The sequence below is a fragment of the Pinus tabuliformis genome, chromosome X (genome assembly GCF_031772625.1).
Source record: "Pinus tabuliformis cultivar Carrire ecotype Pingquan chromosome X, CPIR1, whole genome shotgun sequence".
Classification (NCBI taxonomy): domain Eukaryota; kingdom Viridiplantae; phylum Streptophyta; class Pinopsida; order Pinales; family Pinaceae; genus Pinus; species Pinus tabuliformis.
Genome location: NC_142308.1, coordinates 100,829,626 through 100,901,714, shown reverse-complemented (window position 1 = coordinate 100,901,714; position 72,089 = coordinate 100,829,626). Strand labels below are relative to the sequence as shown.

The following is a 72,089-nucleotide window of genomic DNA, read 5'->3' as shown; positions in this document are numbered from 1 at the left end:
ATGGTGTGACTCCATACCTTCATCCAACATAAATCCATTAACATTCCATTGAATCTTGAGCGCCATGAATGCGCCCTGCCCTCCCATCTATCCGCCTTTAATTTCATTAAGAGTTCTGAGCGGGGGCCTTCACATTTATTGCTGCGACGGCGTCCCTGGTGTTCTCCCGCTGGCTGGCTCGTGTCATCACATGCTGGCCATGTGGCCTGGCACTCTCTCCTGTGCTAACACCCGCATCCGGGTTGTTCAACAAATTATTAGGGATAGTAGATTAGTCAGATAATGGAGAATGAAATTAGAAATATGTGGGCTATATAATAATGTATTCATTGCTCCTATGGAGATATGAGATTCCAATGAGAGTTCAGCTCATAGATTGATAATTAGACTTCTCTTATTTTTGTTCATTAGTTTTGTTTATGTTTTCAAATGTATGCTCTTGATAAATTTAACAATAACCTTAACCATAACCTCCTCTTGATAAATTTAAAATGGAAAATGCGAAATTGTAAACCCATGAGCACACCCATGAATAAAAATGAATTTTTTTTTGTAGAATATGGAGCTGAAAAGGTAGATTCTCAATCCTATAGGAGTCTGGTAGGAATCCTTTTCTATTTTACTACCACTAGGCTTGATATTATGCATGCAGTAGGCTTGATTTCTAGATTCATGCAAATTCCAAGTAAGATTCATTTTGGAGCAACAAAAAGAATTTTGAGGTATGCCTGTGGAATAAGAAATTATGGAATTTGGTATACTTCATCAAATAATTTTGGGTCGGTTGGTTATACAGATAGTGATTGGGTTGGAGGTTTTGATGATAGAAAAAGAACTTCAGGTTATGCTTTCAGCCTTGGATCAGGTGCAATATTATGGTGTTCAAAGAAGTAACCAACTATTTCATTGTCTTCTATAGAGGCAGAGAATATTGCAGCAACAACAGCAACATGTGAAGCAATTGATATCAAATATCATTTCATAATCGCACCAAATACATTGATATCAAATATCATTTCATAAGAGACTATGTGGTAAAAGGAGAAATTCAAATAAAGATTTGTACAACAAATGAACAACTTGCAGATATATTTACCAAAGCACTACCAAAAGGGAAGTTCGAATACTTAAGGGATATGCTTGGAATCGCCTCATTAAGCATTAAGGGGGTGTGTTGAGGATGATGCTTAAAATAAAGCGATGTAATTGCTGACAAATTATCAGAATTAGGGCATAAAATTTATAGATGTAGTCAGTTATCATTCAACAAATTATTATGGATAGTAGATTAGTTAGATAATGGATAATCAAATTAGAAATATGTTTTCTATATAGTAATGTATTCATTGCTCCTATTAAGATATGAGATTCAAATGAGAGTTCAACGAGAATCAGAGTTGCCTTATTTTGTTCATTAGTTTTTTTTATGTTTTTCGTATGTATGGTCTTAATCTTAGGGTTGTTGTTGCTATTGAGGAGTCTAAGGATCTAACTCATTTTTCTATCAATGAGCTAATGGGGTCTCTTCAATCTCATGATCAAAGAATCTATAGATATTTGGAAAAATCTATTGAGCAAGCTTTTCAAGCAAGAGGAAGTATTTTCAAAGACAAAAGTGGTTCCTCTCATGAGGAAAGCCAGAACACTTCTGGAAGAGGAAGAGGAAGAGGACAACCATATAGAGGAGGTAGAGGTCAAGGAATATTTTTTTCTGCATACAACAAAGGAAGAGGTAATGATGATATTAATGGAGGTAAAATATTTAATAAATCCTAAGTTCAGTGTTTTTATTGTAAAAGATTTGCCCATTATGAAAGAAATTGTTGAAAAATAAAAAACAACAAGCTAATTTTTCTGAAGAAAAACAAGAGGTTGGCACTTTATTCTTGGCTTCTGATTCAACTAATAATGTTTCCAAAGAGGTGTGGCTTATGGATAGTGGTTGTAGCAATCACATGATAGGAAACAAAGATGGATTTATAGAGATAGATGAATCTACAAAATCTGATGTACTATTTGGAGATGACAAGCCAATTGAAGCTAAATGTAAGGGAACCATTGTTGTGAAGACAAAACAAGGAAAACCAAAGAACATTAATGATGTTTTATATGTTTCTGGTCTAGCACATAATTTGCTTAGTGTGGGATAGCTCCTTGAAAATGGATATTTAATTGTTTTCAAGGACAAACAATGCATAATCTATGATAAAAATGATCACAGTAAATTATTGGTAAGACTAATATGCTGCAAAACATAATTTTTTCTTTCAATCTCCCTTGTGAAAAAAGTACAACATTAAATGTTGCTTATGATGATAGTCCCTGGCTATGGCACATAAGGTATGGACATTTGAATATGAAAGGCTTGAAATTGTTATATAACAAGCAAATGGTGAAAGGGCTACCACTTATTAGTTCTACTGATAAAGTCTGTGAAGGGTGTATTCTTGGTAAGCAACATAGAGATTCATTTCCAGTATGAAAATCATGGAGAGCAAGTAAACCATTGGAACTAGTGGATGCAGATATATGTGCTCCTATGCGAACCTTGTATCTCAACAAAAATAAGTATTTCATTATTTCTGTGGATGATTTTAGTAGAACATGCGTATATTTCATTAATGAAAAATCTAATGCATTTGTCATATTTCAACAATTTAAAGCTCTCGTGGAAAAGAAAAGTGGTTATTGCCTAAAAACATTACGCACAAATAGAGAGGGAGAATTCACTTATAATAAGTTTGATTCTTATTGCAAAATTAATGGAATTCAAAGGCAATTGAAGGCTACTTATACTCCCCAACAGAATCACATTGCTGAACATAAGAATAGTACTGTTATTGAGATGGCTAGGAGCATGATGAAAGGTAAAAACCTTCTAAACATTTTTTGGACTAAAGCTGTAGCTACATCTGTTTATTTTCTTAATAGATGCCCAACAAGAAGTGTGAAAAATATTACCCCTTATGAGGCATGGTGTGGAAGAAAACCAAATATTTCTGCTTTAAGACTCTTTGGTTGCATTGCCTATGCCCATGTTCCTACTGAAAAGAGAAGAAAGCTTAATGATAAAAGTGTGAAACGCATTTTTATTGGATATTGTGAGGAAACAAAATGTTATAGATTGTGCAATTGAGAAACTAAAAAATTAATGATTAGTCGTTATGTGTTATTTGATGAGAAATAAGAATGGCAGTGGAATCATGATGTGCAGCAACAAACTCCAAGTATTTTTGTACAAGAAGATGAATCTTTTGTTTCTGCAAATCCATCCAGTAATCAAAATACTTCAGAGGCGACATCCACTTCATCATCTTTTGCTACTTGAAGTCCTGTTTCAAGTCCAAGTCCTCCTTCAAAAAGGACAAAATATTTAAATGAAATATATGGTTATAGTAATTTTGCTTTGATTTCTCATATTGAAGCAGATCCAAGATGTTTTGAAGATGTAGTAAAAGAGTTAATTTGGTGCAAAGAAATGGCTGAAGAGATGGCAGCAATTAAAAATAATGCAACATGGGAGCTTATGGATCCTCCTACTGAAAAAGAAGTCATTAGGGTGAAATGCTTTTATAGAACCAAGTATATAGTTGATGGATCAATACAAAGGCACAAAGAAAGGTTATTAGAAAAGGGATATGCTCAACAACCAAGTATTCACTACAATGAAACATATGCTCCTATTGCAAGACTTGATACAGTCAAAATTGTTTTGGCATTGGCAGCACAATATAAATGGTTAGATTATCAATTTGATGTTAAATCAACCTTTCTAAATGGTGAGTTGAAAGAAGATGTATATGTTCACCAACCCAAAGGATATGAAGAAGTAGGAAATGGACACAAAGTCTACAAACTGAGAAAGGCTCTTTATGGGCTTAAACAAGCTCCAGGAGCATGGTACAGTAGAACTGACACTTACTTTTTGAAAAAGGGGTTAATAGAAGTGAAAATGAACACACATTATATATCAAGTCAAATGGTAATAATATAATAATTGTGTGCTTATATGTAGATGACTTGATATACACATCTTGATGTAGGAGCATTCAACCCAATAATGTCATTGTATTTTAGTAGACATAAGGGTATTTTGTTTTCAAAGGAGTTAGTCTCCTAAGTGTGAATTAATGTAATTATTTAGGCCTTTGAGTGATTTTACTGAGAAGAGGATTTAATTGAATATAGTGAGGCATATTTGTAAATGTTCTTGAATGTAGGAGAACATGAGGGATTTAGGATAATTGAGAGATGAGAGGATTTGAGAATTAATTGTAAAACTTAGATTAGGAGTTAGTTCATGATTTTATGGATTAGATAGGATCCTTAGGGATGAGGGATAGATTTTAGGATTTTTTTGAAGAAATCTATGGATCTAAGCCAGGAATTCATTTTAGAATCCCCTTTGTATAAATGTAAACCTAAATGGCAAAGACACAGGTTAGAAAGTTAGATGTTTTTTATGTAGGCTAGATATATAGTTAAAGTGCGGTTCTAAGCCTATGGGAAGAGTGTGAAAAGAGGCCACAAATCAGAAGAATTAGGCTAGAGAGAGACAAAGAGTCTCATTATGTATCAGTTGTTCATATTTATAAATACATAGGTTTAATTCCAACCTGTATTAGTGTGTGTTTCGATGTATTGACTGATAAATTGAGTGTATCAGAGAATTGCATAATATATATATATATATATATATATATATATATATATATATATATATATATATATATATATATATATATATATATATATATATATATATTCATGCAGGTGAAGTTGAGTGAACAAAAAGAGGAGAGCAAGACAGAGGATCGTAAAAGGCTGTAGAACCCAATTTGAGAACCCAAGTGATGCTATGGAATGATCTTGAGTAATAATTCATAGGGTTAAGTCAAGTGGAAGTGAATTGAGCGGTGGAAAAGCAAAAAGTCGAAACCTTTGAAGAAACCTGAAAACCACAGAAAAACGGAAGAATGGCATAAAATCTAACTACAAGGAAAAAGCAGAGAAGTGAAGTATCGGCGCACAGTAACCGTTGGATTTGGAAGATCAATGGTCAGGCTTAAATCGCATCTATGAAATCCTTATGGATAGATCAGAATCGGGTCTTGGACAAGAGCGATGAATGATTTCCGATTGATCATGGACCATTGGATCGGAACTAAATCAACGGTCGTGATCTAATTGCAAATCAGAGATTGCAAGGTCAAGGGATAGCGACAATAGAAATAGCGATGTGTAATGGGGCCGATATGCTGATAGCGATAGAGCATCGATCGGCGATCGGAAGTATCAGCAACTGCACTTTAGGGCTTTGGAGATCAGAGTGGTGCAGTGAAAGCGAATGATAAGGGCAGAACCGATATCGTTATAGGCGCAATTGTATATGTTTTGAAATCTAATATTGAGTTAATCGCATATCGGATATGATAGAGGCCTGTGTAATATGATCGCGGAGGAGCGATTAGCGATTGTGATAAAGGATCATTCATCGATAACTGTGCAGAGGTCATATAAAAGGCAGAAAATGTATGTTTTGTGTATGATTCCTTTGTAAATGGGTTATAATGAATTAAGCATGGATATAAGGGTTCACATGTAAGTCCAACATTATTAAAGCGTGATGAGGGTTCATTTGGTTAAATTATGTATAACCAAAGCGTAAAGAGGGGAAGGTTATATATATATGTGGATAAGGGTTAATGGAAGGCTAAATAAAGTCATATGTGAAGGTTTTAGGGTTAATAAAGTCCTTATACATGCATTTTGAGGGAAGGGTTAGAATATTTTCAGTTTTAATCAAACATTCCACATAGAGATTTATTAATGGGCCTTAAACCTTAGTAAATGAAGATTTAACTCCTTAGAGAGTTAAAATTCATGTGACAGATAGGATTATGCATTTTATATGCATATTGTGGGTGTAAGTGGGGGAAACCTTACGTCATTTTGGTATCAGAGCAGAATTGTAATTGAAACAATTGGTGTTAAACAGAATAAAGAAATTCTATGTAAATCAATTTAGAACAGAGCTATGTGTAAAGATGTTTATGCAGGCGAGAGGAGACTAGATTTTAATCTGACACACAGTAAGCATACAGAGGTAAGGTATAGCAGAATATTGGAACTTGCAGATGCAACGAACAGAGGACAACCCTTTTAAATAATAGGAAATGGTAGAGCAAGATCATGTAGAGATCTTGAAGGTGAGGTGTTATCTTTTGTTCTGATTTGAATACTAGAGAATATGTGGTTTTTACATGGTTGCACAGGTGACATCATAAGGAGATGAGAAGATTGCAGCAAGGCTAGAGCAAGGAGGGCTCAATTGGCTCCAAAGGAAAGAACCAGAGAGATGCTAAATGACCGAGCTTAGAGGGGCGAAGCTTAGTACTGTAGATGTATTGTTGCACAAAGGTAATTCCACAAAGGATGTGGGTATAATTGCCAAGGTAATGAAGGAAGCTAGTAATACTTTCTAAGTGAAAGAAGAAGTGGTTAGAACCAAGTATTTCATGGTGATTGAAATACAAGAGGACAGTTGTGTTCTTAGAAGGTGTAGATGAGTTGAAGCCTAGAAGGAGCAGAGAGAAGTGCTCAAAGGAGGTTCCAGAGACAGAGAACCAAGTGCTTGAGAAAAGACCGAGTAAAGAGGAAAGCTTGGTGATGTAAGTTGCAACAAGGAGGACTTTTTGTTGCAGAGGATTTAATGGAACTCATAGGGAGTGAGTGAGGAGCTCACGAAGATAGAGAAGAAGATGGCTATTGATAGTCATAGCAAAGGTTCTGAGGAAGACCACAACAGAAGAAAGATGAAGAAAGAAAATGCCAAGACAAATGGCAAGAGGATGAGTCAAGAGGAAATTGACAAAGAGATTGCAGAGTTGAAAGAACAACTCGATGTATTGATGAGGATACTAGAGGAAAGTCAGAGACAAGGTTGGGTATTAAAGAAGAAGCCAGTGAAGTGGCATAAGTTGCAGAGAGGGCTAAAACAAAGGAAAGTAAGGTGGCTGATAGGAAAACTTGGAGAAGCTGAGTTGGAAATGGAAGTGTCCATTTTTAAACCAGAGCATGGTGAAGTTCTGGGTGAAGATGAAGACTGGAAAATTGAAACTTTAAGTGAGACCAAAAATACTGATGATTTTAAATCTGATAATTTGTGTATGTTTACATGTGAAACATGTAAAGATGGACAATTTGTTGATATTGACATAAAAAGGGAAGAAGACAAGTACAATCTAAATTATGTTTTAAAAGAGGAAGTAGAGAAGGATATCAAGCAATCAAGTAAAGGACTTGATGAGATTGAGGAGAAGACCATCGAAATATTTCTAAGTCATGTAAAGGACTTGGAATAGCTGGAGGAATTGGTGATTGAATCATCAAATGAAGTCATGAGGCCTTGTGGTTTTACAACTAGAAAGGTATGCGTGAATGCAGGTATTCCAAAAGACAAACCATTTTATGGAATTGTCTTGAACGAAGCTGAAAATTTACAGGTAAAGTATGATGATGACTACCTTTGAAAGGAAGATCAAGTTGAGTTATTACAGAAGAAAGAGTTCATAAATTCCATGCTTAATGGAGGAAATATCTTCAGTAGAGATGAGACAGTTATGTCCTATGATAAGAAATTTTCTATTGAAGAGAATAACGAAGAATTTACTTTCTTAAATGATCAAAGGGATAGTGATGGAAAAACATTTAAAACTATCAAAGGGATAGAGGATGATAATTTTATTCTAATCAAGAATGAAGAAATAATGTCAATAAGTTATGCTTGTGACAAAGAAGAAGATAGTGAGGATTGTACAGAACTTTTGGGAGAAATTCCAAGCGAGATGGGAAATTTGTTGCATGAGTTAAGACTTTTGGAGAAAAGGCTAGAAGACAAAAAAGTAAGTGTTCAGGTTGTAAAATCAGAATTGAATGAGAATGAAGAAGTTCACTACAGTGGACAAGGACAGAAGGACATCATTAGAACATATGGTGTGGAGGAGAGACTAGTTGACAGTCTCATGAATTCTTTTGAGAATTCAAATTAGCATATTGATGTGCTAACAGAGGAAAAATAAATAGACCAACAAACTAAATTATTTCTAAAGGAGGAAAAGGTGCAGAAGCCTTATGTTTTTTATTTTAATAATTGTTTTGTGAGTGCGGGTTTAGTTGCAGGAGCTGGAGGAAATTTGGCACAAATGAGTAGCCAAATAAAAATGGAAGAAGAAGATTCTATGGAGGAATTTAATCCATGGAACAGAGATGTTCAATTGCTAGAGAGAATGCTGGAAAGTCATGAATCAATGCAGAAAGAGATAATCATGAAAGAGGGTAAGGATGAAAGGGAGGCATTAAGCATAGGAGTCAAAGAAAAAGTTGAAGCAAGAGCAATGTCTACAAGTAGCAAGAGAAAAAGTAGAAGAAAAAGTAAACCAGCAACTGCAAAGTGAAAGTAAGCAACAGTAGTTTGAAGAGTTAGTGGACATCAGAAACAACCTGAAGTAAAGAGAAAGAGGAAGAAGTAAGAGGCAGAATATGGACCACTCCAAAGATGAACTTGAGACAAAGATTGAAGAATTGTTAAACTCACATGGATAGCAAGACAATGTGAATGATAAATCAATGAGTTCAATTTTTATTAACATAAGATACACATTTATAGTACAATAGGTGACTCTTGGGATTCAGATCCCAAGGTCTCTTGGACTGCTTTTGTCCATTCGAATTCCACACTAACCCTTTAGGATTAGGTGTCCAACATTCCCCCCCTTAATCCGAAGGGTTATGTATGAGTCCAAGAAGAGAGCTGTAATACAAAATGTGCAAAAATGCATGGCAGCACTAGGCTGAATGTGCTCTATGGAATGTTGGTAAAAAAGGGCGGTGGTTTAAGGATGACCACCAACACTGGAACGCTTAGTGCAGTTCCCAGAACTCTTCCAAAACTGGCAAGAAACTGAAGTTTTCTGCTAGAGGAAGTGTTCTCAATCTGTGATGGTTTAAGGATCACCAACAACTCTGGAATGCTTAATGCAATTCCTGGAACTCTTCCAAAGCTGGCAAGAAGCTGGAGTCTTCTGCAAGAGGAAGTGTTCTTAATCTGTGATGGTTTAAGGATGACCAACAACTATGCGATTCCTGGAACTCTTCCAAAACTGGCAAGAAGCTGAAGTCTTCTGCTAGAGGAAGTCCCAGATTGCCAACTGAAGGCATGTTCAGGCATCTTGTCTCTGGCTACAACTCTGAAACTGGTGTGGCAGGTTATGGCTCAGGCTCGCTTGATGTGGCTTTGAAGCTTGTAGATGACCATCATTTCCCCCCCTGTCAGATACAAGGTGAGAAGATGGAGAAAACTCAACTACAAGACTGTTCAATATTCTGGAACAAGTTCTGACATGTGTTTGGAATATCTTCTTGGTTGTTGATGCCCATTGCCAAGAAGCGATCCATCCAAGATGAATCTTTGTTCTTGCAGGATGTTTATTTCTGAAGCATCTGTGTGAAGAATGGCTGGTTTTATGACAGTGCTTACATGGATGAAGATCAAAACAATGATCTTTCAGATGGCCAACTCGATCACAGTGTTGGCATTTCTCAATCTGTTGTTGTTGTTGTTGTTGTTGTTGTTGCTGTGGAAGAGGGGCAGAATCTAGAACAGCTGAAGCTGAACTGTCATGAAGAGCAGGTGAACTGTCATGAATAAATCCAACACTCTGAAACTGAATGGGCTTGGCATAGTCTGGAATATGAAAGGAGAAGTCCTTGTCATATCCAAGACCAGTTCTGTGCTTGTTGTGGACAAACTGTTCCCAAGGTCTGATGATGGGCTTGGGAAGTGCAGACTTATTTTCTGTATCTGCATGTACAACTGCTGCTTTATTGGGCACTGGATCTGAATGAACTTGAACAATATTAACTTGTTGTTTATGGGAGTCTGCTTCATTGTTTTGAACAGAAAAAGGGTCAGAATGATGACTCCTTTGTTTTAATTCTTCCTACTGTAGCTTTGTCTCAAGCTGCAAAAACTCAATATTCTCTTGTACATTATACAAACAGGTTCTAATATCAACCAGAGAAGCTTTGCTTATTGTCACTGTATCATGATCTGAGGAATGTATGAGAGTTTTTAAGAACTCTAATATTTCAGTAATTCGAGGCATATTCTTCATTGTCAAAATTACACCCCTTTAAAAGACTGATTACAACTATGACTCAATGAGTAAAAGTAAAACCATTCACAGTACAAAGACACAGAAAAATCCTTTGTAAATGTGCAGCAAATGAATCAAAGAACAGAAGCTATAATGAGTTTTAAATGCAGTTCCACAACTGGGGCAGCAGCAACTGCAAACTTGCTTGGATCCTTCAAATACTCCTTCCCTTTTGAATCAGAAAACCTCTGCCGCTATTCTATATTTCACAGTTTCTTTCTATTGAGTACTTCATCATGTATTGAAATATATGAGAGCAACGCAGCTTACAAATTTGATCGAATTCTCCAACAATTCTACACACGGAAACAGGGCACTCAGTAACGTTACCAACTGTGCCAGGACATCTGCTGGTTTTACTGTTAATTTTAGCAATCAGTATGAGACGAGCAAGGTGGGAGCCCACGCCAAGGCTCTGTAAGCGCTGTTGAGCTACCAAACAGTGTGAGACCGCAATGCAAGACAGGCATTCAACACATTCAACTTTTCATACAACATAAATGTGAAAATAAAGAACTGTCACTGACATAAACTAATCGAATCTCCCAAATACTGCGTGGCACTTTAGGATTCTGGACTATATCACAGTATCACCATTTAGCACAGTATCACCATTATTACTTGGAAAAGGCGACTGTAAATTTATACTCTAATGCCGAGGAAAAAATAAAGGCAGTCACTCAATCACAGGTTTATTTACACAACACCACACTTTTTATTTTCACCGGTCATCTCAAAAACGAGCCCAAGTTGCTTGGCAGTAAGATTGACTTTGTAAACAAATTAACTTTAAATCTTCAACAACAAAGAATTCACGGTGCCCTCAGATCGCTTAAACAACACTAGAAGCTCACCGCACCAGTGCTCACGTCCACGTGTTTTTCTCCTTTTCTCTTCTGCTCCTGCAACAAATCGAACTTTTCTCTTCTCTCCTCTCGTGCAAGCAGCGGTTCTCTGTCAATGGAGAAATCTAGCTCGTTCGTTGAAGCAGTGTGGACACTGCAGGACGTTTTCTTGGCTGCCAAGAAATTACTTTCAAAGGCTCGGCTATGACCCTTGCAGCGTCAGATAAATCTCGGCTATCTACACACAATTCGGTGATGACTGGGTGCTTCTCACAACACTTGAAGAGGCTCTCACCTCAATGGCATCAACGATAGGGCTCTGTTAGACATGGCATTCAACTGATACCAAGATAGAATTTATGAATTTTAACAGATTCAATCTGGACGTGGTCTCTTCCTTCTGAGATTCTGAAAGAATTCATCGACGTCTGCGCATGTAAGAACCCTGGTACCATCGAAAGATCCCAGGAAAGACTGCAGTTCATCCGTCATTTCATTCAAACCATGCAGAAACTCGATCTTGCGAACATGATCTAGATTCTGAAAGAGTTCCAATTCAGCAGCTTCCTGTTGCTGCAACTTCTCTGCTCTTCTCTGTTCGGCAGCATTTTTATATTCCTCTAGAGTGTCACCCTCATCAAGCAAGAAAGAATCCAAGACCGGGCTCACAAAATATTGCAAAGTGTGTTTTCCGGACAAAATATCTTCTCACAAATATAACAATAGCCGAAATTCTCCTCCTGCAGAGGTCACCTCGGGCGTTTTGTAGCGAGCAGCGACAAGGACATCTCTGAGTATGTCCACAGAAATTGTATGGTGTAGAGACCTTAAGGGATGGCGTTGTGCTGGCGGCAAGAGATGCCCCTATCGACAAGAGCTGAGATATTCCCTTAGGCAGTTTTACGCTCCCCAGCGAGCAGTTTTTGCAGAGGGCTTTCACATCTAACAAGCTGACCTTCAAATGACATATGTTAAACACACAGCGAACCGAGATTTCATTTTGTAATGGAAATGCGTGTTTCTATAAACCGAGCAATGGCAGGGTTGTAGAGACTGTTATAACCAGCTTAATCAACATAGAGAATCGTATGGAAACCAGAGCACCGAGAATATCCACTGCCAGATACACATAATACCACAAACCTCATGAAATGCACCACATGGTGTTTATAAAAGAGGGCTCAATGCAACACATACCATCTCATTCAACACACGATTTTCAAGAAATATTCAACGCAATCTTTAAAAACTGTTCAACGTATACCACAGCCTTCAAAAATGACTGATGCACAACATGGAACAACACATACCGTTCACATCGGTCATTAACGCACAACAACATGCATAGTTCACCACGGCAGGGGTTTCAACCAGCGTATTCAACACAGGGTCATGTTTGACCAACACACCATAATTTTCAGAGCGGATCAAATCAATGCACGACGGGCTCTGGACTCCTCTCAACACCATCCATCACAAAGAATATACAACCATTTGGACCCAACCCACAATATTAAAATAAAGAAGGAACTAATGCAGAGGAAGTTACCAACTCACACCAGCGTTTGCAGCATCCTGATTAAAAACAATGTAACGTAAAAACGTATGGGTAGGTCTCGTGAAGAAACTTCGGCTTCTAACGGGTGTCTTTATCTCCGGCAGTAAATGGCCTGACAAAAAACGTTTAATGTCATTATCACGACAAACGCCGTTGAATGTCAGAAATCACCCTACTCGACACTCTCATGCAATCCAGGCAGGCTGTATTTGACCCGTTTTCAGTGCTTCTGACCAACTCAGCGCTTTTCAAAAAACGTTTATAAACAGTCACGAAAGCCAAAGAAATTTAAATTGTCAGGACAAGAGCGCAGGCATAATTTGAAGGACAAAGGGCGTAAGTAACGCACAAGGGAGAGCGCAGGTATAATTTCAAGGGTCAGACAGAGAGTCTTAAAATAGCCGGAGTCAGGGAAAGGTGCAGGACTGACATGCACATAACAGGCCACAGAAAAACAAGCGGCTCCGATACCATGTTAAACTCACATGGATAGCAAGACAATGTGAATGATAAATCAATGAGTTCATTTTTTATTAACATAAGATACACATTTATAGTACAATAGGTGACTCTTGGGATTCAGATCCCAAGGTCTCTTGGACTGCTTTTGTCCATTCGAATTCCACACTAACCCTTTAGGATTAGGTGTCCAACAAGAATTATGGCAGTTGATGATGAAATAGTCCATATGGAGGGGAATGATAGCAGCAAGAAGCATGATCAACTAGAGTATGGACCCAATTGAAAAGGAGAGGAAGCTAAAACGGAAGACAGCAGAAGTACAACAACAACAAAAGTGCAAGGCATTTGGGAGGCTACAAACTAAAGTTTGGGACCTTGGAGGTTTTTTATCAACTTACGAAGACATATGATCAGGAGATCAGCCAAATTTTCTACTTTGGGAGTCTGATGCAGGAGCATTCATCACAATAATATCATTGTATTTTAGTCGACATAGGGGCATTGTGTTTTCAAGGGAGTTGTTCTCCTAAGTGTGAATTAATGTAATTATTTAGGTTTTTGAGTGAATTTAATGACAATAGGATTTAATTGAATATAGTGAGGCATATTTATAAATGTTCTTGAATGTAGGAGAACATGAGGGATTTAGGATAATCGAGAGATAAGAGGATTTGAGAATTAATTTTAAAACTCAGATTAGGAGTTAGTTCATGATTTTATGGATTAGAGAGGATCACTAGGGATGAGGAAGAGATTTTAGGATTTTTTTGAGGAATCTATGGATCTAAACTAGGAATTGATTTTAGAATCCCCTTTGTATAAATGTAAGCCTAAAAGGCAAAGAGAGAGGTTAGAAATTTAGATGTCCTTTACGTTGTCTAGATAGATAGCTAAAGTGTAGTTGTAAGCCTACGATAAGAGTGTGAAAAGAGGCCACAAATCAGAAGAATCGGGCCAGACAGTGACAAAGAGTCTCACTATGTATCAGTTGTTCATATTTATAAATACATAAGTTTAATTCCAACCTGTATTAGTGTGTGTTTCATTGTATTGATTGATAAATTGAGTGTATCAGAGAATTGCATAATATATATATTCATGCAGGCGAAGTTTAGTGAACACAAATAGGAGAGCGAGAGAGAGGATTGTAAAACGCCAAAGAACCTAATTGGATAACCCAAGTGATTCTATGGAATGATCGGGAGTAAGAATTCACAGAGTTAAGTCAATTGGAAGTGAATTGAGCAGTGGAAGAGTGAAAAGACGAAACCTTCAAAGAAACTCAAAAACCACAAAGAAATGGAAGAATGGTGTAAAATCTAAGTAGAAAGAAAAAGCGGAGAATTGAAGTATCAGTGCATAGTAACCATTGGATCTGGAAGATCAATGATTAGGATAAAATTGCATCAGTGGAATCCTTATGGATAGATCGGTATCGGGTCTTGGACAAGAGCAATGAATGATTGTTGTTTGATCGTGGACTGTTGGATTGGAACTAGATCAACGGTCACGATCTAATCTCAAATCAAAGATCGCAAGGTCAAGGGACAATGACAATAGAAATAGCGATGTGCGGTGGAGTCAGTACACCGATAGCATTAAAGCGCCGATCGACGATCAGGCTTTCGGGCTTCGGAGATCGGAGTGGCGCAGTGGAAGTGAATGATAAGGGCAGAACCGATATCATTATAGGCGCAATTGTATATGTTTTGAAATCCGATATTGCGTTAATCTCATATGAGATGCGATAGAGGCCTATGTAATATGATCGCGAAGGAGTGTAGCGATTGCGATAAAGGGGCATCCATCAATAACTGTGCAGAGGTCGTATAAAAGGTAGAGAATGTATGTTTTGTGTATGATTCCTTTGTAAATGGGTTATAATGAATTAATCGCGGATATAAGGGCTCACATGTAAGTCCAACATTATTAAAGTGCAATGAGCGTTCATGTGGTTAAATTATGTATAACCAAAGAATAAAGAGGGGAAGGTTACATATATGTGGATAAGGGTTAATGTAAGGGTAAATAAAGTCATATGTCAAGGTTTGACGGTTGATAAAGTCCTGATACATGCATATTGAAGGAAGGGTTAGACTATGTTGGGTTTTAATCAAACATTCCGCATAGAGATTTATTAATGGCCCTTAAACCTTAGTAAATGAAGATTTAACTCATCAGAGAGTTAAAATTCCTGGGACATACAAGATTATGAATTTTATATGCATACTGTGGGTTTAAGCGAGGGAAATCATGCATCACATCTTCAAGTGATGTGTTAGTGGAAGAGTTTAGGGAGGCTACGATGACTAAATTTGAAATGACTAATTTGGGTTTGCTCCATTATTTTCTTGGCATATAAGTGATGCAAATGAATGATGGAATTTTTATTTCACAAGAAAATATGTTTCAAATCTTCTTAAAAAATGGAAAATGGGACATTGTAAACCCATGAGCACACCCATGAATACAAATGAAAAAATTTCTATAGAAGATGGAGTTGAAAAGGTAGATGCTCAATTCTATAGGAGTCTGGTAGGAAGTATCTTACTACCAATAGGTCTGATATTATGCATGCAATAGGCTTGATTTCCAGATTCATGCAAAGTCCAAGTAAGATTCCATTTGGATCAGCAAATTTTTTTTTTAGGTATCTCTATGGAACATGAAATTATGGAATTTGGTATACTTCATCAAATAATTTTGGGTTTGCTGGTTATACAGATAGTGATTGGGCTACCTATTTTGATGATAGAAAAAGCACTTCAGGTTATGTATTCAGCCTTGGATCAGGTGTACTATTATGGTGTTCAAAGAAGCAAACAACTATTTCATTATCTTCTACAGAGGAAGAATATTATGCAGCAACAACAACAACATGTGAAGCAATTTGGTTGAAGAAAGTATTGTTAGATCTAAAACAAGAAACAAAATATGCCACAACTATTTACTTTGATAACTAGTCTACCATTGCCATAACTAAAAATCCAATGTTTCTTAATCGCACCAAACATATTGATACCAAATATAATTTCATTAGGGACTATGTGGCAAAAGGAGAAATTGAAATAAAGTTTTGTACAACAAATGAAAAGCTTGCAGATATATTTACCAAAGCACTACCTAAAGGGAAGTTCGAATACTTAAGGGATATGCTTGGAATCACCTCATTAAGCATTAATGGGGAGTGTTGAGGATAATGCTTAAAATAAAGCTATGTAAGCAAATTTTGTGTTCTAAGTTATCACAATAGGGCAGGAAATTTATAGATGTAGTCAGAGATCATTCAACAAATTATTAGGGACAATGCATTAGTGAGATAATGGATAATGAAATTAGAAATATATGGGCTATATAATAATGTATTCATATCTCCCATGTAGATATGAGATTCCAATGAGAATTCATCTCATGGGTTGAGAATGAGACTTCTCTTATTTTTGTTCATTAATTTTGTTTATTTTTCACATGTATGCTCTTGATAAATTTAACATAACCCTCCTAAAGTGTTGCAATTAAACAAAGGAGTTGTCTTTAGTGCGACTTTTCGGAGTTTCCAGTGCCGGAATCCGACTAAAAAAATTGAGGTGAAATCTTGATTTGTGTTATTTAAACCATAGTTACCAAATTCGGGCGTATTGGCAAAAAAAATTCACAAATTCGCTGATTCGGTTCGATACGATTAAAAATTCGGCCAAATCGAATTCGGTACGGTGCATGAAGTATTTTTCCATAGCTTGAGCAATGGCAGGAGGAGGGAAATCAGCTGATTGTAAGAAACCTGTTCCTAGAGCTCTTCAGTTCTCCGTTGCGCATATTGCCAAAATATCTCGCCGCCGAAGTGCTCGTTGGCTGGAAAGGCCCCAAGAGATAACAAGAAGATGAAGATTGTTCCACGCCACATTCTGCCGGCAGTTAGAAATGATGAAGAGCTGAGCAATGCCAATGGTGGTGTGTAAGGCACATAACCCGAGACTTGAGTTTGAAATCCAATCACGCTGGAAAACTAATATGGTATTTTTAGGGAGTCTGTGATAGGGAAAAATTAATTAAAAAAAAGAAATACCATATTGAAAACTTGCAGTTTGCAAATTTGAAAAAAAAATAAAAAAATAGTAATTTCTATATTAAAAAAATTATAAAATAATAAATCGTAATATCAAAAAATATAGAGTAATAACTTTTCCATTAACAAAAGCTATAAAATAGCAAATTGGTTGCAAAACAGTAATTTCTATATAAAAATAATAAAAAATTGTAACTTCTATATTGGATAAAATTATAAAATGGTAAATTTTAGTTTCAAATAGATAGCAAAAATTATAAAATAGAAAATTGGTTGTAAATCAGTGATTATATAAAAATAATAAAAAACTGTAACTTCTATATTAGAAAAAATTATAAAATAATAAATTTCAGTTTTAAATAGATAACATTTATTAAAAAAATTAATAAGTTTAAGTATTTGTAACATGTATATTATCGAATTTATAGATTTTATAGAGATCGTATCAAATTGGAATTCGTATTCGAATTCGAATTTGGTAACTATGATTTAAACTAGTTTTTTGACTATATATATGGATTTAGCAACTTGAGAAACCCCTAGGACACTTCTATTGTGCAGGGATTACCCATCAAGCTTGTGATTTCAATGAACTCTTGCCAAATTTTATAGAAATTAGACGAAAAAAATCCACTGGGAAAACATCCAAAAAAATCAGACAACTGGCTATAAACAAACGCCAAAATAGATAACTTCGGAAAGTCTGTTTCGTTGACTCCGACAACCAGCACTCAAAAATTATGTGTAAGGTAGCTGGAAGACTCATTAGTGAATAAACCATTTTGAGTTTGCCCAACGTAAAATGTTAATGCAATGGTGCTTTTGATTTATGTCCAATGTACAGGAACAGTATGGTGCCTTTGATTTATGTGCAATGTAGACGAACCATTGTAAAAGGGTAAATATAAAACTTACAATAAAATTTTTATAACCCGTTTGAAATAATGAAGGATCCAATTTAAGAACTTGATGTCAAAATAAACTTACAACATAAATTTGGTAAATAATTTGACATAAGGATAGATCAAATTTAAGAATCTAGTGAGGATCAAAATAGTTTAGATATTCTTTTAATTAAGATGTTACAAATTTGGTTATTAATATTATAAAAAAAAATTGCTGGCCTCTCAAGCCAACTAACACCCTTGGCATCTTCCTTGGAGAGCTGGGGTTCTAATCAAAGTCCGGGCCTGTGGCCACAAGTCAAAGTTACAGACACGAGGTGGATTTCGTACTCAATGTTTTTGTTTATTAATTAAATTTTGCACTCGTGCGCTGTTTGCATCCGTTTCGATCGGATCAACTCTCTGGGTTTCTTCCTGTAGAGCTAGGGTTGTATTAATAAGTCAAGTTATATAATTAGTTGTTAATTTTTAATATTGTATTATATTAAGTTTGATAAATAGATAAAAAAATAATGTTTTGTTTATATTAATCTGGTCTGGACAATGACGTTTTGGATTTTGTGCACTTATATTCTCTCCATTTCGACTTGGTGCACTTATTTGACGCACGTTTTAATTATTGTCCTTGCTTGAAACGTACTTCATTTCTCAATATGTCAATTCAGTCTAGACAATTCATTATCGATGTGACCAGTGAACAGTTGATGAAAATAATAATAACACGGAAGCTATGCATGAATGGAATCCATAATCGATGAAAATAATAATAATAGGGAAGCCAGGCCATGAATGGAATCCATAATCGATGAAAATAATAATAATAGGGAAGCCAGGCCATGAATGGAATCCATAATCTGCGTGACCAGTGGAGGATTGATGCAAAAATTAGTAATGACGTAAACCTGGTGATGGATTCCATTTATGCTTATTAAAATGTCTTCATTGACCGAAAATTCCGAAAGCCCCTCCAACGGTGCAGGGACTGCTTCGATGAAAATTTTTAATTTAATTTTCTGTTTTGAATAAAATTGTACATTAGATAAATCTATCCTAATTTATTTGTCAAACTCACAATGGGATAACAATTACTGGTTAATATCTATTAGCAATCACTGGTTACTATCTGTTAATGCAGGTTGATTTCACTTTATTCAAGAAAACCTATTCTATTTATAATTACTAGCTAGTGATCCATAAAGGACACAAAAATGTCTCTGATGGTTAGGCCATTAACCTATTTCCTTACATCCTACAAAAACTACCTGTTAACCATGTAGAGTAGTTTTAAGACATACTCCAGGGCCATATATGATTTCAACTTTTATATATATATATATGAATTTAGATTTCATTTTACACTAAAATTATTTAGAGTGAATAATTTTTCACAAATTCCTTTCAAGATCCTATTATGTATAGTGTGTGCAATCTCTCTAGCTCTGATACTATGATAGAAAATAGCGTGAACGAGAAAGATTGCACAAACAACACAAATCACACACCATCATTTTATTGATCTCATAGACATTATATACATGACATAACACACACTTACTTCAAAGTGACACATCTAGATTGACTCCAACTCATAGCATAAAAATCAACAGCTTCTAAATTGACTTATTGTAACTCATAATAACAACTATACATAAAAACATTACTTCCAATAAACATGAGAAACTAAATAAATACCCCCTTACCGACGGTCAGATGTAAATAATTGATACAAATTCTTACTGCTCTGGACCACCATTGGAAGTCCTTGGTCAGCAGTAAATCGCATAAAGACTTATTCTCCAAACTCCCATGGTCAAGGGCGTGACAATTCTTTTTAATTAACAAGAAATATGGGTGGAGGAAGTAACCTCCGTAACCAAATTCGCCGAAACCCACGGTACCGTGTGACGCGAGACTAGCGATATTTGGGTCAAAACATAAATGCCCTTAAACAAACCAGACCTAAACCAACTATATGATTTGTATAGGAAGCTGAGGTGAGCTGAGATGGAACGGACTCCTGGCAGTTATAGGGGATGCTTTCACCGCGAGGCTTGGACCATGCAGGAGGATTGTGTTTTAATCAACTATATCAACGCCCATGGTGCAGTTCAATGGGCATCTCTTCCCAAGCGAACAGGTGATCAAATCCTTAATCAATTGATTTTCTACTACATAATTTTGGATTCATAAATGAATTGATGTAGCAGTATGAAAGATTATTAGGTTAACGGTGACTTATAAAGCTGTGTATTTTTCACGTTGAATGCTTATGCATGTCGTTGCATAATATTCATGTCCAATGGAGCCGTTGTTAAATTCAATGCATTCCAGTGCTTAGAGAGGCGACGTGTTCTGCACATTGACAAAAGGTGAAATTGCCCTAAGTAACTTAAGGGTGGAGAGTGTTCTATCAATATATATTTTAGTTTAAAGATGAATCTATGGTAATCACGGATAAATGACTAGCTGGTATACAATCTCTCCTCAATGCATATGTACGGCAGAGTATGTAATTTGAATTTATAGAAAAGATGTAAATTGCAGGTTTGGAGCGCTCTGGGAAAAGCTGTAGATTACGGTGGGTGAATTATCTTCGTCCCGATATCAAGCGTGGAAAATTTTCGCCGGAAGAAGAGGAGCTTATACTCCGGATGCATCGTCTTCTTGGCAATCGGTAGGTCCAAAATCCTTGTATGCTTTCACCGACACTCTGATATATGGGAGCCATCATTGAATTTTCAATTTTGATGAAAGAACGAATGCTTGAAGATAGCCATACCTTCATTTTTAATTACGTTTTGAATTTTCAGTTTCGATTTTACTACATGGTTGTAAATCACCATAAAATTACCATAGGTCAGCGAGAGGGAAGTGATATTTTTTTTACTTCACAAAGACTTTAAGATTTATGAGCTCGGATGAAAAATTGTAGGGTAAAAGCTTATATATGCAAATTTTCCATTTACTTTCTTTAAGAGATGCCTAAAGTATGCTTTATATTCTTTTGGTTCTACCAGGTTGTAACTTAGATGTTTTAATTTCCAATATACTCTTTCTATGCTATTTTATTTTAAATACGTTTTGGTTGGTAATATATTATTTTTCATGTTATTATAATTATTTATGTATTCCCGGATGCGGGTGCCACGTCTGGAGAAGGCAGTACGCCACATGGTGTACATGGGCGGGCTCGAGTTTAAGCCGCTCCTTAAATGCTCCACGCCGCCCTGGCCAGCGAGCGTGAGAGCTATAGAGCGAAGGGACGGCCATTTATGGTCTGCGATGAGCCTTAATCGCAGAGGCAGAGGGAAGTTATGGGGCACCAGCTTCAAAGAAAACCACCGCTGCATAAATCTGAAGAACATGGGGAATGTTGGTCAGTTCGATCTGAGGAGGTGGAGGTCTGGGTTTCAGGGCTCAGAGAAGGATCACGGAGCCACCTGCGGATTCTCTCGAGCAGTGAAAAAGCCGCGACAGGAATTGTTGGTAAGTGGGAAGTTATGGCGCCAAGGCAAAGGCCCTTTAGTCGACGCGGTACAGGAAGAAGAGGTGCCTCACGCCCCTGTCAATCCTTCGTCGAGTTGCTGCCGATGCCTTTGTCACAGGGTGGAGGAAGCCAACCCCATCCAAGCTCAGCAATTCATGGAAGCCAGGCCACAGAACCCAGAAGCTGCTCCACTTCCGGCGTTTGGCTCAGCGATTTCCTCTGTCAGCAATGTACAAGGTAATTCAAGCATTCAAGCTCATGTTTCAGTTTTATTTGTGGAAGAGGCGAAAGAAAACGAGGGGGAACAACCTGAGGCTCCAATTCAACCAATGGAGATACCCCATGCCCCAATTCAGCTTGCAGAGAGCTCCAAAGCTGCTGAGGACAAAGCTGGGGTACAATCTGAGCTCCTGCTCTGCCAGCTTCTCAACCAGCACCAGCAAAGGGCAAAGCCAAATATGACTGGGGACCCCCACCAGAAGGGGAATACTGGATCTATCCAGAAGACTCGGAGGAAGACTCCGATGACTAGTCACAAGCTCAACCCAGCTCCAGCTCTCTGCTTGAACTCAGGTTTTTTCGTTTGCTGTTTACCTTGCCACCAATACTTAATGTATGGTGTTAATCTTTTTGCTTGGTCAGATAATTACGATGTTCAGTGTGTGTCCCGTCCCCTGCGTGGGACTCTGATGATTTTTCTACAAGTTTCTTTTCTGCCCCTGCGTGGGAATGGAAGTTTTGTATGGTTTCGTCTTCACAGCTCCTCTGCTATGGCATGGGCTTTCAGTTTTAATAGAATGCACAATGATACTGGTCTCTTTTTGGCCCCTGCGTGGGCGCTTAATCACTGGAAGAAGGCCCCTGCGCGGGTAATTGACTCAATGAAGCTCGATGAGCAAGAGCGCCAACCCAGGCCTCTCGCAATGTGTAAACCTGAATGTAATCGTTCTCAGTTTTTAATGTAAATAATAGAAGTAGCGTAGCCTTTAACGATAAAAAAAAAAAAAAAAAAATTATTTATGTATTTTAATTAATATATTTAATAAGTATATAGTTAAATTATATATTATATAAAATTTACTATTAATAAAATTTATAAAATTAATTAAAAAAAATTAATATATTTTATTTTAAAGGTATTTAAAATTATGATATATATAGTTTTTATGATATTTTAAAAATGTTTTAAAACAACCATTTATTTGTATTATTTGTATCTTGATTATAATATATTTATATTATTTATATCTTCAATGAATGATAATGTAACTTGTTCAATCCCTAATGATTAATACAATACTTTTGCCTATTTATAAATAAGACCTGAATAATTTTTTTATATTATTATATCCTCATTAGAATAAATCGTCATGTAAGTTTTTCATATCCTTATGTTTACTTCAATATTTTTATCGCATTTGTAAATTTAGTAAACTGAAACAATATAAAATAATTTTGTTATATAGTTTTATTTATTTAAAAGATTAATCTCAAATTAAGTACTTTACTGAAAAAATAATAATTGAGCTGACTAATCGTAAATATAATATTATTTTTATAAAATATCAATTTTTTTTTAAAATAAAAAATTTATAATAAAAAATTTTCAATTTTAACTTAATTAATGATTATCTTAAATTGTAATTATATAATGAAACTTTTAAGTTGTTATATTTGTATGATATATAATTTATTTATTTCATTAATTTATTTTTTTTAAAACAAAAATAAAAATTTTGTATTTCAATTTCATTCTAGTCATTAATCTTATAATTAATATATATATATATATATATATATATATATGAAATTGTTAATTATTTAATAATAATAGTTATATTTTATTTTTAATATTATTATTTTAATATTTTTTTTTGTTTAGATTAGATTATTATTATTTTATTAATGATGACATTTAACCTCTATGAGACCAAATTTTAGTCTATAGGACCTAAAAAAATCAATTATTTAGTTTGACTTAAGATTTTATTCTTATGCTAAAAAAGCTTGGAGGGAAGCCTCCCGAGCTCACTGTAATTTTGACAAAGTAAAAGGCTAGGAAGGTCATATTGCAACAAATATTTTGAAACTGAAATCTAATGTGGTCGTATGAGGGGCACTCTGAGAGGAAGTGATTTTCATCCTCCATGTTCATATTCTCACAGAGTTGGAAGAACCTTTCCATCCATGGTGTTTTAGGAGCTGCCCAACAACCTGTTTCACTATGGAGCTCATGAGAGTTCATTCTAATGTTCACTATATTAATTTTCTTCTTTGAGCTAGTTAAAACAGAAAGATACTTTTGATCTTCTAGGGTGGGGTTAATGACCTCCTTATAATATCTTAATTTTCTTTTAGCTACTAAATCTTTCTCACACCACATTTTTTCATTGAACTTAGAAGTAACAATATTTTTAATGTTATTAATGTTTTACAATGCAACATTCTCGTCCAACTCTGAATGGTCTAACCAGGCCATGGTGTCTTTATACCAACCTTGTTTGAGCCTTAGATGGTTTTGGCTCGAATTTAAAGTTAGCTTTGAAAGTCTATAGTCTCTTATGTTATTGAGTTTGTGCTTGTACAACAGAAGCCTAGTCATAACTAGGCTCTCAATAGGAAAAAGACCCACTTCTATAATATTATCACATTAATGTATTTTTTTCTCATTCAAGAAATAAGTAAAAAAAATTACAAAATTGAATTAACTTTAATCTAGCTTTTCAATATTGGCCATTTATAACAATCTATTATTTTCATAAAAAATAAAATAATTAAAAAGTTCCATGCATGTGTTATACACTGTACTTCATATCAAAATGCCGAGCATACTTAAACAACTACAAATAGTAAGCGTGGGGTTTCTAGTAGTATAATGTATATGGAGGAAATGCAATAGCAGTACTTCATTTTTAATTGGTTGGATTCCATCTTTTATAAACAACCAAATATTTTTTTTCTAGGAATTTTTTTCTATTTATTCAAATAATTGTAATGATTTTTTTATAAGTATATTGGTTCAATTGTTCAAATAACTACCACACATTTTTTTTAAACAATATAAATATAAAAACGTTTTGTCCAATAACTCTTTTAAAACCATATAAATATAACAATGTTTTATAGAATCACTCATAATAAGGAATCAAACTTATATTAAATTAGTTTTGATTTTTTAGTGTTTTATGTTACTTCTTTATATTAAATAAATAAAATGAAGACTTGTAAATACTTTTTTTTTTTTTTTTTGTAGATTTAAGGAAATAGAGAAAGAAATAAATGTAAACAATTAAAATAGTCTATGTGATGTTTCTAGGAAAACTCTAATTATTTTATTTATGGCAATAAAAACAAAGACTGGATTTTTATTATTATAAACATTTGGATTATGTATTAGAATTTCATTAATTATGAACGGAAACAAATGTTGAATAATAAAAAATATTGTAATCCTTTTCATATCAAGAAGTTAGCGAAAGGTAGTTACATACCCTAACCACCTCCCTGTTATGAATTCCCTTGAAGTCATCAAGAGGGTAAGGGCGTACGTGATAGAACAGAGAGGGAAAAGGGAGTGGACCGTGTTGAAAGGCCAGACGGATGGAGAGCTAAGTTTGGTGAAGACCAAATAGTTGTAGATGCTGTGACGGATCAAGTTTCAAGAAAGCATCTGTGCTGAAGAGAAGAAGCTCTTGGGGAGACTTGGACCTAAAGGTAAGTCTCATGGTTGAGAGGATAAATCAAGAAAGCATAGTTGCGATTGCAACAAGATGATAGTCTTAAATACTGGTTACAAGCAAGTAGTTTAAATACCCATTTTATTTATGGTCAATAAATAGTAAAGATTGGTAATAGAAGTAGGAATTATTAATATAGCAATTCAGGTATCTATGTATCTCACAAGTAATAGAAAGACTTGAAATCTTTCCAAGAAGCTATAAACGATTATAGATGAAATTCCAAGACAATTCCCTGTAGATTCTAAAGAAAAATCAATATATCCTTAGCAAAGTAGGAAAAGAAAATAGTATGCTACAACATATATATTTACAGTAAGCAATATAAGATTGTAAGCATGAAGGAAATACTTTAAACCACCAGAACTTAAATCACTATCTCAATGAAACTATATGAATTAAAAAGAACACATCTTCTTAACCTATGTTTAAGGGTTTGAGACCCTTGGAAAGGTACCCAGACCCATCATAACTAACGCATTAATATGCATAAATAGCATTCTTTCAAACATAGATAATGGCTATCAGTTCGACAAGGTTAGGGACAAAGACATTCCCAAAATGATTGTGCTTGCATTAAACTTAATAAATATGACTAATAAATTGCCAGAATTCTCGTAAGAGTATACAGAACAAAGATAGAAATCTCCCAAAATGTAACATTTTAATCCTCAGAACAAAAGAGTCAAGCTTTATCACTCTTAACAAGTTCTGTTAATGCCAAGTAAACACCAAGCCTCCATGGGCCAGCCAAAATCCATTTCAAAGAGAGTCCAACACCATAACAACATGAATAAAGCTAGCAAACAAAATACTTATGATTTGAGAGCAAGTGTCTAAGAAATAAACTTATGGAACAAAATAACCAGAACCGAAAGGATTTTAGAACCCAACTCGAAAACCCAAGAAGGTTTGCTAAAGAAAAAATAATCGTTATGAGAAATAGGAACATAAAACCTCGACTGTCATATATATACAAGTATAAATGTTAAAACGCCACGAGGGCTCTCTCTCCATCCAAAATAACAAATTAATAGTGAGAGATTGCATTTAGCCCTGAGCCCATGAGACTAGAACCTCAGCGGAGGTAGCTCACCTAGAGCCTAAACTAATCACCAAAAAAGAAAAACCCTCGAATAGTTTCCATTACTTTCCGATGTTCAAGAATCATAGTAGTAAAGAGGATAATTCATTTACATACCCAAAACCGCTATGCAAAATAGGACATAGCACCGTGACACTGCATCGGAGGCGGTGCCTCGTTCTATAGCTCGGAGCACCAAAGAACCTCTGAAGGCACCTGCAACCAAAACCAAAAAAACACAATAATTTAGAAAACTGTAAATAAGGTTGCAAACCCAATAGTAATACTTTACAATCAAATAACTTGTGGTACCTTTGAGTAATGCGTGGTGGACCTGGTTTTCCATTGAAAATGAACCAGGGGGATCACCTTCTAGTTCCAAAGGAATTGCTCAGAAAGCCTGTAAGGTTTCACACGATAAGCCTCGCTGCTTGAGGCCATCACCATGCATTAGCACACCAAAAATTTAACAAATGAAATCGTAAGCTCACCCCTAGCCTAACCCAAGCTGCAAGAAGGAGTTTCCACCATTGGATGCATACAAGACAGCTGGATTGTTGATGAAGCGAGGATGCCAAGGAGGAATAGCGAACTGGAAAGTGGATAGCAGATATACCAAGGACTGCTCCCGCCAAGTCTCGGGAGTACCAATGAAATAATAATTAGAAATAATGTGAACTTTGTCAAATATAAATGTCAATACATGAAGTACAAAGATAATCAAGAGTCAAATAATGTGACAAATATGATCTCTCGAACCCTAAATTATTAAAGATCATAAAGTTGGAATGATGTCTCGTCATTTATATAAAGTGCATTTATATATATATATATATATATATCTAAAGTTTGGAATGATTATTATTATTTTATATATAAAGTGCATTAAAAATATGAAACTACATTGACTCCATTTATCTATAAGATTTACTATAGATTAGTGTAGTAAATTGAATTTTTTTCTTTAGTGGATCCGTGACAAGTGGTATGAGAGCAAACTAAGGTTACAAAACTGAGGCCTCTGGAGACTAATAATTGAAAATTGGTTTGTATTATACAAGAAAGGAAGTAGGAGTGCTGGTATGTGGAGAACAAGCAACACACTGCAGATACCATGACAAGACTAGGATTTGCATCTTTCCCAGAAACTAACCATAATGTATGGGTGCAACTGGGTGAGGAACCACGCAATGCCAATGCCAACATTCTAGAAATTCAGCAAGATATGAAAAGTGAGAAGGCCTGATTAAGGGCAGACAATGAAAGCCTTATGCAGGAACATGAGAAAATTGTGAAGAGTTTGTCAGACAAACAAAACTAGCAAAAGCCAATTCCCAGACCAGAAGATGGGCATATGACTATAGAACAAGAGTATTGGACGGAATATCTAGAAACCAAACGAGGAGAAGAAAATCAAGAAGAAAAATCTGATAATGCTTTAGAACACAAAACACTGAAAAAACAAACTATAGAACTACAAGGAGAATTTTGGAAAATAAAACGCCCCTCTTCGATGGTGAGCAAGAAGAAGCAACTGAAGCCTGACTTATTAATATGAATAAGTACTTTCAGTTATATGAATATGATCATAACTTAAAGGCTCACTTGGCTATTTTTCAACTGCAAGGTAAAGACTGCGCAGGGAGTAAATCGACTAGTCATAATGTGGGAAAAATTCCAAAGATATTATAAGGAAAGATATTTGACTAAAAGGTTCTGTGATGAAAAAGAAAAAGAGTTTCACGATATGAGACTTGGACAATTGACAATGGATGAGTTCATTACAAAATTTACATCCTTACTTTGGTATGTTCCCTATATATGGGAAGAAAACGCAAAGGTACAAAAATTTATCAGTAGTCTGCCACTATTCATGAAGGAGTGTCTTGATTTCAATAACCCAAAAACCATGGATGAGGTTATAAGAAAAGCTTGGATTTGTTACCAACAAAGTAGACAAAAGGGAGATACGGGGAAAAGATGGATTTACAAAAAGGGAATTAAGTTCCCTGCTGGAAGCAAGGGAAACAAATTTGTCATCAATAAAGGACCCCACAAGGGACAAGTAAACAGAAACCTGAATAGGAATCCAACTAGATTTAAATTCCGTAATGAATCTAAAACCAATGAGCAGTCAGGCAGAACTAAGGTTGAATTAGCAGCAAGACCCCTAGTACAGTGCGGGGATGTGGAGGACTGCACTATGTCAAAAATTGTCCCAATCGCAGAGGCAATGAAAAAATCTCACAGATCCAAGAGGCATCCACTGTAGGGGATGTGGCTAGGAGAATTCCAAAAAAAATTTGACCAAACTATCTCTGTTTTAATTGACCCAGGGGCTACATTATGTTATGTTAGTCCTAAGATAGTTGAGCACTGTTTTTTACAAGCTATCAAATTTAGAAATCCAGGGTTAGTACAACTAGCCACAGGGGAAAGAAGGTGAGTGTTGGACAAGGTCAGCAGCTGCCTATTAGTAATAGCAGGTCAGTCCCTGATAGTAAACCTAAATATATTAGCCCTAGGATCTTATGATCTCCTAATAGGCATGGACTAGCTAGAGAAACATTGTTCCCTTATAAATTCTAAAACAAAAGCTATCCACTATATAGATGGGGAGGGAAAGAGGCAGGAAATACAAGGCTTTCTAAGACCAATAAAGATAAGACCCATATCCACCTCGTAATTAGCAAAGTGTGTCAGGAAGGGATGTCAAATACATTTAATTTAGGTGGGTTATGCCAACTCAAATGGGAAATCTAGTTCTTTAGAAAATATATCGATAATACAAAATTTTCCGGATGTATTTCCAGAAGACATTCCAGGACTCCCTTCTAAAAGAGATATATATTTCACCATTGAACTAATACAGAGAGCAGCTCTGGTGTCCCGAGCTCCTTATCACATGAGTATACCAGAGCTTACAGAATTAAAATTATGGTTACAAGAACTGCTAGACAAAAATTATATCCGGCCCAGTGTGTCACCTTGGGGAGCCCCAATATTATTTGTTAAAATGAAAGATGGAACTCTACCCATGTGAATGGATTAACACCAGCTAAATAAGATGACTATTAAAAATAAATACCCTCTACCATGGGTAGATGAGCTATTTGATCAGGTGAAGGGTGCGACAATATTTTCAAAGATCAATCTACATTCAAGGTATCATCAAATCATAGTTAAGGAAGAAGACATAGCAAAGACAACGTTTAGAACTCGCTATCGTCATTACGAGTTCGTAGCGTTACCCTTCAGGGTGACCAATTCTCCCTCCACTTTCATGTGTCTCATGAATAGTATATTCCATCAATACATCGATAAATTTGTGTTAATTTCATTGATGATATACTGATTTATTCCTGTAGCATACAAGAGCATAAAGAGCATCTCATAATAGTTTTGCAGACTCTTAGAGAACATCAGCTATATGCTAAATATACCAAGTGTGATTTCTTTAAGGAGAAGATCGAGTATTTAGGCCACATCATTACCAAGGATGGATGTTTTGTGTACCTAGAAAAGATAAAGACTATAATGGAATGGCCGTGCCAAAGTATGTGATAGATATAGGATCATTCCTGGCTCTAGTCAGGTATTACAAGAGATTTGTCGAGGGATTTTCCCGAGTAGCATACCATAGTACCTCTTTGCAGAAGAAAGGAAAATCCTTCATGTGGATAGTAGAATGCCAGAAAAGCTTCGATTAGCTTAAGCATTTATTGACCACGGCACCTATCTTGAGCATTGCAGACCAGAATAAATATTACGTAGTCCGAACAAATGCTAGCAATGAAGGGGTGGGTGGAATTTTAATGCAAGAAGGTAGGGTGATTGCATATGAATCTAGGAAACTCAAGGAGTACGAGTAGAAGTATTCCTCTTATGACCTAGAGTTAACCGCTATCCTTCACGCACTAAAAATGTGGCGACATTATTTAATGGGTAATAAATTTCTCCTAATGACTGATCATTGTAGTTTAACTAACTATTTTAAAGAACCCACTTTGAATGCCAGGTAAGCCAGATGGATCAACACTTTACGTGGTTTTGATTTCGAGATCAAGTATTTGAAGGGAAAAGAGAATCGAGTCGCGGATGGTTTAAGTCAAAAAGTACACTGTATTTATGAAATTTCTTACAGCAAAGTACAAACCACCTTCCACGAGTTGATAAACGAGGCAACCGGATGGGATCCAAAATATCAGCCCTTATGGGAGCAACTAAAGATATGAATAGCCATAAACATTAGTTGGGATACGAAGTAAACTCTAAAGGTATGTTGATTTATAAAAGAAGAATATATGTGCCTAACCATAAAGATATTAAGAACTTAAATTTGGATGAATATCATAAGAGTCCATATGCAAGCCACCCTGGGTATCAAAAGCTGATTACCATGCTTAGAAAAGAATATTTCTGGCCAGGCATGAAGAAGGATGTAGCTAAATATCTATCTTGTTGTCTAGAATGTCACCAAGTAAAAACAGAGCATGGACACCCAGTCAAGTTTCTACAACCCCTACCCATTCCAGAATGGAAGTGGGAGACCATATCCATCAACTTCACCACAGGACTACTTAGGTCCAAAAAGAAAAATGATTCGATAATGGTAGTAGTGGAAAAGTTGAGTAAATGTGCTCATTTCATACCTGTGCAATCAACCTACAAGGCTCTTCAAATTGCCAATATATTCATGTAGAATATTTTTTGATTACATGGATTTCCAAAGTGTATAATTTCTGATCACGATGTGAAGTTTACATCGGCTTTTCGAGAAGCCTTATTTGAAGGATTAGGCACATAGTTGAATTTTAGCACTGCATACCACCCTGAAACAGATTGACAAACCAAACGGGTGGATCACGTGGTGGAGGACATGCTGTGAACTTATGTGATGAAACAACCGTCCAAATGGGAGCATTACCTACACTTGGTAGAATTTGCTTATAATAATGGTTATCATACATCATTGTGAATGAGCCCATTTGAAGTGTTGTACGGACACAAGTGTCGAACCCCTTCAAGCTGGGGAGGATCGAAGATAAGCTGATGTTGGGCTCGAAGATGCTAAAAGAGATGGAGGAAATGGTCAAAAGATTTCAATCCAATCTAAAGGTTGCTCAAGATCGACGAAAGAACTTTGCTGATTGAAAAATGAATTTCCAGGAATTTCAAATAGGGGATCACATTTATGTAAGAGTAAGACCAAAGAAAAGTACTTTACAATGGAGCTGGTGTTCCAAGTTGGCACCTTGATTTTGTGGTCATTTCTAGGTGTTAGCAAGAGTTAAACCAGTGAATTATAAACTTGCCTTGCCTAGCCATTTTCGTGTGCACAATTTTTTTCATGTTTTAGTATTGAAAAAATATCTTTATGATCCTAAGCATATAATTGACTCGGAGGACATAAGGGTAAATAATTTTAAAAATATGCCAAATTATATTATTAAAAGTTAAAAGGAACTAACTAGATTTTTTTTTTTAAGGTCATACCAGAAGGCGAGTTCCTGGATGAACCATTGGTTATAGCCGATCACACAGAAGTAATGCTGTGGAAATGAGCTATCACCCAGTTAAAGTGCAATGGCAGGACTTTAGGCCGAAAGAGGCCACCTGGGAAGATGAGCAAGTTATGCGGAAAGCCTTTTTGAGTCTATTTGCAGAACAAAAACATCGGGACAATGTTTGATTTTAGGGGTGGGAGATGTGATTTCCCTAGGAAGACTGTAAATATTTTATTTACTGTAATAAAACATACTGGATTTTTATTATGATAAACATTTGAATTATGTATTAGAATTTTGTTAACTATGAATGGAAACAAATGTTGAATGATAACAAATCTTGTAATTCTTTTCATATCAAGAAGTTAGGGAAAGGTAGTTACCTAACCCTAATCACTTCCCTGTTATGAATTCCCAAGAAGTGATCAAGAGGGTAAGGGAGTACTTGAGAGAACATAAAGGGAAAAGTGAGTGGAATGTGCTAAAATGTCAGACGGATGGAGAGCTAAGTTTAGTGAAGGCGAGATAACTATAGATTTTGTGACAGATTAAGTTGCAAGAAATCATCTATGTTGAAGATCAAAAGCTTGGGTGGAGACTTGGACTTGAAGGCAAGTCTCATGGTTGGGAGGATAAATCAAGAGAGCATAGTTGTGACTGCAACAAGCTAATAGTCTTAAAGACTGGTCGTAAATAAGTAGTTTAAATACCCATTTTATTTATGGTCAAGAATTAGTAAAGATTGGTAAAAGAAGTATAAATTATTAATCTAGCGATTCAGGTAACTATGTATTTGACAAGTAATAGAAAGACTTGAAATATTTCCAAGAAGATGTAAACGATTATAGATGAAATTCCAAGACAGTTCCCTATAGACTGTAATCATAGAATAAATATATCATTAGCAAAGTAGGAAAAGAAAATAGTAAGATACAACATATATATTTATAGTAAGCAGTATAAGACTGTAAGCATGAAGCAAATACTTTAAACCACCAGAACCTCAGTAGGGGTAGCTCAACTAGAGCCTAAACTAATCACCAAAAAATAAAACCCCTGAATAGTTTCCATTACTCTTCGATGTTTAGGAATCACAATAGTAAAGAGGATAATTCATTCACATACCTGGAACCACTGCACAAAATAGGACATATCACTGTGACAGTGCATTAGAGGTGGTGCACCCGAGAAACTCCGAAGGCACCTACAACCAAAACCAAAAAAACACAATCATTTAGAAAACTGTAAATAAGGTTGCAAACCCAACAGTAATACTTTTCAGTCAAATAACTTATGGTACCTGTCAAGAATGCACGGTGGACTAGGTTCTTCGTTGAAAACAAACCAAGGGGATCGCCTTCTAGTTGCAAAGGAATTTCTCGGAAATCCTGTAAGTGTTCACAGGATAAGACTGACAGCTTGGTGCCATCACCAAGCATCACACAAGAAATTCAAGAAATGATATCGTAAACTCACCCCTAGCTTAACCCAAGCTGCAAAAAGGAGTTTCCACCAGCGGATACATATAAGACAATCGAATCATTAATGAAGCAAGGATGCTGAGGAGGAACAACCAACTAGCAAGCAGATAGCAGATATACCGGGGACTACTCCTGCCAAAGCTTGGGTGTACCAATGAAATAATAGTTATAATTAATGTGAACTATGTCAAATATAAATATCAATATACGAAGTACACAGATAATCCAATGTGGAAAGTTGGAATAATGTCTCGTAATATTTATATAGAAATACATATATATATATATATATATATGTATATAATGTTTGGAATGATTCTTATTACTTTTATATTTAAAATACATTAAAAATATGAAACTACATTGACTCCATTTATCAATAGGATTTGTTGTAGATCAGTGTAGTAAAAATGACTTTTTTTATAAGTGGATCAGTGGAAATAAAATTATAAATAGAATAAGATTTGAAAGTACCATTAGTAAATCCAAATAGCTAGATAAATGTAACATTGATTTGAATTTAAATTATTTCTTTATTATAAAAAATACAAATATTCATCGCAACCAAAACATCTTATCTTCATTTCCCACTAAAATGTGATTTTTAAAATATAATTTAAATAAATAAATAATACACCTATGAATGATCTCCATTAGAGTAAGATTTTAGCGTAGGAAAACTATAACATTTTATTCTTAAACTATCATCACAAGGGAAAAACAATTAATATTCTTCCTATTCAATGATAGTGGAAACGACTAATAAGAAAAATGATAAAAGCATAGTAGCAAGGAGAATATACTAGGAAAAAGTTTCTTATCTTTCAACTAAAAACTTCTAAATAATTTTTATAATTTTGTGCCCTTCTTATACTTATAGGTTAAAGAGTTTTTTAAATCTTATTACTATTTTAAATTTTATTTCTATTTTTTTAATTTATTTTTTTATTATAAATAAATCTAACAATGTGGAATTACATAATAGATTGCAACATGGTGTTTTGTTATGGCATTATTTGTTAAGAGGTAAAATTTCGTGAGAAAAAATCTAGTCATGCTAAAAGTTGTTGTGGCCTAAGTTGAGTGTATCCTTGGATGATTTTGACTACATAGATGCTTCTAAGTCACCATTACTTAAATTTCATCTTAACGCTCACATTGATGATGATGATGATGGTTAACGTCCACTAAGGCCAAACTTTGGTCTATCAGACCTAAAGAAATAAATTATTTAGTTTGATTTAGGATTTTATTACTATGCTCAAAAATCTTGGAGAGAAGCTTCCCGAGCTCACTATAATTTTGACATCGTAAAAGGCTAGGAAGGTCAATACCACAACAAATATTATGAAACTGAGATCTAATGTGGTTGTATGTGGGACACTCTAAGAGGAAGTGATTTTCATCCTCGATGTTCATATTCTCACAGAGATGGCAGATCCTTTCCATCCATGGTGTTTTAGGAACCGCCCAACGACCCATTTCACTATGGAGCTCATGAGAGTTCATTCTAATCTTGGCTATATTAATTTTCTTCTTTGAGCTAGTTTAAACAAAGAGATGCTTTTGATCTTCTAGGGTGGGGTTGATGACCTCCTTATAATATCTCAATTTTCTTTTAGCTGTTAAACATTTTTCAAACCATATTTCTTCTTTTAACTTAGAAGTAACAATATTTTTAATGTTATTAATGCTTTGCAATGCAACATTCTCGTCGATCTCCCAATGGTTTAACCAGGCCCTAGTGTATTTATACCAACCTTGTTTGAACCTTAGGTGGTTTTGGATGGAATTTAAAGCTATCTTACGAAGCCTATGGTATCCTATATTATTAAGCTTGTGCTTGTACAACAAAAGTCTAATTATAGCTAGATTCTCCATAGGAAAAAGACTTAATAAACAAAAATTCTAATAATATTAAAATAATTTCTTATTTTTTTTCTTAATTATAAAATTACTTTTTTTTTTCTTTTTTTTTTTCCTTCCTTAAATCAACACAATCAAATATATAAGTTTAAATATTAAAATGTTAATTAATATAATTTGAATTGTTATAATAGTTATAAAAATAATTGTGTTTATATGGATTAAATTTATTTTACTTTTCTTTCTTTTTTCATTAAAACAAGACAACCAAATATATAAGTTTAAATATTGAAATATTATTTAATATAATTTCAATTATTATAATAGTTATCAAAATAATTTTGTATTTTTATGGATGAAGTTTAGTGTGTATAAGCCAGGGAAATGTTAATTTCCTCTAATTGTTTATAATATTTTTGAGTTTTATTGTTTCAATAATTCATAAAGTACCAAAACATAATTAATATAATTTTAAATATTAATATAATTAAATAAGTGAAATTATATTGTTATTAGTTAGGTTTAGTTTTATTTCTCATCGTTAGTTTAGTTGCTCGAGTTCTTATCACTAAAAGAATTTCACTAATGGGAGGTCACAAGGTCAATTCTCCTAGATGCCTTCAAGGTTAGGTTCACATTATAAGTCGGCATGAAGTGATCCCTTCAAGTGAAACCGCCTTGATGTTTCGTGGAAAAAAAAATGATTTAGTTTTGGTAGTTGAAAAAAGTATTATTTTCCTATAATTTACAATGAGTAATTTTTTAAATTAATTTAAGAATTATTACATCAATAATTGATAAGGAAGCAAAACATATATATTCATTATATGGATAAAAAAATTAACTTTAAGTAATATAAATTTAAATATTAAAATAGTATTTAATATCTTAAAATATTATTAAACTCAATTTAAATAATATAAGTGAATACCTCCCTGGATGGGGTGACGAATAGGATGGAGAGGGGTTGAGGGGACATGATGCCACCACCCCAAGTGGAAAACATTTTGGGGACGTGACACTCACCCATGATGAAGATTAATGTTGAAGGTACATGATCTCAATGGGTTTTTTGTGCATATCAATGAAAAACACGGTGGATTTGAGTTAGTAGACTATCGATGGATTGTTGAGCTAGTGTGATTATGCATGGTCAAAGGCTAAAATCATGGAAATTCCTATGTTAAATCGATGGAAGGAGAAGGGGAAAGGCCGGTTGTTGGCTTTGGACAGTCTATATTGATTCACCAAAGGAAAAATTAGGCAAAGGATCATCCTCGTTCATTACTACTCTTTGGATTTAGTATCTTTCCTTCTCCCTTGTGCAAGCTTGTTAGGAACTATACAACAAAAGCAAATTTTGCGAGTGGCTTAGAGTATGAGGAGAGAGGTGTTGTAAGATAGGTGTCCTCCACATTGTCTCTATGGATTTCGTAATGGGCCTGCAAGATTATACCCCTTCCTTTGGTCAAATTTTCATTTTATTGTCTCGTGCTTGAATTTCAATCATTCTAGAAGGGGATGGGCCTATCTAGGTGAGTATCATTCTAGAAGGGGATGGGCCTATCTAGGTGAGTTTTGTTAGTAGGAAGTCCTAGGATTTTTGCTCTTGTATGATTATCATCAACCACAAAAGTAACATGAGTTTGTTAGCTTGCTATGGAGCAGTGTAACGAGGCATGGTAAACTTCATCTCACCTATATTGTAATTATGGATTTGACTTCAAGTTGGGAAGGTTGTATCTTCTCCTCCATTTTTATTTTTGTTTTTATTTATGTTGGGGGTATTGGCTTTAACAGTGGGTGAATTTTGTGTGTAAATCTTGGTCTTGGATTGCTTCAAAGCCTAAGTGGGTGGGTTATTCGACTTGTGATGTCTTGACCCTAGTTAGGATAGATTATGTTTTCAATTATAGATGGTATATTTTTTGCGGTTTCAACACGCCGTAGTATTTCAATAGGAGGAGGAGAGTAAATACTTTTGTGTCTATTTACTTGAGTAATGTGGGGGTGACTCGAAAAATTGCTATCAATAACAGTTCCTCCAAGTTATCCTCTAGCTCTGTGTGTGTTATTTTACTCCACATTGCTACCCTCTAGTAATTTTTCAGGACTAATTTATGGTCTATTGTCTCTCTCAAGCTTTCTCGAATAGTTAGGGTGGTGGTGTTGTTGGCCAATACTGTGCTTAAGTGGGGTTCATTGTGATAGAGGAAATACCCTATGGGTTTGTTATATACTACACGTGTTGAAGGACTAGTGGTCTAAAGCATTAGGTGTTTTCTGGTTTCACACAGGCCCTCACGGGGGGGGAGTTTTTGGTGTGGAAAGAAGTCTATGGCCCTTGTAGTGCCAATGATTGTCAATCACTAGATCAATTGGTGTTGGATAATTAACCATTACATAATATTATTCCATATCAGTGGGCACAAGTTAGGAGAGGGGCTGTATATTCTTTGGATTGGGCCCTGAAAAGGCAATCCCATATGCACCAAGGAGTGGTGTGATTCTCTGGGCACCATCGGGAGCTGACACCTCACCCTATTCAAGAGGAAATGTCCCAATCTAAGGATGCAGCCCCCAATCATAGATCCCCCTCTCAAACATTGAGATCTTAGTTGAATGGGTTTATAGGATCCCTAACATTGGATATACCATGGAACAATTCAACTACTACATCAAAATATAGACATATATTAGTCGATTAAATTCATTTTGGGGCATATGTTGGTCAATATATAGGAGCATTGGGAGGACATCTTACATTTTCTAGCTTAACTTCCTAACCATTTGGGTAGAGTGGATGACATGATTGACAAGATTGAGTAGTGGTTGGGTATTTCTTAACCGATGGAAACAACTATAGAGTGCTGAAAGGAACCTGTCTGCATCACTACCTTGTATTGTGACCCCTCTCGATAGTTTTTTAATGACCTCGTTCTATGTAGTTTTGGACAATAGTTTCTTCTGATTTTACATGATAGATTTTCTTGCCTCTTTTTCCTTTTAGTTATCTTTGTCCTCTCTTTAGAAAGTTTTTCTTTGGTACAATTAGGTCTCTAGTAAGACATTGATCATTCAATGTTTTTTTATACAACTGCTAGTTTCTAAAAATAATAAAAAAGAATAAAAGAGAAAAGATGAACATCTAAAATTAAAATTTATAAATTTTAGTATGGATTATTTTAATCTCATATTTTTAATAGTAATATAAAAATATTGATATTTTTTATTTAATACCAAACATTTTTTATTATTTTAAATGATTAATAAATTGTGCATATTAAATAGATTGTAAAAAATTATAATTTATTTAATATATTTCATTTGAATATTAAATATTAACTTTTATCATGTTAATTTATTTTATTATTTTAGATTTCAGTATATAAACCTTTAGGAAGAAATATATATTTTAAAATATTAATCTTACTTTAATTATATATATATATATATATATATATATATTTATTTTTTACTAAAATTTTCAAAACTAAAACCTATTTAAAATCCAATTTAAAATATTAAAATATTTTATTTTTTCTTTTCTGTTCTCTGTCAATGGGCATCCGTGGCCCTGATTTGATACATGAAAAACCTCTATGATCCAAATTGTCGAGTTTTCCTACCATATTCGTTTTGATTGGATTTTCCAGTGGCCTTAGCATTTACAATCTCTCAACCTATTCTAAATAGTGGATGGCAATAATCTTTTTATCTAATAAAGGACATCTATCCGAGAACAGCATGCCCTCCTGTGAAGAAATGGATTTCTCGTTGTGTGTCTGATTGGCAATAGTTTGTGCAGATTGGATTTTTCACGACGCTACTGCTTAGCGAGTTCTTAGGCCGAGGTTTTCGATTTTCTTGCATTCGAATGGATTTCCTGCCTTTCGGGTTCTGCTTGCAAAATTTGTGTGGAAGAATTCAAAGACTATTCTTGTTATTAGTTTTTCGTGAACTTAACTATGATCGACAAATATGGTAACGATATTTTATTTATTTTCATCTCGGTTCTTGAACCAGAATTTCACTGGTCAAGTTTCATGGTTTAGGGTTTCGGTTCTCAAGGATGCGGCCTCTCCTTGAAAACGGTATACGGGTTGAAACAAACTCAATGTGAAAAACGTGCCTCTGATGGGTTATTAAATATTGATGAAAGGCCAGCTTTTTTGTGGTCTGGGCTTCGACGAGATCACTCATGTGATGGGTTAGTAAATAACCTAACATTGTGGCCTCCATACACAATTTCATGGCCTCCGTAATTTCATTCATCAGTTATTCCAGATCTGATTTAGTTTGTACATAGACCTGTTATATTTTTACTCTGTATTTAGGATTTAAGGAACAAAAACTTAAACAAATATAAGTTTCATTTTATTTCAAACGGTGAAAGAAGATGAAGCATTACCTATTGAGTCCAAACCAATAGTGTTTAAAGCGAATCCGTCCGCCAAATCGGCTTCAGCAGGGTTCTACACAGTCTACGGTAAATGTTCCACCGAGATCAACTTTCTACATCTAAACAACAAATATGATCCCCAATAAAGTTCCACGTGAACTTAGAGACTTCATATGGCAAACCATCCCATCTTTAAGACTTTCCATTTTTTGAATGGAATTAAAAGAAGCACATAAATCTGTTGGAGTCACGATTGCCTTTACACCAAAACCCACAGGTGTTAGTAAACAGACACATCACTAGAGTTAACAGATGCATACACGGGAGCGTTGGATCAACGCCGCCATTAATGGGGAGTGCAACAATCCCCCCCTCAACACGAGAGAAGTGTGTTTCGAACTCGAGACCGTTGGCTTTGATACCACTTGTTGGATTCACGATTGCCATTACACCAAAACCCGCAGGTGTTAGTAATCAGACACATTGCTAGAGTTAACGGATCCATGAAACACCCGGGAGCGTTGGATCAACACCGCCATTAATGGGGAGCACAACAAAATCATCTATCACAATATCTTGAGCCAACATATCATTGTTCCCCGTAGTTACTTTGCAAAGGATAATTATGCAACAAGCATATTGGGAAACACCCACACTATTTTTAAATCAAAAAAGAAAATATAAACAAAGGGATACCACTGGTACAAATGTACAATATATAAAGCTTATATACGAAGCCCCACTTCCACACCTATCTCCATGGCACTCAAACCTTGTTAGGTCCCCCCTAAATATGCATTAAGTTGAACACAGAAGAGGCCCATCCAATTCCACAACTATTCTTGCTCAAGGTTAAGGACAGAGTTATACAAAACAAAAAACAGTATCACATGATCCTAAATCAAGGGCATAACACAAACACACATGCTTACCGAACCCAAACCACAAGAAATCACATGATTCTGCACAGACAAAGAAAGAGAAAGCACTATGCCTCTACTCCCTTCAAAATGCTCAGAAACCCTAAGATGGGCCATTCGAGGGGTTGCTCATTTTCCCTCCGACCAAATCTCCCTGTGTTAAACACACAACTCTATGTCAACTAGTTTACAAGGGATATCATCCACAAAGGTGGGGAAGCATCCCTTGGATTTCTGCATGATATTTTCCTTGGAAAGAATAATAATAATGATTATATATATGGTGTCTTTAATAGTTGCATGTCACATTACCAAAGTGGCACATTCCCATGTCGGGATTCCATTCATTTGGAGTGAAGGTCCCCAATGTTATAGCATTATCCTTCACTCTTCCATTAACATCATTGAATTGTTTTTGTGTCATGCCTTGTGGGAACTCTTTGCTTTGTGGTTGTTATCTATGCGATGCTCATAACAATTGCAGGTCTTACTACTACAATGTAGTATCCCTATGTTGGGAGTCCATTCCAGATTAATAATTTTCTCCTCCCTCCTATGATTACTTTCCACTACTACAAATGTACAATATATGAAGTCATAGTGTAGGTCTCCAATTGAGTTGGGATATAAAGTCACAACACACACCTCTAAGGAAGTAAGGATGGATAGCTAATTTTATTGAATTGTAGCATAAAACATAATGGAAAGAAAAATTCTTGGAAAGCCAAAATAAGAGGGTAAAGTATCATCCCTAAGTCTATGAAACAAAATCCCAAAAATAAGGAAATATATCATGAAAACATATACACCATAAATGGTAATAGTAGTGAAAAAAATATCCATGTCTACCAACCTATGCCTTCACGAACAAATAAGTTTGGTCGAATAATATCTTTAGAGTTAACAAGGAAAATGTCACGAATATATATGGTTCATGGGAACATAAACACTGCATAGTTCTTCATCTTCACTCTCAACCTGCATATGACAATGGGAGAAAAGTAAGAACTACCTTCCATACAACTTGAGATAATATTTATTTAAAGTATAGTATGTCAAGAGACACTCCATGTTTACCAATAAACATGGATTTTTATTTATGACAATAATGATAAATATGCAAATAGATATCAATTCGCAGATATGCAAGAAACATTTCGATGTGCGACTCAATTTCAGCATTCATGTGGAATGCTTCAGTATTAACTTAACTTGAAGTATATCTAAACCATAAGAAACAACCTAAAGGACAAGTGATGATGTAATAGAACCAAAGGCATATTCCCCTATACGTGCATGCAACCTCTTTAAAGGCCCTTGTGTTCTAGTCTACAAAGGATAAGCCATGTATAAGCTTTAAAAACACTTTCTAGCAAAACAATAAAGAAAATACCATCTTATCCAAATTCATAACTTCAATTATTCAATTTTTTTACATGTATCCGCAAATTTATTGTATTAGACCAATTCATATCTCATTGAATGGAAAGCCAGGAATCCATTATATTTCAATCTATGGAAAAGCTTCAGAAATTAAATCAAATATATTTTCTACAATATCAAATAGGTATAAGAAATTAATATTACCAATATTGAAATATATTTTCTACAATATCAAATAGGTATAAGAAATTAATATTACCAATATTGAAACCATGAATGCATACTCTCCTAAAGTATGACTATAAATTGTAGGAAAAGACTATTTCCATAGTGTTAGTGATCTGACATTTTCTAGACGTGATACTAGATTATACACCAAAACATGTTTCTAAAATGTAAATGTGTTAAACGCTAAAAGAAATGCAAAGGAACACATCATTCTTATGATGCTCAAATTCAAACAAATACATGCACATGTACCTACTGAAAGGGAATTATACAATTTAACATGCCAATAACATGTTTTTAAAAATCCCAATATATGATGTATAATATCAGGAATACCTTCAGAAATTGTAGCACTTATTTGGTTTGAGATTGAGTAGATATGTTTTACAAGGGGCATTTTATTTATTAACCATTCTCTAATCGAGAGGATAGAAGCTCCCACACATGAATATACAAATAAACCCATCAAGAATATGAAGGTACAAATAAGCACTCTTGAACAATCGGCCTTCATTTTGGAAAAAAATTGGGCTTGTTTCTACGCTAGATGTTTTCATGGTAGGCTTCCCAAATATCTGTATTTTGAATACATTTGCATATTTGTTCATTAATACCCAAGAAATTTTTTCATTATATCTCATTTTCAAAACAACATGGATAAATAAATTGAAAAACAAACCAAATAATATAGGTGCAACATTGCAGGACTATGAAGAGATAAATTTGATACCTTGAGATTATTTTATGATGGAAGGGACCAACGTCAAAGGTCTTGAATGTAGAAAGATATTCCAGAGTTTCTCTAATGAATGACAATCTCATGCTACTAATGGGTAGCTTTGGTTTCTCTCCCAATTTTTCTTTGAAAAGTTTTGCCATTTTTTGAAATTAACCAAATTGCAGAGGATGCCACTGCCATCGCTACTCCCCACCAAATCATTATTGTGGTTACATTGATATGAATTTAAGTTGAGAACTACTAGTCTAATTCTATCAATAATATTGGGCTTCCATCATTACTTAAGGCCCACAGTAGGTCAGAATCGATGGAGATGGGTGCTTATGGAGAGAAACCTTGAATTTACAAACATTAATTTGAATTTTAGTGGGCATGCCTTTTGTTTGATATCAACTACGAAGTGCACCTGTTAATCCTTGTGCTAATGTCAACAGTGTGAATCATCCACGTTGCTAATGAAAATATATGCACACCATTTTCAACACTTCAAACAAGGAGTTGACATTGATATAAATATTTTGACGACTTAGATGTTGAGCTCCCTAATCTTATTCTTAACCATTCTCCAACCCATAGGAAAAAATCGCCCACCCAGAAGATACAAATAAACCCATCAAGAATATTAACCACAAAGAACTTCTTTGGCTAAATACCAAACACCCCAAAGGCCCTTTTCGTCAAAGATGATTTAGAAGGATTTCAATGATTCAACATGATTTTGAGAACCAAACAAAGTGGTTAGGTTGTTAACAAAAAATTTAATGTCCAATCAGTTTTTTCTCTTAGAAAACGCAAAGGAAATGCTCAATGATATTGCAATGTTAACACAAATATTAGAGAAGTGAAATGATCCTTGCTATATCACTAACCTCCACAAGTGATCCTTCCTTGATGTTGTTAACCTTTGAAGAAAATGCCTCCCTGTTATTTTTAGAACAAGGTTAAGTTTCGAGAGCTTCTATTTCAGCCCTGGTGACTGTCTCTGTAACAAAAATAGGTACAAGTAGTTCAATTGTATGAATAACTTGATTCTCTTTACGAGACTCTACATCCTTTTCAGTCAAGATGTCATATTGTGAATCATCTGGAAGAAAGGTATGATCACATGTAAATCCACAAATTGGATCTAAGCCATTTTCAATGATTGTGCCTTTTCCAATTTTCCACTAAATATTTCCCATAATCCATGGGAAAACCTTCATAAATATCCTCGAAATATAGGATATGCCATGTGGGATGTGTATTCCAACCTTTATCCATAGTATTATTGATTTATTTTGGAGGTATTTAGATTTGATGGTGTTATGTGAAAGACCATATCCATTTAGAGCCTGCCAAAAAAATGTCATTAGTAATTCCCAACTCATATGCTCGAGATCAAGGATTCACAATCCTGCTTCCTCTTTTCTCCAAGTCAAAACCACCATGTTGGCCAAATGATAATTTTTCTTATCAGAGTTACCATCCCAAATAATTTTGGAGATTATGGAAAAAATCCTTTTAATGATATTATTAGGAGATCATCCTTTTATTGATACTCTTAAGAGCTCATCCCTATAATTAAAGGGTATATATCAACCATTTTCCCAAAGATAGAGTCAATTACATTAGATTTAGAAACATACTGCTAGGAAATAGGGACCAATTTTTTTGAATTTAGGGGTCAAATATTATATCATATCTCTTGAATAATGACAGTTATTACAAAATTGAAGGATATTTTTGTAGATGAGAATGTTCTTGAGAGAAACATCTATTATTTTTTAAAATTTATTCTCTGAGTCCTTGGAATATGCTTCTCCAGATCCTTAGAATATGCTTCTCTAGATCCTTAGAATATGTGCCCAAGGATCATGGTTAAATCAAGAAATGATGAAATCTCCATAATAGGTTGTAAATATTAATTCGAATCTTCCAATATAAGAAACTGAAGAATTTTTGTTTTTATCTGGCTTGTTTTTGAAAAAAACCTCTTTTGATTTTTCAATATTCATATCCATTTGGTCGCAAACTGATTTTGAAGTTAACTGCTAAAACAGTAAAAAACACAACAAATCCCTTGTAGCCAAAATGCAACAAGTTCATCGATTCGATACATTCAACCATATCTCATACTTTTGGATGTGTCAAATAGGTGGAATACAACTCATGAATCATAAAATACCTATCAAAAAAGGTTTTTCCAAATTTCAAACCTCCCTTGTTGTAAATGACCAGCTACAACAAAAGCGCAGCAACAAAGCACAACATATTTCATTTGCATGGGTTTGACCAAGTGTTGAAATATTTGGTGGAGAAAGTAGTTGTTAGATGATGTCTAAAACCTCATGAACTCTCTTTGAAACTCCAGTTATGAAAATAAGTGAAAAATCATTGATTTTCTTCATATCTTATATTCTTTGATAGTAGCACAGTAGAAAAGTGCAACAGTGAAGGAATAGATGTGAAATTGACTAGCTAAGTGCCCTCTTGAAAATGTTGAGATGAATTTTGAGCTATTAAACAAAAAATGAAAAATAAAAACAAACTTCTAGAACCTGGAGGTCATAAAGGTGCAAGAAAGCATAACAACTATGAAAGTGCAACAACAACTCTAGCGATAATGATATGATGTAGTATTTGATGTGACTTTGTAAATGGATTGAAAATAAACCATTGACTTGTCCCGATGATGAGAAAAAAAATACCCAATACTATCTTCACTCATCATTTGGATAACTCATTACCTTAGACTTACTAAACCTCAACCTTTTAAGACTTTAACAACTTCATTTTATTTACCACTCAAACTTTAGGTTATCTTATTGACAGTAAGACTTGACCTTGATGAGATCATAACAACACTTTAAAAATTTACCGAAATAAGAAAAAAGACTAATCCTGGATTTAACTACTATAACATATGACACTAACACCGCCTATATGTGCACCAAAGTAGAGAGAATTACCAAAAAATACCTTACGTAGTAATGTCTGAAAAAACCTCGATAAAATATGTAGACAAGGTAAATTAATGTCACTTATTAATTATAGACCCCACTCGATGTAGGTCTTCACCAGCTCATCCCACTAGGACACCCCTTCAAATACAATAGACTAGAAAATCATTGTTGACCAATTTCCTTAAGAAAATCTCATCAAGCACACAATTGGCAAAGATATTCAATGATGCCGCAAACCATTAATGGACTGTCCCTAATATAATCAATGGAAAACTTGGAAAATAAATATTCCTCGATACCAATGAATGGTCCCAAGTCACTCCTTCGTGATCGAATTCAAAATTAAAATATGTTACCAACTCCACCAACCAAAATGAATGTTAGTGTCAATTTTGATTTTTTCCATAATTAAAATTGAGGAAATTTTACATTCCACATCAGCAGACAACTTGGAGGAGTTAATTGAGGTGACATGGCACTTGTCACTGAGTTAGGAAGATTTCATTAGAGTTAATCAATTGAAGTTTAGTGTACTTGACTTGATTCCTAAAAAATAGGAGTCTAGCTCAGTTAATTCGAGTTAGGGGCATGAAGTTCAGTTGTGTGCAATGGGCTCCTAAATTTTAGGAGCCTAAGTTGGGTTAATTTCAGTTGTAGATGTTTAATTCAGTTAAATTTAGCTATGGTTAGTTAAAATAGTTCTAACTATTGGAGGAACTAGTGGAAGGTCAACTAGTGGGGTGTGACTTCAGTGCTCATCCATATAACTAATCAATTAGCCTAAATTAACACATGGATGTAGAGAATTTGAATTCCCCAGTTGTGGTGAAGATTCCAAAGCAGTGTACAATTAATTGTATACTAGATCGAATGTATAGCTCATTGTGTTGATCAGGGGATCAACCTTGAGGAATTGCGCAAGAATTTTGGAGGAAACCCCCTAATACCAGGGGGTTATTTTCTTTGGAATCGTGCACGGAAATAGGGGTTGAAGCAGAGGAAAAATTTTACTAAGTTTGGGTCAGAGCTTCTCAGTGAGTAGAGAGATAGGTTATGAACTTGCACGTTGTGATTAGTTGAGAAAAGAAATTGTAATACATCTCTATTCATCATATTAATGGAAGCAGGCATTGTGGTTTTTAGAAGAGTACTTTCCCCAGGAAAAATAATATGTGCATTGCATGTCTCATATTTTTATTTTAAATTGTGAATTAATGTCGAGAGAGTAGTAGAGTAGGTCTGTTTCTTTTTATTTTGATTAAAACATCATGAGCAGTTGCAAATCTACATCGTAATTTCTACATTGTATCAGAGAAGTATTGACATTAAAACCAGTCCCTGAATTCCTCATGTACAATGATCCTTAAAGAACTAATGGGTTGTTGCAAGGTAGAGATATGGATCCCTAGTTTAGGGCAGATCCAGAAGACCCTATGTGCAAACTACTTAATGGAGCTAGTAGGCCACTAGCGGGAATATAAGTGAGCCAATGTTTAGTGATAAAAAAATGAGTTGTGATCATTGACATTCGTATATTGAGGAGCAGCAAGATTTTCCATAGGGAGATCAAAACTTAGAGGGAGTCTAGTTTCATGCCGAGTAGCCTTGTGGAATCTAGCACTTCAAGATTTGGGGAGATTAGACTCACTATTGTAGTGGTTGCAGCCGCAAAGTGGAAGAAATAATACAACAATAGGAACAACAGTGTGAGCAGATCATATTTCTCCATGCATGCAGCTATACCTCCTGGAATGAGGTGGAGCGATGTAAATCCTTGGTATAAGAGTCCCAGAAATATGGGAAGGGTCCATTAAGGCATTCTCCCCATGGATCATTACCTTGCTATGAGGGCCCACAGTATTTAGAGAAGGAGGACTACTATTGATCAGATATTAAGGAGTGCAGAGGAGTGTTGATAACAAAGAAACAAACTTAGTATTAGAGTCAACAACAACACAATTTTCCCAATAGATAGTTGCAGACAATAGTGAGAGGTGTTGCATGTAGTACATTCCATGGGTGCAAGATACGGGTGGATGGCAATCCTTTTCTTGCTAAGAGGAAGTGTTCAAAATAAAGAAATAAAGTCTCAATTTTGAATTATTCCTTATTTAAAATTGAGGAAATTTTAAATTCCACATCGACAGACAACTTGGAGGAGTTAGCTGAGGTGACATAGCACTTGTCACTCAGTTAAGAACAATCAATTCGAGTTAATGAGTTGAAGTTTAGTGTAGTTGAGTAGATTCATAAGAAATAGGAGTTTAGGTCAATAAATTCGAGTTGCGAGAAGCAAGTTCAGTTGTGTTCAGTGGGTTCCTAAATTTTAGGATCCTAGGTTGAGCTAATTTTGGTTATAGCAATTTAGTTTAGTTAAATTGAGTTATGTTTAGTTAAACTAGTTCTAAATGTTGGAGGAACTACTGGAAGGTCAAGTAGTGGGGTGTGACTATAGTGGTCATCCACATAACTAATCAGTCATGCTAAATTAACTCATGCATGCAGATAATTCAAGTTACCCAATTGAGATTGGAGTTGAAGGGCAATGTATTATCAGTTCTAAACTATTCGAAGTTGTAGAGGTTGTGCATGCAGTTAAAGAATTGAGTTAAAGGAACTGTGCAATTCGATGGAGGAAAATTCCTATTAAATAGCGGCCTAATTCCTCAAGGACCAACTCAAGGAAATAGGAGTTTGGGAAGTCTTTAAATTGGCTAAGTGTTGGCCATAGTCATTCAGTCAGGTAGAGGATAGAGGATACATGTGGAGGTTGTTCTCAAGCTTGAGCAAGCATACTTTATTAATCTAAATTCTTTGATTAATGCAATACATATTGTCAGGGGTTTTGAGCAGTTTCTTTCCCCTAGATAAATCTTTTTGCATCTGTGATGTTACCTTTTGCATGTGAATGATTCTTGTTTTAGATGGTGAATTAATTTCCACAGATCAGTAGTGTAGCTTCAAGTCTTGTGATTTAGTAATTTTCATGAGCAATTTTTAATCTACACATTAATTTTGACAATAAATGCACTTACGTAGTAGTAAATATCCTAAAAACACCACGGATCTACCAATCCCAAAGTAGAGAGAAGCAGGAAGATCCACAAGAGAAAAGGTTCAGATTAAATTCCACGTGAAACAACTAGCTAGTGCATCTCATATGGAACATAGAGAAGACCAACAAATAGCAGCTAAGATCCTCAGAAACCCCCCAATAAACCAATCCCAAATCAGAAAAGGAGTAGGAAGATCCACAATACCAAAGGTTAAGAATAAATACCACATAAACAACCATCTAGTGCGTCTCAGATAGACCAAAAAGTATACCAACAACTTGAGTGGAAAAAAAAATATTATTAGTGTACCTTGAAACAAAAAAACCAGTAGAGACCCCTTATATCGTGTAGAAACAGGATAAAAACTAAATCTAGATTAGATAATTATGCTTAGAAATATTTCACCCAATAACACCAACAAAGGCTACATTTAATCCCTCTACCTCAAAACCTGCGACCAAAATTATCGTGCTTGTGAATTTTATGACTGATACTTCCACAATCCAATCATTTATCATGAGCAGTTGCTTCTCGCAAAAGTTGTCATAGATATTTTGAGGTAGGCATATTGTCTACCAACCGATATTCTATAATTTTTCTCCATCATCCAATAGGTGAATCTAATCCATATTGTCGATGACAGTGATGAGTTTGTACACAACAATGTCCCGATAACAAGATCTAATGGATAGAAGTAGCGCTCAAAATAAATGAAATAATAAAAATAAGGAGATTAAAACACAATCGATCAAGATGCTAAAAAGTACTCCAATTATGTTATTGCCTATCCAGGTTTAGAGAAAGTGCCTCCATCTGTAAAAAACCCGGGTTAAAAATTGTGTAATAAAGTTAGTAAATGAAAAATAAGACCAAGGTAATGGGACACTTATTCCAAGCTGAATGTTGGGAAAAAAAATCCTGGTGTGTGTTCATTTGGTTATTATGGCTAAGAGAAATTAGAAAAGGAAATGGAAAAGGATTTGAAAAGGAAAGTGGCATTAATTGACATTTTATTTATAAAATAAAATAAAAAATAGCAGAAAAGGAAACGGAAAAGTCACAATTTTCACCCGAGGATGAAAATTAAGGAAAAATAATGGAAATTGAAGAAAATAGAGGCCTCATTGATAAAAAGGTTTATGAGGATTAGATCTTAACCTTTTGTCAGTTCAGTTTTGGAACTCTCTCTCTATTATCTCTACTGTCTCACACTCTCACACACTTAGATTATTCTTGGAGCACTCTAGTATTAGAGGAAGGAAGGCAAAGGAAGGATAAGAAAGAAAAGGGAAGCAAATATCAAGCAAGGAAGAGCAAGATAAAGCGGTTACCACGGGATTACATGTAGTTATCAAGTTACATGTATGATTTCCTTGCTAGATTTGGAATGCATGGTTTATGCATGTTTGTATTTAGATCTCTTTTTTTCATTGCATGGATTTTACTAGGTGTAACATTAATTTTCATCATTACCAGATACCCATGGTGTGATGGAGTTATTTTACTTAGTTGAGCTGGATTGTGGGATAGTTTCAAAACTGAGTGGGATGGTGTCAGGAAAAATCACAAGGCTTCACAATCCCTTGACTTGTAATAGTAGGATACATAGTAAAGCTTGGTTGTGAATACCCTCATTGGGCCTAGAAATCCCTTGACCGGTAATGGCAGGATACACAATAAATCCTAGAAGGTGGAGGTAGACAAATTCTACATGGTTTATCTGGAGAGATCTAAAGGCATCCATGCTTCTTTAGGGCCTAGTAATCCCTTAACTAGTATACGGTGGGATTGTGGTAATGGTTATAGTGTACATTTATTGTTTGGGCTTAGGAATCACTTGATGGGATACATGGAAAAGCCTGAGGAATACTTGATTGGTTTTTTTGCCAATCCCACATTCATGCTTGGAATATGGCATGAGGGTGATTGGATGAAGAAAAAATTTTGGTTCAACCCAATCTATAGTTTGATGTTACATGGAAATCCATAGCTTGGTTTCCTTTTCCATATGTTAATAAGAGATCTTTCCTCTTCTTTTTTTTTGTGTAAATGTAATTTTTATTATGTGGCTTTAATGGTTGCTCTATCATTATTTATTATGTTGGTTATAAGCATGGTTTATGACAGAGTTTGGTTATGGCTCGCGTCATGTTTTGATTAGTAAATAAAATGTTAATGGATGTATGACCCAATAGATGATAATGCAACAATTGTGATAGGGAATCAAATATTCTTGACGAAGTTGAGATAAGTATGAGGTCCCTATGTTCAGATATGTTGTTATGACCTATAGATTACATCTTCATGTTCTGTTTGAAGAAATGCCTGTCATGGCTAGTAGGGGTGATTTCATGTCCTTATTCAAGTTTTCGTATTAGTAGCATTGTCTCAATGTTATTTATCTTTTTTGGTTGAAGCAAGAGTCAGTCATTCTTTTTCATTAAGTAAGAAAATAATTTACATAAAGTAAAATCATCCACAAAGATCTATGGACCCTAAAAAATTCAGATCTATCTGCCAAAAGCAAGAACGCTCAACCTTACACCTCGAAAACTAAACCCTTGTAATACCCAAAAATTTTGGCAAAAGACAAAGATACGTGTCAAAATCACCAGACAAGCCTCTATTAATCTTGACCATCCAATCTCCTCCCTACATCCAACGGCTAAGGATGATATCGCACAGCACAGTCGCTCAGTGGTTAACGACCCGGCCCCACCAAATAGCACGATCGTTCCTGACCGTTGATCTGGCCCACGAGATCCGACAGTTGGGAATGATATTGCGCGATGCTAAAGCACCGAACAATAGCGTGCGATGAGGGTGGTATTTGATCCATCCCTCCTGCCACGTGTAATTAGCTGAGTGGAATCACACCAAAATAGCGATTACCACATCCTGCTTGAGAGTTATGCGATCAACCGAAAACTGCCAGGGGAGCGGTTTTGCATCCTCAAAAGGTGAATCTAGGGATTTCAGGCCATTGGAAAGACTGGAATCCCTCGCAATGAAATCTTTCTGCCTTAACCTGAAACAATGAACTATGTGAGTCCTTCCCCCTGTTTGACCAATCGGAAAACTGAGCTCACCTAGCCACTGACATACACAATGAATCTTAGTCATTGATCCACCGTGCTTGATCTAACAGCTAAGGATCATAACGCGCGAATCAATAGTGCTACTAGTTAACGTGCGATGAGGATGGTAAAATAAACCACTCTTCGGCCACGTGTAAGACGATGAGTGGGATCACTCCCAAATCTTAGAAGTCGCTTTCCTCTCAAGAGGCCCCTGATACACTGAAAACCAATCTGTGGGTAGATTAGCATCCTTGTATGGAGAATCAGGAATATTTTGGCTGCCACCAGAGCCTAGATTCTGGCCACTCATGCCTTCTCCTTTGCACCCAATTGTGAGTCCATGTGAAGTAAAACCCCAACCCTCCGGCCAACTACCCATGCGGTAGAAAGTGCTAAGCAACCCATGAAAGAACAAAAATAGGAAAAACTTGTGACTCATAAGAAAACCAAATTAACAGGATAGAGCCACCATGGTATTGATATGATACACCTTCATGTAATTGTCATCTTGGCAGGCGCACTATTCATTGAGACCATCCTGAGGCAACCCTTGCCAACACATCATGACCCTGTTATTGGTACACTTCACTCCTTGATTAGCCAGTAGATCTGCTAGTTTCTTGGCCTTGCTATGCACATGATTAAAACTTACCATGTGTAGGCCTCTAAGGTGGATCTAGATCCGTTGAAAGACCTGGATTAGCCTCCAGTGTTTTGAAACCTTCTCCAGTTCTCAGCCCCCACCAATTCTTTTGACTGTGTTGATGATTAACTCAGAGTCTGCTTCAATAATCACATTTTGCCAATTATCCTGCACCAAGAGTTCTAAGCACTGCTCCATAGCCATGGATTCTGCCATGTTATTTGAGGATCTACCTAGATGGCCATGGAAAATGGAAAGAATATTATTGGTTTCATCCCTTAAAACCCCTCCAATGCCCACCATACCCAGGTTTCCTTTTGAGGCCCCATCTATGTTATATTTTAGAAAGCCTATAGGGGGAGGATGCCAGAAGTCCTGCTTAGTATCCATTAACTTAACCGTTCTACTCAGGCCCTGTGGAATAATCCCCTGCATGCCCAACTGTCTTAGAATCCTCATATCACCTTCTGTAGGTGGATTCATAGGGGGATTTCACACAATGGTACCAACTGTTTCCCTTAGTTGAGCCAAGGTCTGCTCAAAAAGACATTGGAAGGGTCTTTTTCCACTTTGGAAAATTCTCTTATTCATTTCTTTCCAGACATTCCAAATAATGAAGTTGGGCGTAAGAGCCCAAGTTGAGCTAATAATTTCAAGATCTGAAAATTTTCACCTCCAATTGGTTAGGGTGTCGATGATACTCCCTTTATCCCTGTCTCTCTTTCGGAAGATGTTGGTCAAAGCATCCCACAAATTAGAGGTGAAGAAACAATTATTGAGGAGGTGTTCCATGGTTTCCTCTTGGGCCTCACAGAGCTGACATCTCGAAGGCCCCAGAGCACCCCTTTTCCTTATGTTATCCCATGTCAGAATTTTCTTATGATAGACTAGCCACATGAAGAGTTTATTCTTTATCCATCCTTGATGCCTCCATAGATTCTGCCAAATTCTATCCGGAGAAAGCGAATCAATCTCAAGGAGTTTGTGTTTTGCCTCCTTAAGATTAAAGGTTCCCTCATTGTTGTTACCCCACCTCAACTGGTCATGCCCCCCTGTCATTAGAGTCTTCCTTTGTTCCAACATCTGCATAAGAGCCTCTACTTTAGCTTTAAGGGGTTATCTACCCTGTAAACCATTTTCCTCCAATTTCTCCATTTTCTTGCATTATTGATTCAGTCCCAAAGATCTTTTACCTTTGATAATCCTTTGATGTCTGTCTCTCTCTTGAGGTGCACAAATTCCTCTTTTGGCACTATTGGTTCTTGTTGCCACTTATCCTCCCAAAATAGTGCCAAATCCCCCTCTCTGACTTCCCAGAAGCTATTCTTTTGTACTAAGCCTCTATTATCCTAGGCCTTATTATAGATGTATGAGTCATTTATATTTTTAGACATCCTTATTTGGTCATTAATTTTCCAAGAGCTAGCATATTTTTTTGTCCTGATACTAGCCCATTGAGCCATTGGTTCTTTGACCCATCTCCACCATAATTTAGCCCCTAAAGCCCTGCTTAGAACCTCTAGGTCATCCAAACCTAGACCTCCATGATTTTTGGGTTTGCAAATCTTTTCCCAAGGGAGTCCTGATAGCATGAAACTGCTATAGATTGGAGAATAGCATTTGTAAGCACCAACCTGCTAGCCAAGTTTAAGGATCTGATGGTCCAACTCTTGATTTTATCCTGCATCTTATTAATCACCGGCTCCCATATGCTCTTATGTAGAGGTTTAGTAGTTAGAGGGACTCCCAAATATTTTGAAGGTAGAAAATCCCTTTGAAAACCTAGAATCCTGGAAATATTCCTTTGCATAGCAATATCGGTATTAAACAAAAAGACCTTGGATTTGGAAAGAATAACCTCCATACCTGTGGCCATGGAAAAGTCACTTAGAATTTGTTTGTACGCCAAAGATTCTTTGACTGTAGGGATTCCCTGTAGCATGGTATCATCCAAAAATTGTTGATGAGTCAAGGTCTGTCCGTTCTTCGAAAGTTTCAGACCCTTGATTTTGCCTTCTTCTTTTGCCTGCTTAATCGATCTACCAAGTCCTTCCGTCATGAATATAAAGAGAAAGGGAGAGAGAGGATCTCCTTGCCTGAGGGCTATTGAGGGAATAAAAATCTCGGAGGGAGAACCATTTACCAAAATTGAAAAGTTGGAAGAAGTTACCAGAGCCATGACCCATCTAACCCAATTATGATCAAACCCAAAAGCAATAAGAACCCTCCTTATATAGGTCCAGTTCAACTTATCAAAGGCTTTAGCTAGGTCGAACTGCATGATCATTCCAACCTTCTTGTTGCTAGTCAGAGAGTGCACCACCTCCTGTGCTTGAATGATATTGTTGAGAATTTATCTACCTTCCACATAACCAGATTGTTCCCCGGACACAAGAGTGGGGAGAAAAGGTTTGAGTCTATTGGCCACAACCTTAGATATGATCTTGTAAACCACATTGCACAATGCTATGGGTCTAAACTTATCCAGAGTTAGGGCGATGTCCTGTTTAGGGATCAGAGAGATGAAGGAGGTGTTGGGTGCCTTCAGAATAGTTCCATTCCTCCTGGAATCTTCTAGTCCATTCAAAATATCCCGTTTTACAATATTCCAGAAAGCTTTAAAGAAATCCACATTAAAACCATCAGGGCCCGGTGCTTTACCATTCTACATTTCCTTGAGGAAATCAGTGATTTCCTCTTCAGTTATTGGCCTATTGAGGTTCAACTTATCCTCTTTGGACACTAGTCTTGGTATGCATCTTGTTAGTTCCTTGATGAAAGGCTCTCTGTTTGGATTGGTTTCCTTTACAATCCCATGAAAGTGTTGAACTAACACAACATCAATTTCTTCATGGGTGTTGAGTAGTTGCCCTCCCTTATCCTTGATCGAAGAGATTCTATTATGAGCTCAGTTTGCCAACGTTGATCTGTAGAAAAATCTGGTGTTTCATTCTCCTTCTTTTAATCATTGCACTCTAGATTTTTGTCTCCAATATATCTCTTCTTATTTACAAAGGTTCTCCCAATCTTGCTGGAGTATGGTGGCTCTGCCATTGCTGTCTTTATCAAAGCCATCTTTGATAAGGGATTGGTTGAGGATCTAAAATTTGTTTTCTACAGCTCTTTTTCCTTAAAAAATGTTGCTAAATTCATTCTTGTTCCAATCTTTTAGCCTGAGCTTGATATGTTTTTCTCTTTTGTGAATAAGAAACATACTTGTACCCTGAATATGTAAATCTTCTAACCACCAACTTGAAATATTGTTAATGAAATCTGGATGGGTGAACCAGATATTCTCAAATCTAAAAGGTCTATTCCTGGGAGTACCAATGCCTCTGATCTCCAGTTGAATTGGCCAGTGATCGGATCCTCCATAGGGGAGAATCCTTGCTTCCATTCCTTTATCATTGAGTATAAGGTCCTCAGAGATGATAAATCTGTCTAACTTTGAGGCAACAAGGGAATCTCCGCCTCTTCTATTGTTCCAAGTAAAGAGACCATTACTTGAAGCAATGTCTACCAGCTTCGTAGTGTCCTTAAAAGAATGAAAAGCTGAGGAATCCTTCTTTAGAGATCTGGTGCCCCATTTTTTCTTCGATAGTGATTTGATCATGTTGAAGTCCCCACCCATAATCCATGGTATCTTTGCATATCTTTCTCTGAGCTCCATAAGAGAATCCAGAAACCTGAGTTTGTCATCCATTCTTTGAGGGCCATAAACATTCGTGACCAGACAGGTCTCCCGATCCCCCACAGGTTGAACAACCACTGATAAGTAGTTTCTAGAATCTTTTGCATCTATGATACAAATCTTTAGGGGATTCAAAAGAGTAAGAATGCCACCTGCTGTGTTTTCTGCCTTGACTTCTAGGAACTCAAATCGATTGAGCCATTTGCTATAAAGTTCTTTTATTCTCTGAATGGAACATTTAGTTTCGTGGATAAAAATAATATCTGGAGCTTCTTGTTTCATTCTATTACTAAGTAATCTTTGCTTCCTTTTACTACCTAGGCCCCTGATGTTCCAAGAAGTGAACTTCATCATTAAAGATTTGTGAAAGAGTAACTGGTTAGGTCTTTCATCTTACTTGAATCTATCATTAGCTTTGAACATTCCATTAGCAGTTCATTTTTCTTTTTTCTACCTCTTTTCTTTCCGGGACATGTAGGTGCTAACCCTGGGGTGTTTTATAAAGATTTCACACCTTTGTTACCCTGTTTTTCCATGTTACCTTGCCTGTCCACCCCTATAGCCTGGGTTTTCCGTAGGTATAGCTGTTGTACTCTAGAGAATTCTTCTTGAGGTGACAAGTCTAACCCTCCCGTGGTTCCCTATTTTAAGACCCCTTCCAAATCTAGATGCTCTCTATCCAGAATCTCCTTCAGTTCGTGGTCCTCCATTTCCATCTCCCTCTGGGTCATTTCCTAATCCATATCCAATTCTACATCACTCATCATAGCCTCTTTCTGTGTATTATTATTCTTTGTTTGGTTTTTGTCTTCCTCTGTCTCCTTCTCCTCTGGACCTCCCTCCATTCCCTGATCTCCTTTTTTTATCTCCTCTTCCTCCTCGAGAACTTGGGAAGTGTTCAACTTAACTTGAGGCCCTTCTGCTTGATGTTGCTTAAGTCCCCTTTTGCCTCATTTTCCTCTATGGCTCACTTTTTGAAAGCTTTCCATATCTTTCATTATGGAAGCTTTGCTCTTATTCTCTATTTTACTAAGAGGGCAATCCCTGAAAAGGTGCCCATGCTCATGGCATCTGTGACATCTAAAGGGAATATGTTCATGATCTACTGTTTTCACCCATTCTTCATCAAAAACTTATAATATCACCTCATCCAGTAGAGCTCCGGAGAGATCCATTTCTACACAGATTCGTTCAAAGGAAGTGTATTTTCCTTTTCTAGTGGGTTCAGAAGCTTTGATAAAACGTCCTAATTTATTACCTATGGCTGTTAACAATTCTACTTGCTAGTAATCAAGAGGAAGGGAGTAAAGTCTTACCCAAACTGGAACTGATGTGAAAGTCTCCTTCTCCGAGACAAAATTCATCATCCACGGCCTCATATAGAGGCCAATAGCTATGTAGAAGTAGGTCCCTCCTTCAAACACTCTATCTTTATCCTCAATATTTGTGAAGACCACGGTAAAGAATACTTTTGACCCAAGATGTAGGTCGATGCTCCCTTTGGGTTTCCAATGGTATTTAATCCATGCCTGTAAATCCCTTTCAGTGGGCCATACTCCCATGAATTTACAAATGATCGCATAAGCCCGCATGTGGTCCCTTTGTGCCTGCAGAGCAGGATCATCTAGAACTACTCTAGGAGTGACCTCAGTTTTGGGTTTACAAGGTCCTTTATGTGCCTTGGTTTTTGCTCCCTTTTCCTTGTATTTTTCTCCCTTTTCTTTTGTTCATTTATTCTCTCAATCTTTGACCCCCTCTTTCTCTTCTTCCCGGCTTTTTGTTCCTTCTTCAGCAAGACCTCTGACCTCTTCCATTGGCTTCTTACCTCGGCTGGCAACAACCTACTTGTAGGAGGGAGTGGAGCTCCCTCATCCCCACCCTTCAATGGAGTTAAATGCTTGCTACAAACTTTCAACCCTAGCTATCTATCGCACGCCTTCTCAGCCTCCCACCAGAGGTCTCAATGTTATTTATTATTTCTGGAAGTTTCACGAAGTTCTGGGCAGAGGCTTGAGTCGTAGCCATGGAAATTGGCTCAAAGTTCAGGGTCACTTCCACAAAACTACTAGGAAAATGCCACAATCACATAGATTCCTTGATTTGGTAGCTAATGGAGGCCTCAGTCGTACAAAAGGATTGTCATGTGAGTGATTGGGGGTCTAGTTCAGTCAATAAACAAGTTCTCTCAAGGCTTCAACACTTGGAGGGGTTGGTTGCTCTTGGAGGTTCTATAGCTCTTGAGGGAGGTCTTAAAGTGTTGGTATGTTGGATCCACTTCCTTAATGTTATATAAGAGGTTGAGTCATATCATAGTAACTCTTCATCACATGTTTACCCTGGTAGGACGGTTAACTTGGGTAAGTGTGGGAGGATGGTATTACACCATCACTCCTGTCACCAAGCACACCTCTCTTCTCTACCTCCATTGCCCTAAATACCATCATTTTTTGTTGACATCCATCACTCTACTTCCTGAAGAACCCATTAACATCATAAAGATGGACCGCTAATCCTTTACTCTTTTTACTAGAGACTCATATCGAAAAATTTAAGACAAAATTAAATTTTAAGACATAATTTTTGTTTTGTCTTAAAAAATTGTCTTAAAAGCTCCCTTCATGTGGTAGTGTTGAATGCAACGACAAACATGTTGTGTCTAATTGTATCAGTAGATATCAAAGTGACAGAAGATGAATTCATTTCCAGGAAATATTTCTAGGAAATGGTGTCGCTCTCTTCAGAGTCGACTACCCACATAAAAGAAAGAGCCTGACAAATCATTGTCTTTATATAAGATAACGTGTATGGTAAGTGAAATAGAAACCTTGGTATAGGCACAAAATAGTAGGATCCTGCAAGACAGCAAACTTAGGGCACACTGTTAGAATCAATTTTGTAGGTGTTAGATAATATTGTCTTAAATTTTTATGGTTTTGTCTTAATCATTAATTGTCTTAAATGGGTTGCATCTTAATTTGCATTGCCTTAAGTGGCTATTGTCTTAAGTATAAAATTTTGTCTTAAATTATTTTCTTCTCAAACTATTTTTGTTTTGAATAAAAAGTTGTCTTAAAGTATCTTCTTCTTAAACTATTTTTGTCTTAAATATAAAATTTTGTCTTAAAATATTTTTGTCTCAAAGTGTTTTTTCCTTGAATATAAAGTTTTGTCTTAAGATATATTGGTCTCAAAATAATATTGTCTTATATTTTATATTTAAGACATGTCAGTTGATATTAAATTTTAATGTAAAATAACCAAAATAAAAAGTGACTTTTTAGGACAAAATATTTATTTCGTCTTTAGAAAATGCCTTAAAAGTGTGCTTCATATAGTATTTTATGTAGAATGAAGATTGATTGAAAATGACTATTTTTTTCTTTATATAAGTTTTAATGTCAAATATTATTAAGTGAAAAAAGTCAATCAATCAAAAGGGATAATGGTAGCTAACTACAAAGTGGAAGCATATACATCTAAATGCTAGATTACATAACTGATTTACCAGATCAGTTTACATTATGAGATTAAATTAACACAATGAAACAAATGCTATTTTTTTCAATAATTTATTGTCAAGATGATAATTTATTGTTAAGATAATATAACATCGAGAAATAGTCATATGGGTGAAAAGAATGAAGATGGAATATAAATGAAATAGTATAAAGGCTAAAACTAATATGTAATGTGAAGTATAGCATTTTTTTATATAGGGAAAGACTTTGGAGTTAGCTATGTGAAGGAAAGACAATTTAGAGTTAACATGGACATAAGCAAAACCTTCAAAACGTCAAGGAGCAGCAAGAATGTTTGGATTGTGTAAGGTTCAACAACATAATGGATATACGGAGTAGGTTGTATATAAAGAAACTCATGTGGCTAGGAGGCTTCTTGCAGAAAAAAACTTTTGTAGTAGTGATCAAGATAAGTAACTAGGCAGTGTAGAAGGACTGCAGTAGCAACAAGTTGTTCACGTGTGTAGCCACAAAATTGATTTAGTGGATGGAATAGTTGAATAATAGAAGGATCTGATGAAAGATAACATGGTTAGAAAATGTAGGTCAAGGTACATATCTCATTAGATCTAGAAGAGAGTGATGATATGGATGAAAAGAACGAAGATAGAGTAATCAGAGTGGTATATAGTGAAGGAGTTAATGTATGATGTGTTAACACCCTATGGTAATTTGTCCAAGGGATTTCTCTAGTAAGTTGTAACCCTTTTTGTTCATGCAAACATGTTGTGCAAGACACAGTTGTAAGACCTTAAGAGATCTCTCATGCAGACATGCATTGCAATGGATGATGGAGTCATCAAGTTATGGAATGAATCACTTGGAGAGGTACAGGTGATTGGTGTACTAGTATATTGGCATGACGGGGGTGGGGGTGCAGGAGATGGGGGGGTTGAATGTGGTGACTCAGATGAGATGGCTGATTAATGAATCTAGTTCAATCTCTTGCAGTCAAGTTTCAGAGGGTTATTGTTAGGGTGGATCAGTCAAGTTACGAGTGGTTTCAGGTCGTAGGTTTATGGGAATCCATGGTTTTTCTCATGTTATTTATAATTGTTGTAGCCTATTTATAGGCCAAAAAATCCCATGATTATTCGTATTACTATCACACGGGATCAAGTTAGTGGTGGTTTTAGAGTCCATGTTTATGGTCAACACATGGTTTTTCCCATGGTATTTATCTTTGATGTAACCTAGTTATAAGCCCAAAAATATCCATGAGTATTCATCTAGCTAGTGGGATAAAGGGACTTGCCTTTAGACACCACCACTTCTCTAAGGGCTCTCATGACCCTAACATTTATTTCAATATTTATTCAGTACTTTAATACATGTTTCCTTTCCAAAATTTCATATAATTATGAGTAATGAATAATAAATGGATTGTAGAGATTTGATATATAGTAAACGTTCATTATAGTTTTAATAATAGTTATATAAAGTGTTAATATTTTTTTTTTAAATAGTTATCTCTTTTTAACTTTCAATTGAATTTAAAAAAGCTATTCCATTAAATTAAATTAAGATATATATAAAACATTTTAACTATGAAATGAATAATAAGTTTTGAGGATGTTATATTTATAGGTTGTAGTATTGACTTACAGTATTGTGACAAAAGCATATTTACCAATTAAAACCATCCATAATAAAAGAAAGATAAATCTTCAATCATTATAATCTTATTATTATTATTTTTAATATATATAATTCTTTTGATAATTAATGTTAAATATAGTTAATTTTTATGATTTTTATTTTATTTTATTTTAACAACTCTCCTTGACAGTCGAGTGTGCCAATGCACCCTTTAGGGGGCTCGACTGATAAGGAGAGGAGAGGGAGAGGAGAACACCCTTTAGGGGGCTCGACTGTTAAGGAGAGGAGAGGAGAGGTGCTCGACCATAAGGTCCGTGAGGGGCTCGACTGTTAAGGCTATAATGTATTATAAGATTCTAACAACAAAAAATTAAACTAAACATGATTGAATTGCAAAAAAAACATGATAATTATACAATTTTAGATGGATATTAATAACATAGAACTCAAACAAAATTATATAAAATTCATTCCATTGTTAGTAAGAAGATTACTTAATCAAATCTCACTGTCTTAGTTTCATTATCCCATAGTTATGCAACATGTTTTTACATTCAATTTATGAACTAACCCTAAGTTCATCCAAAAAAATATATATATATTAATTAATTTTTTTAATTAGTTTTTTATACTAATTGCGCAAATCCATAATTTTACTAATCCAAACTAATTCAAGATATTGTACTAATTATGCAAGTCCATAATTTTACTATTTCCAAACGAATACAAAGAAATTCTGCATACAAATTGAAGAAGACATACCTTTTCTATTCATATTTCGATAGTTGGCTGAGTTCTGATGGAAATCCATAATCATGTAAAAATACATGACGTTCGCTCTGAGTTTTCTCCGTAAATATTTGAATCCAAACCAATACAAAGACATTATGCGTACAAATTGAAGAAGACATATCTTTTGTTATCATCATTTCTATAGTGTAACTGAGTTATAATGGCAATCCATCATCATGTGAAAATACATGACGTTGGCCCTGTGTTTCTCTGTAAATATTTGAAGACAACCATAATCGTTGATTTCCTCTTAATAGAATAATTTTTAGATGTTATTAGAAATAATGAATGGTTTGTTTGAATAGTGTTTAATTTTCATTAGAACCTTTATGTTTTCTGTGAATTTATTATTAATTGAACAATGAAACAGAATTTCAAGACCTTATACATTATTCTTAAATTAGTTAAATAATTATTTTAATTACAAGTTATTTTATATTAATTATTAGTAATTACATAAAAAATTCAGTCTGTCTGTTATTAATTATTCATGAAGCATTTTTAAAAAAGTACACATAGCCACAAACGAATGCGATACCTCTGCAGTCTATTTTACGACTTCAAAAGTAAGCTAATTTAATTCCTATCGTGAAAAACATGAAACATGTGTGAAGTTTTTGAAATGCGTTGAAACTGGTTTTGTTTAGTATACGTCAATTTAGCATAAAACAGTTCTTAATTAGTTCACTGCTTTAAGGATAATAGGATAATTAGTAAGCATGGAAGATCCTAATTCTGAAGTAATGAAAGTGTTAACGTTGGTTACAAACCCGAAAAAATCGGGTAGGTCTGTAATGTTTTCCCACCGTGGATAAAAAAGAAAAAAGATCAACACGCTTCTCGGTGCAATAAATCGAGACGAATATGAACCTGTGTTACTTTTTTTCTCTTTGCATCACATATGTAAGTGCTTCCATCTAAATTTCGTATTGCAAACATTCAAAGTAACCAACATAGAAAAGACTGTTTTATTTTATGTGTTTGCAGCTGGTCGTTAATAGCAGGACGATTGTCGGGGCGTACTGGCCATGACATCAAGAATTACTGGAGCACTCATATGCGCAAAAAACATGCACTTGAGAATAATGTCAGCAATAGTAAAACCGTAGGTTTTGGTACCATGAAAGAGACAGTTTCATACAAAAAGGGAACTGAAATGAACTCTGGTTCCCTAAGAAAGCCAATAGCCGTTGGACCGCAAGAAGAGTCGGTTAGAGACCATCAGTCTGATCAGCTCATTAAAGACCTCCTTCTGAGCGTTGACAGTGTGGACTTCGACACATCCAATATATCGTTAGACTTCGATCCACCCTTACCTCCACCAGAATTTTCGACAGATTTCAGCATTGAGGATTGCGAAATTAAGGGCACTATGGTTATAGTCAACCATATAATGTAAAAATGAACCCCCAGAATAAGCTTCTGTAAGGATTCCATCTATTTTGATCTTTGCTTTCTTTGGAACTTGATCCACCAGAACGCAGAAAAAAGAAGTGAGCAAGTTATTATATATATATCTATAGATATATAAAAGCATGGAAACGATGGGATTATCCCTTTATCAATCTTGGTCATAAATAGTTCAGTGACCAGAACTCGACATGCTTCGTTGTTGGGTCATATCAATGGTTATATATTTTTTCGTTCCATGAGCAGAACTCGACCTGCTTCCCTGTTTTCGTCATATCAATGGTTGTACATTTGTGAATTCCTATTGAATTTGAGTGTAATGTCATAGATTTGCTGCTTAAATTAGTTGACCTTAATGTGTACAAATATTTTACTTTGCTCATTGCATGTTAGATTAATTTTTTTTTTTCACAAGAAAAAAAAGACATTTTTCATTAATGAAATAAAAAGTTACGTAATTCAAATACAATCTGCAGTTGAATCTGCAGTTGCCCTTGAGGAAGGGCGACAAAACTATGTCTATGTGAGGAAGAACAGAGAAAGAATGTAGTATATAGAACATCATAGGAGCTAAGAAGCAAGGAAACAACTAAGACTAAATCTTTTAATACTTTCAAAATCACCTTTTTACACTTATATTATATAATAATTATATACTCATATATATTAGTACAATTGATAGATGTATATGAAGCATATATACAATTATATTTTCCAATGTGGTTGATGTGGGTAGATAGATTTTATCAATCACATTAATAATTATTATATATATATATATATATATATATATTTTTTTTTTTCCACTGGAAAAATCAGTAATTTTCATTAAGATTAGAAAATTACATATAGTAGATGCCTTGGCATTGCTGTGATGTTCATAGTAACAAAACTTGTCCTGCTAATCAGGAGCTAATAATCAATCTACTAGACAATCTAGACTTTCCTACCTCCTGCCTTTCTTTTTTTCCACTTTCCGCCAACCTTCATTGTTGGGTGTGGAAGTTACAATAGTCATTTGAAGTTCGTTTGTGTCAGTCATGATTTCTTTTTCAGAATCTGATCCTGTTGAAGAGTGTGCTCTCTTGCTGCTCCCGACTTCCTGTCCTGTGTTCTCAAATTGTTGCTGTGGTTTGCTATCATTTGGATCTGTAGCATACTCAATCAGATTTCCATTTATCTGTGGGTATTGTGTGCTGCTTTCATTTTTGTTTTCTGGGTTATTTCCTTCTTCTGCATCTTCTTGAGGTATACTGGTGTCTTCCTTCATCTGTTCCTCTTCTATGTCCTCTGTCCATGTGGCTGAAAACTGCCAGCCTTTTGATTTTGGGGGCTGTCTTCTTTTCCTTTCTTTTTTATTTTGTGGGCAGGCACTCTGAAGATGTCCAGTTTGTCTGCATATACGGCAGCGAAAGGCAGTGTTTTCGTAATCAAGTGGCTGTTTCCATTGCTTCCCATTGTGGAGTAAGAGGATGTGTTCCGGTAGTCCTTGACTGAGATCGACCTCCACGCAGATCCTGGCGAAGGTGTAGATATCCTTTGACAGTCGCTCGCTGTCTACTTTTAGGAATGTCCCCAAAGCATTGCCAATGCCTTCTAGTACTTTGTAGTGCCAAAAATGTATAGGTAGATTGAACAGTTTTACCCATACAGGCATTTTGGAGACCACCATGTTGTTGGGATCGAAATCTGGGAACCAGGGTTTTACAAACAGGCCTGCATTGCCCCAGAACCATGGCCCTTCGTTTAATGCATATTCCTTGTCCTTTATGGTATCAAATTTGACAATGAAGAATCCTTTTGAGCATAAATGAATGTCACAGCTTTCTGTCCATATGGAGTAGATCCATTGACGGAGAGCTTCTGGTTTGGGCCAGAATCCATTAAATCTGCAAACCACTGCTTTGGTTAGATAATCAGTGTGTATTTCGTTTACCTCTGGTATAGCAATAGTTAAGGCTGGATTATGTGTTGTCTGCTCCACAATGTAGGCCCCAGGTATTGTAGTTTGCTGCTCTGTTTTCATTTGTGGTTCTACCTTCCCTTTTAGTGCATCTTTGAAGGATGCTGGTCCTTTTGAGCTTGTGCCGGAACAGCCTCCTCGTATCCTTGTGCTAAGGCATATTGTTGAGTTGTTTCCTATTCCATATTCTATTAGGTTGCGATCTTCCTGCAATACTTTTCCTGAGTGGACAAGAAGCTGTTTGCACGGAGTTATTCCAGTTCTTTCTTGTATCCTCTGTTTGAGGATGATTATCTCCTCCCCTTTTCCTATTCTGATGCATAGTGTAATTCCTTCCATGGATCTGATGAAGATATTGTTTTTTGTTTCTTCCGGCAACTTTGCCGATGAGTGTAATTCCAGATCTGGCCTGCATTGAGGTAGATCTGCTCCACGGGGGTCTAGATCTGATAGCCCATGACCCGATCTGTGCCCAAGTACTGTAGTTCGCTGAGGATCAGTCTGCCAGATCAAATTCCTGAAGACGCAGGCTCTGCTTCCTATCCGGGGCGTAAATGGGGGTTGATTAACAGTGCGCGGTTCTAGTTTTTGGATCTCGAGGCTCGATCTCAGCTCCATGCCACGGATCAAGTAAAATAATGCCCGATCTGGGCTCAATGGCACTTGCTCAAGTAGGCTATTAACGAGATCTGCAGCCTGTATATACAGATACGGGTTCTGATGAGCAATATTTTTAAAATTTCTTTTTCTTACCTCCAGGGTTTTGTCGCCGTGGGCTTCTAGTCCTCGTATCTGCACCAGTATACCCCTGCATATCAAAACGCAGTGATTGAGGGCCCTCCGCTCTGATTCCGGACGCGTTTCGCAGCGATTTGCGGTGCTGCATTTGCTGGGTGCCAGATCTATTCGTTGCTCTGATCTCAAACTGCGCCGGGAGCCTTCTTGCGCCTGTGGAGCGATAGGCAGGTACAGGGCCGTCGCCAATCTCGCCGATCTCGTATCCTTCGGATCGAAACTCGCTATGCTTGCTTTCGCCATCGCCCCGGTTTCCATATATATATATATATATATATATATATATATATATATATATATATATATATATATATATATATATATATATTTATATTTAAAGACCAACTATTTATGATTATTAATAACTATATAACTAATAACAACCATATTGTTATATATTTATATATTTATGATTATTATAATAATATTATATTATCTATTAAAATAATATTAAGTTACTCTAGCCCCAAGGGTTAGCTCAATCGGTCAAGCCGGGGCCTCGCCAATGGGAGGTCACAGGGTCGAAACCCAAAAGCTCTTGGGGTTAGGTCTGTGATGGCCGAGGGGTGTGACCCCCTTCGGGTGGGGTCCACCCTAGAGACTTCCGATCCTGGATGTAGCGGACCACTGACCATGATATCCGTGAACCAGAAGTGAAAAAAAAAAAAAATATTAAGTTACTCTATAATATTTTATTAAATAGTATTTAATTTTAAATTATTTAATATAATTTAAATATTTAATAATAATATTAACCCATAATAATATTAGTAATATTAATTAACAATAATAATCTTAAGAACAATAATTATTTTAGTAAATGTGATTGATATACGCATAAGGCTTCATTTATATTTATGACACAAACCATTAATAAATATATAATAATAATAATAATATTTTTTTATGAAATGTAAATAAATAAATATTTATTTTATTAAAAATAAATAAATTTTAATATTATTTTTAGAAAAAATATAAATATTTTTATTTATAAAATAATAATTTACTAATAAATAATAGTTAAATAGTTAATTTCTCTTAAACAATAATAACATTTTTTAATTAAATATTATTAAATAGTAATAATATTAATATTAATTAATTAAATAAAAATAATAATAATATTTAATTGTTTGTCACAATGTGACGTTGGACCATGGTTGACCGTGGTTTTCCGTGGTTGATTTTCATGTTGAGACAACCTTTGTCACAAAGCAACATTTGAGTATGGTTGACCATGGTTGACTATGATTCCCCATGTTTGATGGAAAGAAATAACAAACCATTGGGATTAATACTAAAAAGCTACGATTGACCATGGTTGACCATGTTTGATTCTATAAAACATGGTTGACCATGATCAGCCATCGCTGACCATGGTTGATAATGATTGTCCATGATTTTTATTTGGAGACAATTTTTGTCAGAATGCGACATCCCACCATGGTTGACCATGGTTGATATTATAAACCCAAGTTAATAATAAGCCCAATGGATTGATATTATGAACCCAAGGGAAAAATAAACCCAAGGGACTAATATTATAAAGCCAAGGTATAAAATCGCTAATATAAATGTTAAAACTACTAAAATAAACATGGTTGAGCACGATTTATTTTCATATTGAGACAATCGTTGCACAATGTGACATTAGACCATGGTTAGGGATGACTGAACATGGTTGATTATGGTTAGCCATTACTGAATAATATTAAAACTTAGGAATATGATTCCTTAGATCAATAAACCCAAAGGATTGATATTATAAACCTAAGGGATAACAATTATAATCCCAATGAATATAAACCCTAACATCAATATAATGAGCCCCAAAATAAATATGGTTGACCATGGTTGACCGTGGTTGATCTCCATATAGAGACAACCATTGTCGCAATGCAACTTTGGACCATGGTTAAGCATGGTTGACCATAATTGATTGTCATATCGAGAAAATATTTGTCACAACACAACGTTAGACCATGGTTGATTTCTATATCCACCTTGGTTTTGACCATGGTTGAACATGGTTGGTTATGATTTGCCATGGTTGACAATGATTAATATTATAAACCCAATGGATTGATATTATAAACACAAAGGAATAATAAATCCAAAGGACTAATGCTAAAACCCAAAGGGATTATGAACCCAAGGGAATAATATTAAACCCAAGGGACTAATATTATAAACCCAATGTATATAAACCCTAAGATAAATATTATAAACATTAAAGTAAACATGATTGACCATGGTTGATTTTCATATTGGGACAATCCTTATCACAATTCCATGTTGGAGCATGGTTGACATTATAATAAACCATGGTTGATTGGGGAATAATAAACCCAAGGGATTGATATTATAAACCCAAAAAAACACTAAAACCAAGGGATTAATACTATAACCCCAACACATTATGAACCCAAGGGAATAATATTTTTTTTCTAAGTAATATTGTTCTATTAATATGATACAAAAAGAAGTTACAGAAAGGCTTGACCTCAAAATTGTTGACCATCAATCATCATCAAAAAATGAATCTGTCTATTTTGGACTGCCCCAACATAGGGGAAACTAGTCCACTAACCCAGAAAGAAACCACACATGGGGAAGCATTGTTTTTCCAAAAAGACAGAAAGAGATATTGCATGTCTAGAACCCAAAACAGTAACCTGAAAAGACCGCTTAAACTTAGACACATCCACTTTGCAAGTGAGGAAAAAAGTTGGTTGCCACGTGTCAAGACTATAGATTCTCCATGCTTGGTTCCTCTTCGATCCAACATGCAAATTGGTACCAGTCATCATCAGCGTCAGACATGCCACGACCCTAAGTTGGAGGAGCCTCCTCAGTGCCACCTGTTCCCATTTGCATTTCAGAAATGGCATTCTATTTGCTTCCCAATGCTTTAGTGTCATTATGTTTTCCATCCTCAGCTAGTGGACTGCCAGCTATAGCCTTTCCATGCAGAGCCTCTCTACCTTTGTTATGGTACCTATTGCCGCCGTCTCGACTGCCTGAAGCTTGTCCGCTCTGCATTTCCTTGTGCCTCAATGGAGGAACTTGTGGCTCAATCTCTTCCAAGAAGGAAATTGTCATAGTAGTAGTGATTATGGGCCAGTTTAAGGTACTACAAAATCGAAACTGAGTGCTGTGGGGAGCAGGATACGGAGGAAGAGGAAAGTTCATTGAGTGAATAGCTACATCCCTCCATTCAGTAGCTTGGAAGTTGGCACGGCCCCTGCCACTTCTGGTATTTGGGTAGCGACGAGAAGGAGAGCTGAGAGTATTGAACATATCAGTGGAGGAGTGAGGGGAAACAGTGGGAGAGCTAGTAGAAGCCAGTGTGCGGATGATGCCTCCGTGGGTTCCGCCACACCGACTACGCATGCGATGCCTAATGCATGCCATAGTAGGGTTGAGAATTAGGTCGATAGCAAAGGGATTGAATGAGCTTCGTTGCAGAGAGTAAGCAGGGGAGGTCTGGGCCTAGTCTGTGATATAGAGGCTGGAGTGAGAGAAATGAAATCTGTTGCTGAGATCAAGGCAAGGAAGCAACCAGCATCAGCTGCCGGTCACAGTACGGGTGCAAGGTTCTGCTGCCTGTGGAGGGCAGATGCAATGTAGCAAGGGAGCAGATGCATGCTGCTCTACAGGGGCCATGGCTATGAGGGTGGAGTAGGTGTCTCAGCCTTCAAAGTCAATTAATGTCCTTTGCAGGGTGTTATGAATTTGCCTAAGGTTGGCGCTAGGGACGATGGTGGCAGACATATGGCCATCCTGTCCGCCAGCCGACCATCTAATGATAATAATTACCAGATTAAACACCCACATCCCGGTGTGTTTCTTCTTCATTTTCCCTTTCATTTTGCACCAAATCATTGTAATCCTGCAATTGAGGAGTGGTGGCTATAGTGTTAAGTGTACCTACATGAAGAGTCTTTCCACTATCAACTCTGATATTAGCTAGGAAGCCTACTACTTTGTTGTCATCCCGACGAATGTGCTTAATGGTGACTGCTCTATGAGTTAATAGCCATCGTTCAATCTATTCCAATCACTCTTTCAATCTCCAGTTGTTGCCAACTCTATGTGATGGAGTTCCCTGTAATATCTTATTAACCATGTTAATAAGAATCTAAGAATCCCCTTCAATTATAAGTGGGGAGTAACCATCGAGTTGAGCAAGGAGGAGCCCCTGCCAAAACACTTCTAGTTCAGCCGAGTTGTTTGTATCCCAACCAATTGAACCCATAAAAGTTAGGAGAAAATTGCCTTTGTGATTCCTAAAGATTCCTCCATATCCTGCTTTGCCTGGATTACCTTTAGATGCTCTGTCAAAGTTGAGTTGTATCATATGTGGTGGAGGGGGAGTCCATCTGTCAGGTGTCACTCCTGGTGGAGAATTTTTACCTTGGTGTGCCTGCTTTTGGTTCCACTGGAGATTCCAATTGACCCATATATTTTGTTCCTGTGGGGTGGAGGGGAAATCGTCGTCAAGCCATGTTTGGAGCAACAAGGTTTCTCGAAGGTTTTGACATATATTATTCCATAGAACTTCTATAGGAGAGGATTGGTCCTTGAAGATTCGACTATTTCTTTCTTTCCAGACAGTCCATATGAGGAAACCTGGTATAAGTTTCCATAAAGCATTTAACAGTTTGCTTTTGTATGGATGGGTTGCCCAAGAGTGTATAGTATTGGTGGTATCCTCCTTACTTCGTCCATCTCTTTGACATCTGAAGCTAACTTTTTCCCAAAGTTGGTTTGCCAACGGACATGAGTTTATGAGATGCTCAGTAGTTTCTTCCACCTGTTTGCAATTTGGGCACATAGAGGGTCCATGAAAGCTCCTTTTCTGTAGGTTGTCCCAAGTAAGGATTTTGGTTTGACAAAGCAGCCAGAGGAAGGTGGATATTTTTGGCCAAATTGGGGGATCCCAAACTTTGTTCCAGAGATGATCCTTGACTATGTTGTTCCTTAGAATTATATGATAGGCTTCTTGTGACGTGAAGATTCCTCTCGTTTCATAACCCCATCTAATGATATATTTCTTGTCAAAGTAGCAGATTTTCCTATTTGAGAGCTCTGTTTCTAGATTATCTTTGATGGACTGTGTGCCTTGCCTGAGAATGTTGTTCGAGCTTATCCATTGCCTGTAGTCTTGGGTGTGATTGGGTTTCCAAAGTTGATCTTCCTTGATCATTGGTTGCTCTACCCAATCTTGTCATTGGTGGGGTGTGATTAGGTCATTCAGTTTGGGTCATTACTGCCAAGAATCCTCCCAAAACCTTGCATTATCACCATTCCTGATTTCCCAGAAGCTGTGTTGTTGAATTAGATCTTTATGTTGTTTAGCTGCATTCCAAATTAGGGAACCTGGGCCAACTTCTTTGAGCTGAATTAAGTCATCTACTGGTCTATTATTGACATATTTTGTTGTCTAGAGGATAGCCCAAGGAGTATGCGGGTCAGAGATCCATTTCCACTAGATGCGTGCTCCCATGACTGTATTGCTATGTTGAGGATCACGTAACCCAATACCTCTGGAATTTTTCGGTAGACAAACTGTGTCCCATTTTACCAATGCCCATTTTCTCTTTTGTTTCGTATTTCCCCATAAAAAACCTCGTTGAAGATTTTTGATTGCTTTGAGAACCTATATGTGTGTTTCTAGAACTGAAAAGAGGTAAAGCGGCATGGATTG

General features: G+C 35.8%; 1 pseudogene; it reads left to right on the top strand.

Annotated features, from left to right (window-relative positions):
* Nucleotides 1–20,057: 20,057 nt before the first annotated feature.
* On the top strand, nt 20,058–63,607 carry LOC149138603 (transcription factor WER pseudogene; annotated as a pseudogene).
* The last annotated feature ends 8,482 nt before the right edge of the window (nt 63,608–72,089 follow it).